The 72,089-nt window shown below is 41.6% G+C and overlaps 5 gene segments (V, D, J or C); all 5 read left to right on the top strand.

The window, feature by feature from the left end:
- The first annotated feature begins 28,878 nt into the window (after nt 1-28,878).
- On the top strand, nt 28,879-29,491 carry LOC129620455 (T cell receptor alpha variable 18-like). The segment is given in 2 exon segments: nt 28,879-28,924; nt 29,058-29,491. Coding segments are annotated over 2 exon segments (480 nt in total).
- An 11,235-nt stretch (nt 29,492-40,726) lies between these two features.
- Nucleotides 40,727-42,249, top strand: LOC129620454 (T cell receptor alpha variable 18-like). The segment is given in 2 exon segments: nt 40,727-40,772; nt 40,905-42,249. Coding segments are annotated over 2 exon segments (480 nt in total).
- Nucleotides 42,250-46,418: 4,169 nt separating this feature from the next.
- LOC129620453 (T cell receptor alpha variable 18-like) lies at nt 46,419-48,103 on the top strand. The segment is given in 2 exon segments: nt 46,419-46,599; nt 46,730-48,103. Coding segments are annotated over 2 exon segments (519 nt in total).
- Nucleotides 48,104-53,252: 5,149 nt separating this feature from the next.
- Nucleotides 53,253-53,916, top strand: LOC129621966 (T cell receptor alpha variable 18-like). The segment is given in 2 exon segments: nt 53,253-53,352; nt 53,483-53,916. Coding segments are annotated over 2 exon segments (534 nt in total).
- A 15,506-nt stretch (nt 53,917-69,422) lies between these two features.
- Nucleotides 69,423-69,973, top strand: LOC129621965 (T cell receptor alpha variable 18-like). The segment is given in 2 exon segments: nt 69,423-69,468; nt 69,594-69,973. Coding segments are annotated over 2 exon segments (426 nt in total).
- The last annotated feature ends 2,116 nt before the right edge of the window (nt 69,974-72,089 follow it).

The raw sequence follows: 72,089 nt of genomic DNA, 5'->3' as shown, positions 1-72,089 counted from the left end.
AGATATAAACACATTTAAAAAGAGAACACTCCCATAATTTCATGGCATAAAGGTTATGACTCACCAGTTTTCAGAATTTTTGGTGCATGTATTATACAGCTATATTTTTCTATGAGACGGACTATAATATACCTGGAATTTATAAACATATTTGTTTTTCTCAACACTGTAGACATTTCCATGTCGGAAAACATATATTAAAGGCATAATTTTAAATGATTGGCTAATTTCCATTACTTAGATGTATTTAAAAAACTAATCACTCTTTGGTATTTTTCCAATTATACAGTATTATAGACAATATTTTTATGAACAAACATCATTTAAGTTGTAGTTTCAATGGAAGTGAAATTGCTTGGATAAGGGAAAAAACGTGACATATTAAATGTTTGGTTTCCATGAAGAAATTTTTCACCAAGCTGTGGCTTCAACAGCAACCCATGAAGCTGCTGACTTTCCAATACTATACCAAGTCAGGATATTACTAGTTTAAATTAGTTTTCATTTTGCTGCTGCTGCTGCTGCTAAGTCACTTTAGTCGTGTCTGACTCTGTGTGACCCCAGAGAGGGCAGCCCACTAGGCTGCCCGTCCCTGGGATTCTCCAGGCAAGAACACTGGAGTAGGTTGCCATTTCCTTCTCCAATGCATGAAAGTGAAAAGTGAAAGTAAAGTCGCTCAGTCGTGTCCGACTCTTCACAACCCCATGGACTGCAGCCCACCAGCCTCCTTCATCCATGGGATTTTCCAGGCAAGAGTACTGGAGTGGGGTGCCATCGCCTTCTCCGAGTTTTCATTTTACTAAGTGAAAAATTTCAGTTTTAATTTCCTTTTATTTTAATCAGTAAGGTTTTTGTCATTACACATTTTGTAATAAAAAATAAGATTAGAAAATATCAGAGTACCTCACAGAGAATAAGAACTAATATATTTTCATAAAAGTGAAAAAGCTGGCTTAAAACCCAACATTCAAAAAATTAAGATCATGGCATCTTATCTTCATGGCAGATGGAAAATAGATGGGGAAACAGTGGAAACAGTGATAGATTTTATCTTCTTGGGCTCCAAAAGCACTGCAGATGATGACTGCAGCCATGAAATTTAAAGATGCTTCAAAGCTATCACAAACCTAGACAGCATATTTAAAAGCAGAGACATTACTTTACTGACAAAGTTCCATCTAGTCAAAACTATGTTTCTTCCAGTAGTCATGGATGGATGTGAGAGGTGAACTATAAAGAAAGCTAAGTGCCAAAGAATTGATGTTTTTGAACTGTGGTGTTGGAGAAGACTCTTGAGAGTCCCTTGGACTGCAAGGAGATCAAACCAGTCAATCCTGAAGGAAATCGGTCCTGAATATTCATTGGAAGGTTGATGTTGAAATTGTAACTCCAATACTTTGGCCACCTGATATGAAGAACTGACTCATTGGAAAAGATCCTGATGCTGAAAAAATTGAAGGCAGGAGGAGAAGGGGATGATGACAGAGGATGAGATGATTTGATGGCATCACTGACTCTATAGACATGAGTTTGAGCAAGTTTTGGAAGTTGGTGATGGACAGGGAAGCCTGGCATGCTGCAGTCCATGGGGTTGCAAAGAGTTGGACATGACTGAGTGACTGAATTGAACTGATCTTTTCATAAAATAAGATGTATTAAACAAAATTTGGAAAGCACTGTTCTGATCCAGGTTACATTCTAACTTGTCTCTTTTCTCTCAAAGTGTATTACCCAGAGTTTTGATATTCAAAATATAGACCAGCAATATTAGAACTTGTGCAGAATCCCAGGATCGATTTCAAATCTACTGAATTTGAATCTTCATTTTAACAAATCCCCAGGTAATTCTACCACTTTGAAATTTGAGAAGCACTAATCTAACTAGTAGCAAAAGTGGTTTTTTAATTATAAATCAAAGTTGTTGCCACCTGCCTAAATGCTTCAGTGGATTTCTATTGCCTCTAGAATAAAATACAAACTCTCGGCTATGCTATACAAGAGTCTGCACAATGTGAATCCCACCTGACCCTTCTTCAATCTTAGTTCATAACTCTATTCCCTGACTCTCTGTACAGTCACGATGCTGATCTTTCAGTTTTCTAAACTTGTCACATCTTGTCCCACATTGGGTCTTATTCTTTCATTTATCTGCAGTTTTCCTCCCCCAGATCTTGGTGAGACTGACTTATTTTCATCCTTCAGGTCTCAAGTCAAATATCACTTGTTTATGTTTGGTCACTAAATTGTGTCCAACTCTTTTGTGACCCCAGGGACTGTAGTTCACCAGGCTTCTCTGTCCATGGGATTTTCCAGGCAAGAATACTAGAGTGGGTTTCTATTTTCTTCTCCAAATATCACTACTGTAGAGAAACCCTTCTGACTTTTGCTGAACTTCCTGACTAGTGTAGCCATCCACAAACCTTTTCTTAACTCTGTATCAAACACCCTGGTCATTTCCCAATGATAACCATAATGAGCAGGCATGTTTTTGATTGACATGTCAATATATTCATTGCTAGTAACTCCAGTTAGATTATAAGTCCTGTGAGGTCAGTACTGTTGTGTGTTCTGCTCGTGGGCTCTACTCTTAGTGTCTAGAACAGTGACTGGTCAGGTGATAAATATCTACTAAATAAATATTACGTGGGCCTTCTCTCTCTTTGCTTTCCTTTTCCCTTCTTGTCATTTCCACCCTTGAAACTCTTAACTACATGTATCTTCTCATTGCTTCTTATGTGGTATAGTTTAGTTATCTCTGGCTCTTACTTGAAGACTCAGGTTCCAGCCTTCCTTTGCTCTGTAGGCTCTGTCAAATAATTAGATCCATGCAGGGTCTCAATCTGTCCTCAGTCAACTGACTTCACTTTAACAGGTATAATCTCAATGAATCTGGTCAACTTGAAAGCTAGAAACCCTGAAGTGAAATATGTAAAAGAGAAAAAATAAAGACATGTCCCAAAGACTTTGGAAAATATAAAAGGAATTTCAAGTCAAATAATTATGAGCACGTGTCAAAACTTGATTTCAAATTACTGCAAGAAAAAGTCTCAGGAAACATATTCAAATGATTAGCCTTGGTAGAAACATTTTATAGGGGATAAGATTTTTTTTTAAAGCTTTGATTAGAGATCATAATTATGGTCAGAGGGCTGGTTCATTTTTATTCTACTTTTGATTGTGTACTGGTATTAGGTTCCTCACATGATTAATAGTCATTTGAGGGTATAACACTAATTTTCCAGGAGTCTTTATTCCATTACAGTATGTAAGAGAATTGCTAAAGCATTTCATTATAAATAATAGTTAAATCCCATGTAAGGATATAAAGAATATCATTCAGAAAAGATCCATTTTAGTTTAGTTTGGGGAAACATTTTTCTCAAAAGTAATTCCAGTATTTATTATAGTATCTCTAAAGGTGGCAGAGAGGGTTTTGTCAGGTCTTGATCTTACTTCAAAGAAGGCAATGGTACCCCACTCCAGTACTCTTGCCTGGAAAATCCCATGGATGGAGGAGCCTGGTAGGCTGCAGTCCCTGGGGTCGCTAAGAGTTGGACACGACTGAGCGACTTCACTTTCACTTTTCACTTGCATGCATTGGAGAAGGAAATGGCAACCCACTCCAGTGTTCTTGCCTGGAGAATCCCAGGGACGCCAGAGCCTGATGGGCTGCCGTCTATGGGGTCGCACAGAGTCGGACACGACTGAAGCGACTTAGCTGCAGCAGCAGCAGCAGATCTTACTCTCTTACAGGCTAATAGCTTGTTGTTTCTTTGGTGCTATCAGTGAAGTCACAAATCCTGTGTCAGAGATGAAGGATGTTACTACTTAGGACACAGCAAGCAGCATGAACACTAGCATATTTGCTTCAGTTGCCTTTGTCCATAAGTCTCTCATGGTGATATCAGTTCATTTCAGTTCAGTTCAGTCACTCAGTCGTGTCCGACTCTTTGCGACCCCATGAATCGCAGCATGCCAGGCCTCCCTGTCCATCACCAACTCCCGGGGTTCACTCAGACTCACGTCCATCGAGTCAGTGATGCCATCCAGCCATCTCATCCTCTGTCGTCCCCTTTTCTCCTGCCCCCAATCCCTCCCAGCATCAGAGTCTTTTCCAATGAGTCAACTCTTCGCATGAGGTGGCCAAAGTGCTGGAGTTTCAGCTTCAGCATCATTCCCTCCAAAGAAATCCCAGGGTTGATCTCCTTCAGAATGGACTGGTTGGATCTCCTTGCAGTCCAAGGGACTCTCAAGAGTCTTCTCCAACACCACAGTTCAGGGGTGTAAATGGATGCTATGCATGCGGGATTGTGTCACAGCTGATGAATAGCAAGCTTGAGGAATTCATTGCTATTTGGTATTGCTATTGCCAAGCAGTAAGCAAGCTCACTCTGTCTCAGAGAAGACATTACCCCATCCATCAAGGTTACATGCTGCAAGCACAACTCTGAGAAATGGTTCAGGTTGAGTGGTAATGACCTTACGTTGTTGGTAAGCCCAGAACATCATGTAGAAGTATAAGAGACTCACAGCGAACTTCTTCCAACAACATTCACTTCATAGTTTTAAATTGAATTCTTTTCTAGAAATTTTTCTTGAGAGTTTGCCACTCCATCCACTGCTCTTATTTCTCTGAATGACAAAGACTGAGATTAAATCTATTTGATTTTTCTCTAACAATATTTAATTAAATCTACTATTAGCAGGGCTTCCCTTGTGGCTCAGTGGTAAAGAATCTGCCTGCAATCCAGAAGACACAGGAACACTGGTTTGATCCTTGGGTTGGGGAGATACCCTGCAGCAGAAAATGGCGACCCATTCCAGTATTCTCACCTGGAAAATCTCATGGACAGAGGCGCCTAGCAGGCTACAGTCCATGGGATCATAAAAGAACTGAACACAGCTTAGCGAATAAACAGCAACTGTGAGCAGAAATTTATATAGCAGGATGAGACCAATCTGCATGATTAAGCTCAGTCATGTCTCCTAGGATCCCAGATTCAGTCAACTGTGAGTAAGTTCCAGGATATAAACAGCTTGGACATCGTATAAGATTCATTATGACCCATGCAAGGGAATTGGACACACTGGTCTTTGGTTTAATTTCTAAAAAGGGACCAAAGATCAACCATCCTTCCCAATGGAGAGATATTCTTTCTTCCCAAACACAAACATATAACTCCAAGGGAGACAGATTGGTCCAGTTTTAAATTTATTGTTAACTTGATTAGAATCATCATTACATCACTTATTAAGTTATATAAGCAGTGTCTTTTGTGAGGCATAATTCAAGATGGGCAGACACCAAAAGCATATGCAATTGAACCCACCATACTGAAACAAAATTGTGCTGATTTATAGGTTTGTACACATAGAGGGTTGGGAATCCATGTTGAACAGCTTCCGTTGATGACGTCAGGCACAGAAGATCAGTCCAGGACAAGCTGTATTCATACTAATTTTTCTGTTTTCATAGACCATATGGTTGTTCTGCTGAGGCTGCAGTGCTGAGTCTAGCATACAAAGAGAGCATGAACAATCTTCCCTTCCAACAAACACAAACTTTCCAGGGTCTAAGGTGTTCCCTTCTCTAGTACCAGGGTTGTTGCTCCTTTTCCACTACCACAAAATTGGCGTGATCATTCTAGTAGCTATAACTTTGCCATTTTTCCTAGTCATTTCCTAATCACACTCAAAACTTTTGTATAGAATGATAAGGAGCAAGAGGAAAAAAGGCATTTTCACGCCATTTACAGAGATCATTTATATTCACCACCTTGGGCCTACTGGGCCATTTAAGGGAATTCTTAGAGCAGTGTATTCAAGTAAACCATAGTTATCTTCACAATCTAGGGCCGTATTTATTCAACAGGAGAATCTAGGTGGCTGAACAAGAATTAAATAATTTTAATACCATTTTGACTAGCCTACTGCCAAGGAGGTGGACTAGCCAAGCTGATCAGAGGTTCACTCTTCAGGGAAAGAAGGAAGCATCATGCTTTCTTTCCACTTCTGACAAGCTGTAGTAGGTGTATTTTTTTTTTTTCTACTCAATTCTGTTAAGGACAGTTAGAAACCCTGGACCACATGTAAAAGAAAAACATAAGAATTTGGAGAGAAGAAGCCAGACTAGCTTAGGAACTTGGGGCTTGAGGAATGATAGAGCAGTGAGTTCCCTGAGCTTTCTTCTGCCTCATGTAACCCAAGTGAGTCCTGGAGAAGCCAGGAACCTGGAAATGCCAACAGGTGTAGACAAAAAAGGCCATGAAAAGTCTTCTCTCTGCAGTCAAAGGTCCAGGAAGAGGACAGCTTAGAAAGACAGGAAACTTCAGCACATTTACCTGTACATAGAGGCAAACACCACAGAGAGCTGTGCAGCAGCTGAGCAAACACATAAGTAGAAGGGAACGGACGCCTGGCAGGAAAGCCCTGTGGTGTTTTCACTCACCCTTGTTCTGTCTTTCCATCACTGGATCCATGACAGTTTTTAGATAGCTGCTTGCATCTCCAGTGTGCGTTCTGGTGGTGGAGGGGGAAGAGCTCTTTGTCATGAAAGAGCAGAGCTTCACTGCTTTAACCTGTCTCGTGGCTCACTCAAGGACTAACACAAAGGGCTTGTCTATGTCACATAACTTAGCATTCTCTCAGGGCAGAGAAATTGTTACACAGAGAACATTTTCTAAGAAAAATTCAACAGTAGATTTGGATAGGCAGGAGAAATAACTTGAAGATAGGTTAATTGAAGTTGTCCAGTCAGGGAGCAGAAAGAAAAAAGAATGAAGAAAAATGAACTGAGACTAAAGGACCTGGGGGACATTGTCAAATTTTCTGACATAAGTATAATAGGATTCCCAGAAGAGGAGGAGAGTGAGAAATAGCTGTGTGAGTTTTGTCAAAAGCAGTGTTCTCTTAAAGAAAAGGATCCCACTGTTAGCATCTTCTCCCTCATCCTACTTCCTACATAGTCATCGGTGGGAATAGGGAGGACCTGACCAGTCCATCTTTGATGGATACTGTTTACCTAGTTCTTGAGCAGAAAGGGACCTGCTGCATTGCTGGTCTCTAGCCACTAGCTTCTACAAGGGCATGAGGCAGGAGGCGAAATGAGAAGGAACAGTACTTGTCTGTGCTTCTTTCTCCATTAGACTCAGTTAAGCTTCTTGCATAGGTAGCCCTCTGATAAACCTGGTTTGCTGGTTAGGGTACAATAGAAAGGCAAGTGAATAGAATACAATAGAAAGGTACAATAGAAAGGCAACTAGACAAGAACAGCAACAATCACTGTTGCTGTTGTTGCTGTTCTTGTCTAGTTGCTAAGTCACGTCTGACTCTTTTGCAACCCCATTGACTATAGCCTTGCCAGGCTACTCTGTCCATGGGATTTTCCAGGCAAGAATACTGGAGTGGCTTGCCATTTCCTTCTCCTGGGGAATCTTCTCGACCCAGGGATTATACCTGCATATTTTGCATTGGCAGGCGGATACTTTACCACTGAGCCACCAGGGAAGCTTGTTAGAGAGACTGATACCAGACCCATAACTTTGGAGATTAATCCTGAGATGCCAGGGCTGTGTACAAGAGGAGGGGTTAGACTCATGAACACGTCCTTCGGGTTCTATTTACACTCTGGGTCCTGAAAGCTGGTCCATCTACTACTACCATCAGCCCAAGTAAGCGATGATTCCTCACAGATACGCCACTGGCACAAAATGGAATTAAGAATTAAGTCCTTGACTTTGTTAAAAATCTGCCCAAGTTGTGAGCTAGAAACATGTTTGTTCAGTTAGATTTTGGGTCATTGTGTCTCAAGAGGATTCTTTTGAGTTAGATTAGATTTCTTTAAAAATAGAAGTGGGGAAATAAGATAGGAAATGTTGGCCTGATATGAAGAAAAGCTACACAGATCCCCTGAATCATGAGAGCCTCGCCCAGATTTCTATCACTAGAATATCTTAGGACTGGTTTTTCAGTGTGAGAGAGTGGCCATTTGATAAAACTGCTTCTAAGCAGACAAGCGTTGCCATTTGATGTAAAACACACATGTAGACATCACTCTATCCCCACACACATTGACTTGGACCATATGCTTCTCAAATTTTTAATTTAACTAAAGTGGCAATTTTTTATTTTCATCAGTACCCATAGTAAGGATCTATGCTTCAAATATTTCTTTGATCAGAGTCTTGAGTCCACAAGATGGCAGTGTCTTCTCAGGGACCCTGCTCATGTAGTCCTTCCTCTGTGTGTGTGTGTGTGTGTGAGAGAGAGAGAGAGAGAGGGAGGGAGAAAGTGGGAGGAGAGAGGAGGAGCTCGGTGGTGTGTGTTGCATGGGTAATGAAAAAAAGTCTCTTTTGTCTTTGAACAGGCTCTTTTTATGATTTCTAAAGCAGAAGAATTGAAATGTATGAGCTCGACTCTTTTTTTTTTTTTTTTTTTTTTTTTTTTAGGGCTTAAAATTTGAATCCTCAGTGAACCAGAAGAGGAAAGAATGATGAAATCCTCAAGAGTTTTATTAGTGATCCTGTGGCTTCAGTTGATCTGTAAGTTTGGGGCATTTCTATGGGACCATAAAATACACTATTTGGAGTCATTGTCCCTTCTAGGCTCATGGAGAAACATGAACACTATTTCCCTTAAATAAGGGATGGTAGAGGTGGGAGGCCTGTGAAAAGCTAACTTGAATTCTGGAGAGGAAGCATCCACCACCTAACCCACCTTCTCTGACTGAGCGTTCACTGTCTCTTTGCACAGCGGTGAGCAGCCAGCAGAACACAGTGGAGCAGGGTCCTGCGTCTCTGCCCGTCACAGAGGGAGCCGCTGCGTCTCTCGGCTGCACTTATTCTGAAAGCAATTCTCAGTACTTCACATGGTACAGACAGTACCCTGGGAAAGGCCCTGAGTTTCTGCTGCAAGTGTATGCCAACAACAACAAAGAGGAAGGAAAATTTACAGCGCAGTCCAATAAAACCAACAAGCATGTCTCCCTGCGTATCAGAGACTCCGAGCCCAGCGACTCAGCCACCTACCTCTGTGCAGTGAGCACACAGTGCTCCCCAGGCACCTGCAGCCTGTGCCCAAACCTGCTGGGGCCCCGGCAGTGCCTCTTGGAGAGCTTAGGCTGCAGGGCACAGGACATTCTGTTACCTCTCTAGCTGTAGATGAGGATTAAGAGTAACAGTGTAGAAGGTTTGATTGATCAGGGAAGTATTTTCATAATTCTGAAAACAGTTGATTCTGAAGGGAAATTAAAGACACAGTTTGGTCTGAATGACTGAAATATTTTTCAATCTTCTTATTGTACTCTAGTTTTGTACCATAACTTTACTCACTGGAATTGGTATTATGATGCTTTTATATATGACAATATTTTAATATTATAACTGAGATACTCCCTCATAGTTCCTGGTACATTTTGTTCTTTCCCCATGTAGATATTCAAGGTGTTTGATATTCATTGCTTTAAAAAATAATGGAAAAACATAAATGCAGAAGTCTTTTTTTTTTTTTTTTGATGTGGACCATTTTAAAGCCTTTATTGAATTTGTTACAATATTGTTTCTATTTTATGTTTTTTGCTTTTTGGCTGTGAAGCATGTGGGATCTTAGTCCCCAGACCAGGGATTGGAAGGCACACAAGTGGAAAGAGAATTGTAAAGTCCCCCTGCATTGGAAGGCCAAGTGTTAACCACTGGACCTCCAGGGAAGTCCCAGAAAGGAGTCTTAAGCAACTATTTTGAAAAAGTTGTAAGTCATGAATTATTTTAGTTATAGATCTGCCACCTCATCTTCACCCATCTTCATCTTCAACTGCAACCCCATTGGTGGATTAGATAAGGATACATTTGATGGGTGGATGGAAGGACTAACACCAGAAGGTGAGAACTGGTTGAAACAAGAAGCCTAGACAGTTGCAGGAATTCAGATCAGAGGTTTATGTTACCATTTTTGAGTAAAGGCTGAGTAGAACTCAAAGTTTCTGGTGTGAGCCTTGTGGGAGACTGCATTGGTTCCTATGTACTTGAGTGTGGCTGGGGATGGTAGAGAGAATTAGCTACAGCCATAGAATATCCCACACCCACAGCAGGGTGTAGGGTGCAGATTCCCTGAGAAGGATCTCTGAGTAACCAATGTTATAGTGATTAAAGACCTACATGGATCGGTTATCAAAGACCATATGGTATTGAGGATGTTTTAGAAAATGTTGGTGAGAGAGCTGGGAAGACCAAAAAGGATATGAATATCCGCCCTCTCCTGACTCACTGGCACTGTGGAATTGTCCTATAACTTATGCCAAAGTCCAGGGAAAATGTTTGTGATCTGATTGGAAATCAATTGATGCTTTTGAACTGTGGTGTTGAAGACTCTTGAGAGTCCCTTGGACTGCAAGGAGATTAAACCAGTTGATCCTAAAGGAAATTAACCCGAATATTCATTGGAAGGACTGATGCTGAAGCTTCAACACTTTGGTCACCTGATGCAAAGAGTTGACTCATTGGAAGACCCTGATGCTGGGAAAGATTGAAGGCAGGGGAGAAAGGGATGACAGAAGACGAGACGGTTGGATGGCATCACCACTCAATAGACATGAGTTTGTGCAAGATCCAGGAGATGGTGAAGGACAGGGAAGCCTGGCATGCTACAGTCCATGGGGTCACAAAGAGTCAGATGTGACTGAGTGACTGAACAACAACAAATAGACCCAGGGAAAAAAATTAAAAGTCACAGTCATTGTAAAGCTGAAGTAGTGATCTGTTAGACATGACATTGTTTATTTAGTCCAAAGAGTGGGAAAAGCTGTAAATGACTAAGATTTTTACTCAGTTTTGTTCACATAGTCACTGACTAAGAGGATGTAAAAGTATAAAAGGCTACAGCCCACGGGGTCGCACAGAATCAGAAACAACTGAAGCAACCTAGCATGCAAAGAAGGATGTAATCTAATCGGAATTTGCTTCAAGTTCTCAGTCTGGAAACTTATGACTCAGAAATATTTCCAAATCATGGAAAAAGCACTTGAAAGGCAATGAGAAAGAGCATGAAATGTATTGAGCTCAAGATACTCGAATTCTCTTTCCACTTGTGTGTCTTCTGGTGCCACTGGAAAGAACCTGGTTTGTGGTGCTGGTCTGATTATCTCTTGTTGCTAATGAGTGGCTTGATTTCAGGCTATACTCATATATATTTCAGGATAGGTTTAGGATTAAGTGAGGTAGCATATTGTCTTAGGTTGACTTCCTTAACAAAGCCAAAGTTGGGATTTCTGACACGCATCTTATTTTGAGAAAAGCAAGTTAAGTGGGAAGGGGAAGAGGGTAAAAATGAATGTGGCTGAGCTGAACTCTTGATCCAGCCTGACTTCATGGGGGTCTCTGGAGCATGAAATGCCCCACAGAATTGATCCCTCCCACCTTGAGTCAAGGGGCCATACAGCTGATCTTAGAATAAGGCATCCACTGGAGCATGGGTATACTTTACTGGAGAATGGTGATGTTTATTGGTGTAGATCAGCTTTCTGGGAAAGAGGGCAGCTATGAGCCAAGCATAGCCAACATTTGCAGCAGCTGGGAATTGGGTCCACTGGCCTGGAAAAGGGGGTCTAGGTTGAGCACCAGCAGTGTCTACTACTAGCATGGAACTCTCGTCATGTGAGTGCATTCAATAAACGGTAGACTTGAAAATTATTGTATTTAAAAAGTTAATTTCTTTCTCTATTTCTTGAAAGTGAAAGTGAGTCACTCAGTCATGTCCAACTCTTTGCGACCTTATGGACTATACAGTCCATGAAATTCTCCAGGCCAGAATCTTCTTGTTAATTGGGAAAAGCGAAAAGTCAAAGTGTTAGCTGCTCAGTTGTGTCTGACTCTTTGCGACCCCCAAACTGTAGCCTGCCAGGCTCCTCTGTCCATGGAATTCTCCAGGTCAGAGTACTGGAGTGGGTAACCATTCCCATTCTCCAGGGGATCTTCCCAAGGTCTCCTAAATTGCAGGGATTGAACCCAAGTCTCCCAAATTGCAGGTGGATTCTTTACCATCTGAGCCACCAGGAAGCCCTTTCTATTTCTTACCAATCTGGAAAACTTAAAATAATGTATGGTAAAGAACTTAAGAGAGAAAAATTAAAAAAATAAAAAGAATTAATATTCAAAGCTAAGACTCCAGATTTTTTGAGAGTAGTGACCAAGAAACCATTATATTATTCTCTTAGATCCTTTGGTCATTCTCCAAATATGCATTTCCATACGAGACCATAAAGCATGACATTCTGCCACAACTTTGGTTCCAGGTATAATGACTCTTAAATTCACAGTTGATGACTTGGTGCTTCAACGTATGGAAAGAAATACCATCTACACTTATTAATGACTAGTGTTACTTTGTTCTTGGTTTATATTTAAGAATGAAGAACTGGGTAGTGGGATGGACTTCTTATGTCACTGTGTCCCTGTTCTCCACAAAGTTTCTTCCTGAATGGGAGTCTTGGCCAGTAGTCTGGCCATGTGGACTTACCATGTTACTTGGCAGGCTTCTTTTTAGGATGAATGAGCAGGAAACTGCTTATTAACTTGTTTCTTCCTCTCCTTTTTACCTAATATCAGTTTGAAGGTGGCTTAGCTCTGTTACTTCCCTGGTAGCTCAGACGGTAAAGTGTCTGTCTACAATGCGGGAGACCTGGGTTCGATCCCTGGGTCGGGAAGATCCCCTGGAGAAGGGAATGGCAATCCACTCCAGTACTATTGCCTGGAAAATCCCATGGACAGAAGAGCCTGGTAGGCTACAGTCTATGGAGTCACAAAGAGTTGGACATGACCGAGCAACTGCACTTCACTTAGTTCTGTTAAGTACTCACAGGAAAAAACAGCACTCCAGGTGTTTTATTTCAACCTTAGTGAACATCAGGTGCCCACATACAGGCTAACCTGCTATGCTTCTCACATAGAAGTCCAGCAGCAGGGAGACTAGTATAACTATTCCACATAGTGACCTTCGGTTCGTCCCCATGTGCTGTCCCTCCTGCCCTCCATCACACTTACCCTTTCTCAGTCCAGAATCTCTACAGGTTCCTAAGGAGTAAGTTTCCTTCACTTGCATGTCCAATAAAATCTCATAGTTCATTCTGTGCTTTCTCCGTCTCTGTCTCACCCATCAGAATGCTTGCATCTACTTTTTGTCTTATGGGAACTGTTGATATAGTTCATCTTTTTATTTTTTTCACATTATGGATTTAGTATCATCCTGTTTATACTTGTAAATTTTATCCCAGTGGGAAGTTTGGTGAGAAAGGAGGAGAGTACATATGTTTGATCAGATATTTTGAATCATATAAAATTTCTTTTTTTAATATAAATTTATTTATTTTAATTGGAGGTTAATCACAATATTACATTGGTTTTGTCATACATTGACATGAATCTCCCACGGGTGTACACGTGTTCCCCATCCTGAACCCCCCTCCCCCCTCCCTCCCCATCCCATCCCTCTGGGTCATCCCAGTGCACCAGGCCCAAGCATCCTGTATCATGCATCAAACCTGGACTGGCAATTCATTTCACATATGATAATATACATGTTTCAATGCCATTCTCCCAAATCATCCCACCCTCACCCTCTCCCACAGAGTCCAAAGGACTGTTCTATACATCTGTGTCTCTTTTGCTGTCTCGAATACAGGGTTATCATTATCATCTTTCTAAGTTCCATATATATGTGTTAGTATACTGTATTGGTGTTTTTCTTTCTGGCTTACTTCACTTTGTATAATAGGCTCCAGTTTCATCCACCTCATTAGAACTGATTCAGATGTATTCTTTTTAGTGGCTGAGTAATATTCCATTGTATATATGTACCACAGCTTTCTTATCCATTCATCTGCTGATGGACATCTAGGTTGCTTCCATGTCCTGGCTATTATAAACAGTGCTGCAATGAACACTGGGGTACACGTGTCTCTTTCAATTCTGGTTTCCTCGGTGTGTATGCCCAGCAGTTGGATTATTGGGTCATATGGCAATTCTCTTTCCAGTTTTTTCAGGAATCTCCACACTGTTCTCCATAGTGGCTGTACTAGTTTGCATTCCCACCAACAGTGTAAGAGGGTTCCCCTTTCTCCACACCCTCTCCAGCATTTATTGTTTATAGACTTTTGGATAGCAGCCATTCTGACTGGTGTGAAATGGTACCTCATTGTGGTTTTGATTTGCATTTCTCTGATAATGAGTGATGTTGAGCATCTTTTCATGTGTTGTCTTCTTTGGAGAAATGTCTATTTAGTTCTTTGGCCCATTTTTCAATTGGGTCATTTATTTTTTCTGGAATTGAGCTGCAGGAGTTGCTTGTATATTTTTGAGCTTAATTCTTTGTCAGTTGCTTCATTTGCTATTATTTTCTCCCATTCTGAAGGCTGTCTTTCCACCTTGCTTAGTTTCCTTTGTTGTGCAAAAGTGTTTAATTTTAATTAGGTCCCATTTTTTAATTTTCATATAAACTTTCAAACTGACCATATGATTTGGTCTTGCATGTGAAAGAAAATCTATCAACAGGATCAAGAAGTAAATAGAAACACAAGGGAGAACTGATTTCAACCTGGTACAAGTCAACAGAGTGCTCAGCAAGAAGGAAGTTGTTTTAGCCTTGTCAAAAGGACCCCAGCTGACCAGACTTTCATTTCAGCGGAGATTTCTCTGCTTAATTTTTTCAACATTAGGTTTTAGTGTTCTCTATGCTAAAATAAGTTGGGTAGGGAAGTCTTTCCCCTTTAGAGTTGCATCTTATTATTAGACCACAGAAGGAGTGCTCCTTGAATGACAGACCCTCTCTCCTACCTGCATGGGATGCTAATTGCTTTGCTGTGTTGAGTGTCTGTGTCAATTTACCGCTGTGTCCTCTGTACCTACAGAAGTTCTTCTCATTCCTGCTCTCCTGGCTTCACTCCTTCCCGCTTTATTGAGTGTATATAAGTGTGCTCTTCTTTTTCTCACAATTCTTTCCAGAGTCATTTATACGTGTGCTATATTTTCTTTACTGTTAGAATGTAGCTCAGGTTTCTCTGCAGATACTCCTCTATTGACATTCTCCTTAGTGTGAGGTCCCCTTAATTTGGCACCATATACCTGTCTGTTCTGACCATTGATAATTGGAATGGGACTTTCCCTTTCTGCACATAAACATGTGGTGCCCAAGTCATTTTTTTTAATGGCTTTAACATATATCAAAGTTGTTCACCTGAGACCCAGTCATATTTAGACTTTAAGACTGACAAAGAAAATTGTAGTTTTTTATTAATATGCATTGATTAAAAAAATTAACGTTACATGTTCCATTCTGATGTTAAGTTAAAGTCCCTGATCTAATTTACTCTTTCCCCTTTAGCACCAAACAGGAATACTCTCTCCCCATCCCATATCTGCAATGACACTCATATCCATCCTTCCTTTTTTGAATGTGATGCTCGTTGAACCACCTGAGTCCAGCAGGGAGCCCAATCACAGACTTTTAACATTTCTGTCACTTCATTGCATTATTTTTATGTCTCCTACAGAAGATTTGAATATTATTCAGATTGTCTCTGTAACATAATAGGAAAATTTGCCTATTTATATTTGTCTTTACATGCATTTATTGTTCCAGCTAGTATTTTAACTACTTGAAGCAGTGTCTTTGTTTGGACCAAAGTACAATAGACCAGGTGGATTATAAACAACATGGATTTATTTGTTTCTCACCATTCTGGAGGCTGGATGTCTGAGGTCAGGGTGCCAGCATGGTGAGTTTCTGGTGAGATCCCTTCTCTGGTTTACAGACTGCTCACTTCTCATTGTAGCTTCACATGGAGAGTAAGAGAGAAACAGCCTGTCTTGCATCTCTTATAAAGGCACAAATCCCATAGGGAGGGTTCCACCCTAATTGCCTCTCAAAGACCCCACCTTCAAATGCAATGACATTGGGGGATTAGAGTTTCAACATATGAATTTCATAGCAAATAATGATGACATTTGAGATTATAGAATGCTCCCTTCTTGAAATTCTTTATTTAGATTTAGAGACCGAGCACTTTCTTGGTTCTCTTCCTGTTATCAGTTGCTCCTTCTGAGTCTCCTTTGAGGGTTTTTGCTTCATCCCCCTGATCTCTCAACATTGGAATGCCTCAAGAATTTATTCTTAGAACTCTTTACTTTCTACCAACAATTTATTTCCAGCTAATTGTATCCAGTCTCTTGGCTTTAAAAACTATTTAAATATCAGCATTTATATCTGAAACCCACCTGGCTCCTCTGATTTCTGAGCTTGTATATTAAATGATCTATCTGGCATCCCCATTGGGGCATCTTCTTGGTATATCTCTAGGTGATCTCCTGATTTCCACCACTCCAGCAACTTCACCCTCCATACCTCCCAGCTGCTTTTTGTGAATTCATCCTCACTTAGGCAAAAGGCAGCTCTGTCTATGAAATTCTCTAATCACCTGGTCAGAAACCTTGAAGTTGCCCTTATCTCCTCAATTTTTCTCATATTGCCATTTGATCTGTTAGGAAAGTCAATTAGCTCTTTCTTCAGAGCAGGCCCAGAATTGATCACTTTTCACTTCCAACTCTGCTCTTACCTGATCCAAGCCACTCTCATCTCTTGCCTGGGGGTGGCAATAATAACCTTACCTGATCTCTCTTCTTTCCTTCTTGCCCCTCTTCAGTCTGGTCTCCACCCAGTGGAGTGAGCTTTGGAGAACATAACTCAGAACATGTGGCTTCCGTGCTCACAACTCTCCAGTGGTTTTTCATCTCACTGAGATGAAAAGCAGATTCTTACTACAACCTGTAGGACTACTCCATCTGGTTGCTTGCCCCCTCTCTGACATGAGTCACTGTCTCCTCTTTACTCTCTCCACCTTCACCACATTTGATGTTGCTCTGACATGGCGATTGCTTTCCTGCCCTGGGGTCTCTGCAGCTCTTCTTCCTGTACCTTGAGTGCTTTCCCTGCAGGTAGCCACCTAGCTTATTCTTTCACTTCAATCTGGCCTCTGCTCAGGAGACAAGCTTGAAACATTTATTGTGGCACTTGAGGGTGGTAATGGTTGGAAAAAAGAAATACAAAGTGCTTCTCATAAAATGAATTCAAAAGCTGTATTGCAAATCTATTCTACATTAATCCCCCTACATACAAATGAGTTCCATTCTGAGAGCGTGTGCACAACTCCAATTTGTTTTTAAGTCCAACAAAGCTAGCTTTGTCCAACTAAGCAATCGATTATATAGTACTGTACTGTAATAGGTTTACAATATTTTTTACACAAATAATACATAAAAGACAAATACAAAAATAAAGAAAACAAAATAAAATTACAGTACCTTGAAGATTACACCAGATATGTGAACTGACTTAAGTGACTGGGCATGAGAATGCATGTTTGCTTCTTTGAAAGTTTGAAACTTGAAGGTTCATATAAAGGGGACTTAATTATTATGAAGCAGGGTGTTAGCATCAATAGATCATCAGGATGTATAACTGAGTTCCATAACTCAAGTTGCAAACTGCCTACTATTACATATAGAAAGGAGAGATAGGTTAATAATATATTCATATGTCCTTTAAAATTTTGAAATGCATAATAGAATAGAACACTTTACCTCATATCTCCCAAATTACTTCCACCGATCTGTCCATCTCTTACTCTTATTTTCATATAGAAAGTGTCTCTAGTCTTTAGTCTACTCCCAACCCAATATCTCTACATAACCTCTGATAACATTCTTTTCTATCATTTCCAGGAAAAAGACAAAGCGATTTTGTTCTCATTAATTTTTTGTCTGACTGTTCTCTGTTATAAGAAATGTCTCCTTATTTATGGATTCATTTTGTACTATCTCATGTGCCACTTTGTATATGAACACACACACATACACACATGTCCTTGTCTTTCCTATTATACTGCAACGTCTTGTAAGTAGACAAAGCTGAATTCAGTTTTTAAGTTTTAAAGACTTAGAAAAATATCTCACTCATAGAAAAACTTTGAAAATTTGTTGTGGACTTATTTTGAAATAGATTGGAAAAATCTCATTCAACTTTGAAAATGCCATTTGACAAAATAGTTTAAGATAGTAGTTTCCATTAACTGACATTTTGAAGAAGGAATAAGTTTACTTAAAAAATCCCCACCTAACTAATACAATTATGTAAAGTTTAAAAATAAAATAAATAAAATAAAATAAAATAAAAAAATCCCCACCTAAGCCGACAGGTCTTTTGTTCCTGATAATTTGTAGATGGTCCTCAGGAGAGAATGGAGGGCTGCTGCTGCTGCTGCTAAGTCACTTCAGTCGTGTCCAACTCCCAGCGACCCCACGGACTGCAGCCTACCAGGCTCCTCCATCCATTGGATTCTGCAGGCAAGACTACTGGAGTGGGGTGCCATTGCCTTCTCCAAGGGGCACTCTAAACTACTCCAAATGACAAAATTTTTTCTCAACGTTTGAGAAGAACCTTGGTGAACATTTAAATTAGGGTTTCTGGCAGTTAGGAAAACATCTGAACTAGTCAGATGGGGAACTGGGGCATCTCCACATACTCATCTGTGAGGAAGATCTGTTGCTTTGAGTGGTGTAAAGAGATGATTCCCCAGCAGAACTGAGCATCCAATTAGGGCCATGGTAAAACTAAAAGTTCAAGAAGAAATCACATGCATTACCTATCTAGTTTTGATACTCATGACTAAAAATTCTAAAATATGAGCCTTACTGTCATTTCACAATTATTCCAATGATTTCTACCTTCTATTACACCTCCATTTCTCTCAGAGACAAGAAAAGAAAAAAGGAGATGAGAAGATGAAATAGAAGCGAAGTAGTGCACAGAAAAGAGAGAAAAGAAAAGAGAGACTGGGGAGAAAGAAATAGGAGACAGCTACTTGAATTGTGGCCCCTACTTCATAGTTACAGAGCAGAATCAGTGTGATGTACTTGCAAGGTGAGTGGGGAAAGTGCTGGAGAGGAGCAGAAGAGAGGTGGAATTGAAGTCAGGTGGCCATCATGTACATGTCCTGCTTCTCTTCCATCAGTCAAAATCTTGTTGGAGACACTGTATTTTCTCATGATAATTATGTCTGAGGTTTACATAATTCTCCTAATTTTATTTAATTATATTTGTTCCCTCAAGAGGATTCAATAGCAATTCAATAAGCAATGCATTCAGTGAGATACTCCTTCTTTGTGAGAGCTTCCTTGTAAATGAATTCTCAATCATTGAAAACTTTGTGTACTGATGATTCTTGGCTAGGGAAATTGGGTCACTGACCCTGATCATTTTTTCAGACTTTATTTTCCCCAGATGAAGCCCTTATTTTTCTCTGAAGTATCCTTTCCCTTTTTTTACTCCTTTCTGACATGTGTGATTGCTGGGGCACTTTAAGTGGAGGCAATGCTGTGAGAGTGAAAAGCCTAGATATTTCTGCACCTGTGATCAGCAGTGTCTTAGGCAGTAGGGCACTGGTCTCAGCAGCAATGCCAGTACCTTGCTGAAAAACTAGAAAAACGTGTCTTTGCTCTCCAATCTCCTTGTACTCCTCTCCATTTAGGACAGATGGCACTCAGCCTGCTGCTTTCTTCTCAGCTATTTGGGGGCTAGAGAAAAGACTTTCTCAAAAGAACTAGCTTCCTTAGAGGTCCACTGATCTCTGCATGCAAAGCTTTCTTCACAACCTATAGTTTTCTGGTCTTTATCCTGGAGTTCCTTGCTATTGACGCTAGATTTATTATGAGCCCCAATGGAATAACTCACTCGAGCTCTGTTGGCACAGCGTTTGCTGACTTCAACAGAAAGCTCCTTGGCTAAACACAGGGGATCAGGAACATTTTAAATCTATCCTCTTTCTAGAATTGCCTTCTTTTTGGTTCAAATGATTGTTACTTTGTTAATGAACTATTTAAAAAAAGACTGTAGATCTAAAATTCTAAAGGTCCATTCCTGGTGTGAGGAAGGTCAGAATCAATGATGATGAATGGAAAATAACTCGGTATGGTAATATTTAAGCATTTCATTAACAAACCTATACAGAAGCTTAAATTTCTGTGAAGTCTGATCTGCTAATATTTTCCTATACTCTTTCTGACTTTCATGCTTAGAAAATTCATGACCATCCTAAATTTATAAAAAAAATAGCTATTACTCAAAAATATTAATTATCTATATTTAGAATTTATTTTGGAAAAGGCTATGGCAACCCACTCCAGTACTCTTGCCTGGAAAATCCCATGGACAGAGGAGCCTGGTAGGTTGCAGTCCGTGGGGTCGCTAAGAGTCGGACACTACTGAGCGACTTCACTTTGACTTTTCACTTTCATGCATTGGAGAGGGAAATGGCAACCCACTCCAGTGTTCTTGCCTGGAGAATCCCAGGGACGGGGGAGCCTGGTGGGCTGTCATCTATGGGGTCGCACAGAGTCAGACACAACTGAAGCGACTTAGCAGCAGCAGTAGCAGCAGCAAGGCTCATGTATTTTGTTTGTTTGTTTGTTTAGTGATATTCATTTTTGATATACTGTATTCAGTCTACTTCCCAGTTCTGTTGACTTTGCTTCCTAAAAGTCCTCTAGAAGATGTCACAATCCCCACAACTCAATTCACCTCCACAATCCTCATTAAAAATCCATCTCAGTCTCTTGCTCAACACTTGACACACCCCATCACTCTTCCATGTAGTCCCTTTTCCATAGTGAGAGCGATTTTGCCAGAGTGCAGATGTTAGCATGTCAGTCACCTGGATCCCCATTTGCTCTTAGGACAAAGAAGAGCTGCCTCTCCAACTTCATTTCATTACGTGTCCCTAATCTCTCCATCTCTGTCTCTCCCTCTCTCTTCAACAATACTGAGTATGTCAAAGGCACTATTTTCCTCTTATATAACCCATTCATATAGATATTTTAGTTGATTTTATTTTTTTCTTTTCCTAAAATTCTTTTCCTTGCTTCAAAAGAGTTAAAAAAAAATAGTAAATGCCTACTCATTCTTGTATACTTGTCCAAGAGTCAGTAGCTAAGGAAAGCTTAGTGGGTACTTTTAGAATTATAGGCCTCTGCATTTTCAGGTTTGTAATTTATTTTTATTTCTTTCATTATTTGTTTAAGGTCTATTTTCAATCCTACTCTGTGATCTCCTTGATGATAGTGTCCATAACTGTGTTTTTAATTCTTGAAAACTCAGCATCAGTGTATCTGAGGCATTTGCTGTTGTTGTTTATTTGCTAAGTCATGTCCAGCTCTTTGTTACCTCATGGACTGTAGCCTGAAAGCCTCCTCTCTCCATTGGATTTCCAGGTGAGAATCCTGGAGTGGGTTGCCGTTTCCTCCTCCAGGGGATCTTCCTGACCCAGGGATCGAATCCACATCTCCCACATTGGCAGGTGGATTCTTTACCACTGAGCCACCTGGGAAGTATCTTTGGCATTAGCATCATTCAATTTCCTTCTTCATTTCTATTCATTAATGTGATCTTTATGTTAAGCCTCCTCAAAAAGCTATGATAATATTTAGTGAAAAAAGTAATCTTTAGAGGTTTATGGATAAATTCTTGGAGTATAGAGGGGATTGGCAAAGGATAGCCACAGGGCAAAGTAGCTTGATACTTATGCTTATAAATAAAGTTTTATTGGAAAACAGCCATGCTCATTTATTTATGCATTGACCATGGATGCTTTGTGCTATACCAGCATAGTTGTAGCAGAGACTGTAAGACTTCAAAACCTAAACTATTTACTATTTGACCCTTTATAGACAAAAAGTCTGCCAACCTACAGGGTGTAGGAATTACATTAGAATTTTTTGATTTGGATTTTTTGTTTGATGACAACAAATTAAATAGTTTCTATCATATTTCTAATATTTCTAATCATCTGTTGGGCCAATTTAGAATATTCCCTGTCTTTCTGAAGATTTTGTGTTATGTCATTTTTTAAAAGTTATGACCAACCTAGATAGCATATTGTAAAGCAGAGACATTACTTTGCCAACAAAGGTCCCTCAAGTCAAGGCTATGGTTTTTCCAGTGGTCATGTATGGATGTGAGAATTGGACTGTGAAGAAGGTTGAGTGCCAAAGAATTGATGCTTTTGAACTGTGGTGTTGGAGAAGACTCTTGAGAGTCCCTTGGACTGCAAGGAGACCCAACCAGTCCAGTCTGAAGGACATCAGCCCTGGGATTTCTTTGGAAGGAATGATGCTAAAGCTGAAACTCCAGTACTTTGGCCACCTCATGCGAAGAGTTGACTCATTGGAAAAGACTCTGATGCTGGGTTTGGGGGGATTGGGGGCAGGAGGAGAAGGGGACGACAGAGGCTGGATGGCATCACTGACTCAATGGACGTGAGTCTGAGTGAACCCCAGGAGTTGGTGATGGACAGGAAGGCCTGGCGTGCTGCGATTCATGGGGTTGCAAAGAGTCAGACACGACTGAGAGACTGAACTGAACTGAAAGTCAAAGGGAATAATGACACTTTACAAATAAAAGCATTGTAGGTCTTTAAATGGATAAAAGTTTTAAGAATATTTTTTAAACATTTAAAAAGTTTGAATGTATCAACATGCAATTCAGTGGAAAAAAGTAGCAGTAAATTCACAATATTTTTTTCAGTGCTGATTTTTTGATGCTTTGTTCAATAATAGAGTTATATAATGCTGACTTAAATAGATATTTTTGAATAGAAGTAAAAATACTGGAAATCACTAATCACAGTAATTCAGACAATAGTGCAGAGAAGGCAATGGCACCCCACTCCAGTACTCTTGCCTGGAAAATCCCGTGGATGGAGGAGCCTGGTAGGCTGCGGCCCACAGGATCGCTAAGAGTTGGACACGACTGAGCATCTTCACTTTCACTTTTCACTTTCATGCACTGGAAAAGGAAATGGCAACCCACTCCAGTGCTCTTGCCTGGAGAATCCCAGGGACGGGGTGGGGGGATGGAGGGAAGCCTGGTGGGCTGCCGTCTATGGGGTCGCACAGAGTTGAACATGACTGAAGTGACGCAGCAGCAGCAGCAGCAGCAGACAATAGTGCATTAAGCTCCAAATCATCTTAATCAGGTGAATTATTGAATGACACAATCTATAGTTTTCTTCTAATGAGATTTCACCACCTCTTTAGTTTCAGTAAAATATCACTTCTCAAATTAATGTTTTAATATGAATTTTATTAATTTTGTATTTTATATGCATGGGCTTCCCTGATAGCTCAGTTGGTAAAGAATCCACCTGCACTGCAGGAGACCATGGTTTGATTTCTAGATTGGGAAGATCCGCTGGAGAAGGGATAGGTTACCACTCCATATTCTATAGCTTTGCTTGTGGCTCAACTGATAAAGAATCCGTCTGTACAGCGGGAGATCTGGGTTTGAACCCTGGGTTGGGAAAATCCCTGGAGAAGGGAAAGGCTACCCACTCCAGTATTCTGGCCTGGAGAGCCCCATATAGCTTATGGGGTCGCAAAGAGTTGGACACGACTAAGCGACTTTCACTTTGGTGATTTAGAACTGTGAACCGAAGAGGTTTATACTTAACGTGAGTTTTGTATGAATAAAGGTGCTATAATATTTTTAAAATAGTCAGTATGAGAGTGGTCTCTTATATGAAGAACTGTGCCTTAGTTTTGAGAAATACCTAATGCTCCTGTGTTCAGACCCTAGACATGCCTCTGGAAGCCGCTCATCATACCGCGGGCCTGAGAACTATTTCTCGTAGAGACCATCCTTCATAAACAGATCATTGTACACCTGGGCATGTCCACTCTTTCACTTATTCATTCATTTTTCAAATATTTTTAAACCGTTTGCTCTGAACTAGTGTTCTGTGTATTTTGAGAATTTGGCCACTGAGATTAATAAGATGAAGTTCCTGATCTCAGGTGTATCAAACCTAGTTTGAAAAACAACACACAAATGATTCCAATATGGTGTAGAAATGACAGTGATAGATGTGTGTACAAGGTACGGTGGGAAGAGAGGTGGGTCCTAACTCAGCCTGAAGGACTGGATCAGCACTTTCATAAGGAGTTGGCATGTAAATTGGTTCTTAAAGAAGGAATAAAAAGTTGCCTAGGCAAAGATTCTAGGCAGAAAGGAAGAACATTCTAAGCAGAGACAGCTCATCCCCTGGTTCTAAGGGACCAGTGAGGGAAATGACAAGAAGAGATATAACTTAAGTTGCCTAAATGAGCTTATTGCTCAATGTGATCAGACAATAGACGCTGGGCCTGGAAAGCCTTAAGAGAACTGTATTTCTCTGCATCTTAAAGACAGAGGAATCACCGACTGTCTCAGCTTCGGGCACCATTGCGAAGTCTGCAGAAATTATTTGGTGCTTCCTTCCTTGAGCCCTGCGCTCATCCCAGATGTCTATTTCCCTTCTATGCCTACAGCTTGAGCTCCTTTTCAGGGTAAATACCAAAAGATGTACAGCAGACTGCAGGAACAGAGGGAGAACGACAGAGGGCGCTGCTCCCTTTCCTTGGTGGTTTGATATAAATTCATCTTTCATTTCTGAGAACCTTTCTCTCTTGCTCAGCCTACAGCATGATCTTGTAGGAGAGTTTGTCTTGCATAACACATGAACCAAGATTTTCTTGAAGATTTCAACAAAAGATCAAGAAACTAGAGGAATAGTTTTTTCAACTTTCGTGTATCCCCAGATTCAGCCTTCCACTGCTTCTGAGCCAGCTATGCTGTCTGCTTTGTGCTTAGGACTTGTGATCTTGTTGATAATGCGTGAGTAACATTTATTTAAAATTTATAAGATGTTCTATTCCTTGGTTTTAGGATGTCATGTAACCTCTATCAAGCGGGAGATGGTCCCTCTTCCTTAGCCAACTTAACAAAGTCTTACTGTGTGTGTGTGTGTGTGATTTTTTTCTTTAAGGAGGGACCAGTGGAGACTCGGTGACCCAGACAGAAGGCGTTGTTATCCTCCCCGAGAAGGCATCTCTGACTCTGAAGTGTAATTACCAGTCCAGCTATTCAGGTTTTCTTCTCTGGTATGTCCAGTACCAAAACAAAGAGCTTGAGCTGCTCCTGAAAAGCCTATTAGGAAACCAGAAGGTGGCCAGCAGAGGTTTTGAAGCCACTCATATCTCGAGTGACAGCTCCTTCCACCTGCAGAAATCCTCTGGACAAACATCAGACTTAGCTGTGTACTGCTGCGCTCTGAGTGACACAATGAGAGAGGCCGCAGGGGGAGCTGAACACAAACCCAAGGGCACAGATGGGGTGAGGCTGTGGGCAGCTCTCCAGAGTTCTATGCTAGAGGCATCGTCAAAGTACTTTCAGCTCTGAAGCTCAGAGCTAAGAACCTTGGAGTTCTTGGATTGCCCTACAGAGAGGAATCTGGGGCGGGACAGTGTCAAGAGGAACCTAAGGGCTTTTCTCCACAAATGCCTGTTTTCAGCTCATTCGTATTCCCCCTAAAGACACAGAATCCCTTAAAGTGTCATTAACTCTTCAGTGACAATTCAGTTGATATATGCTGAAATATTTCACAACCTGTTAATGAAAACTCCCGGGAACATTGTTAATGGATGACTGTGTGATCTGGAAGGTAGTCTCTGGTTTTAATAATTCAGACTAGGATTGTATGTCTTTCTGAGATGCACCTGCTGACACTCCATCTTCAGTGACTAGGAGCTTTATTCTCTCTTCCTTGACTTTTCCATCCCTATGGCTGCTACAGCAATGCTGCTACCTAGGTAAGTTCCAGGAGGAGAGTTTTCTGACAAGATAATCCTTCTGTCAATGGTCCTGTGGGTCAGAGCAGTCCAGTTGGTAAATATTGCAGGCATGATGTGTATTGTTTGTATTCAAACAGGGTACAGGATATTCTCTTTGCCAATAATAACGTCACCTCAGGGGAAATTTATTCATCAGTCAGTCATATTTCTGATATATGGAAAAAGTGTTTATGTACTCTTACAATAAGCTATCTTTGGAGTGGAGTGAGTTTTTCACCTGCTCCAAGAAACTAGGAGAAAATATCACCCACTCCCAAGGCAGGAACATCTCCCCACTCCTCTGCTCATGAGCAGGGAATGTGGAGCCACTTGGGCTCTGCATCTCTGCAACAATCATGCCCATTGCACAGAGCATCCCCTCTGCATCTCTGCAGGTTGAACTCTTGTCCACGCCTTTAGGGACCAGACTTTCTGGAAGGACAGTGAGACACAGAAGGTGTGAAAAGAGATATGTTTTACTGCCAGCCAGTCAGGGAGATGTGGCCTAGACACTGATTATTTGTCATCTCATAATGTATAAACACAGCAATCAAAATACAGAGTTTAATAGTAGAATAGTTTTAATGGTCCTGGAGGATGTAGTCCCCATCCTCATTTAACAGGGTGGATGTCAGGACACCTACCTAAAGGTCAGTGCAGACCTCCTCCCTAACATCCTATAGTCCTGTACCCTGGGTCTTGGCCACCTGAGCACTGGGGATTCAACATCTTGATAAACAGGCCAGAGAAAAGGACAGGGAGATGAAAAAACAAAAATAAATCTTACAGTGGAAAAAAAAGTATTCAAGCATGATTTATTTCCCTGGTGGTAACTGTATCAGCCCTCTACTTCTGGTCTGATCTCTCATTCCACATCTCTGCGTCCAGGCTAGTGGGACTACAGACAGGGCAGAGGATTTTTTTTTTTTCTTACCTGCTCCTCAGTCAACTGAAAGCAATTTGAGATAGGAATCATGTCTGGTTTTCAGTTTACACGTTGTAGGAGAAGGAAATGGCAACCCACTCCAGTGTTCTTGCCTGGAGAATCCCAGGGATGGTGGAGCCTGGTGGGCTACCATCTATGGGGTCGCACAGAGTCAGACACGACTGAAGCAACTTAGCAGCAGCAGCAGCAGAGAACTCTTTAAATTTCCAGCATGAATGTTGGAGCCTAGGGATTCCTGAACATACACAAAAGTTTCAGAGCACCTAGGTGATCTGCTGAGCCAGAGAGTCCTACCAGCACGATAACTTGACTCAAGACTCTAATTTTAGGGGGAATTTTGGTCCAGGGGATAGGACTCTGCACTCCCAATGCAGGGGTCCCAAGTTCAGTCCCTGGTTAGAAAACTAAATCTCACAAGCTGAAGCTAAGACCCAGGGCAGCCATAAACAAAACAAATGACAACTCAGCAAACAGCTGTGCATTAAAAAATAGCTCTAATTTTAGTAGGAGTTCATTTTAACTGGTGAGAAAATCTCTGTAGGTGGAAAGGTACATCTGAAGAAGATTGTTCTTGAAATTGTTCTTAGTCAGTTCAACTGACTAAGTCATAGCCATTGTTACTGGATTGATAGCACTGCCCTGAAAACCCGTGTAAGGCAACCTCACACCTGCCTGCAGCCACAGAGTCTTCATGCCTTAAAATGGTTTATGTCAGTAAAGAACAATGTTTTGACTTCTTGCCATAATACAACCATACTTTCCATAAAGTAAATCCTAGGAAAAGAAGCAGCTATGAAATGAGTTTGTTATATCTTCTGCTGGGTTCACTCACTTGCAAAAATAATTGCACAGGAACCTAGACAAACAGGCTGATAGACGCTGAGCAGACAGCTCTTTCCACTGCGACTCCTGAATCTCTAATTAAATAAACAGGAGCCTGATAAACACCACACACATGCCTTTGAAATGAAGCAAGCCTGGTTAATATATTAAGCATCTGAACCTGACTTTCTAAAAAAAATACTTAGTTGAATTACAACAAGAATGTCACAAGTGCTATCATCCAAGTATGGTCCAGGGGCCCCAGAGGAGATCTTTCCAGGGAGGTTTACCAAACTCACTGAGGTTTCTCTCTTTTATTGCAGATTATCACTCAGCCCAGGATTCACCGTGGATCTCCTCCCTCCTCATGCTACCACCTTGCCCTTGTCTCTCCCTTTCTCTCTTTTTGTCCACATCCCTCCTCTCTTGTACAGTGGTCCACAGATTTCTAGGTTCCATCTCAATCCCACACTGGGACAGTTTTGGTAAATCCCTCATGCACTGGTGCCTGGAAGCTGCCCCCATGAAGTACGCTGGGCAACGATAGTGCTCATCTCATCTGTCTTCCTTATCTCTGTGCTACCTGATGTACAAGGTCCAAAATTTGTTTCATATATTTTGTCCAGTTTTCTAGTTGTAAGGTCAACTCTACCTTTAACTGTGAAAAAGAAGTAATGGTAATTTATTTATTTTTTGGGGGGGTATTTTTACAAATGTGTTATTTTATGATGGGAGGATATGTAATAATAACCTTATCATTCAACCACACATTATTTGAGACCTGCCGTAGATAAGGTTTCCTCCAGACATGTTGACTGAGTCTTGGGGATGAACAGAGCTAGTTCAGGTAAAGAACTTGAGGAGAGGAGGGAGCACTTTCCGTTCAGGGGATTCTTCTCTGACTCATGGGCATCTTGGAGACATATGGAAGGAAGAAATCCCTGACTATTCCATCTAGAAATTGTAATTGGGGTTTATTGCAAAGCTAGAGATACCTGTACCATGCAAAAAAATTATGGAAGTAATAATAGTTTCCCTGACACGCTTATATTTAGGACTCTTTTCTTAGGGTCCTGTCCCATTCTTCTGTACGTACCCCACAAGCTATTATCAGGAGGAATAGGCCAGACAGCACTGTGGTGCAATTTTCACGATCACCACCAGAGGGCGGGGCTTCCTTCAGATGCGGTTCCCCATTGTATTCAGGAGCTGGTTTCACTTGCCTGCTTTGTAGCCACAAGGGAGAATATTGCTGCAGTACAGAAAGGGGCTCTCAGTTTCTGAGCGAGGAGCTTCTGTAACATTCAGATGGAGGCTAGATTTATTAGATTTGTGTAATCCAGGGAACAAGGATCGTTTTCTTTTGCGAACATGCATTCTGCCACTCACTCAGTTCTTCTGATCATCTTAATATTCAGTAAGTAACATTTTATCCTAAATGTTAATGATTTTTCATTTTCCTATGATTTACAGGTAAGTTTTATTTTTCGTCTCTAGCTGAAAACTCCTCTCCTGTACATTTCTACCATAACAAAGTGATTCTCTTCCAGGAGGGACCAATGGTGACTCAGTGAACCAGACAGAGGGCCCAGTGACTGTCTCAGAGGGGGCTCTCCTGACCCTGAACTGCACTTACCAGACTACTGATTTGGCTCCTTATCTTTTCTGGTATATCCAGCATTTCAACAAAGCTCCTCAACTCCTCCTGAAGGGCTCGATGTCAGACCAGAACCCAAAGAGTAAAGGTTTCCAAGCCACTCTTGTTAAGCGTGACAGCTCCTTCCACCTGCAGAAACCGGCAGTGCAAGCATCAGACTCGGCTGTGTACTACTGTGCTCTGTGTGACACAGTGAGAGAGGGCTGCGGGGCAGCTGAGCACAAACCCCGAGTGCAGATGGGGCTCTGGCTGTGGACAGCCCTGCAAGGGGGTTGCTGTTTCTGTCTTCAGTGTTTTATGCTAGCTGTGTTGTTGTTTATGTACTAAGTCACGTCCAAGTCTTTTGCGACCCTATGACTGTAGTGGGCTCTTCTGTCCATGGGATTTCCCAGGCAAGAAGACTGGAGTGGGTTGCCATTTCTTTCTCTTGGGAATTATCCCAACCCAGGAATGGTACCCGTGTCTCCTGTTTGGCAGGCAGATTATTTACAACTGAGCCACGTGGGAAGCCCCTGTTTTATGCCAGAGGCATCGTCAAAGTACTTCCAGCTCTGACGCTCAGTGCCAAGAACACTGCAATTCTTGGATTGGTCTACAGAGAGGAATCTGGGAGGTACAGTGAAGAGAGGAATCTAAAAGGCCTTCTCCAGAAATGCCTGTTTTGAGCCCAGTCACATTTCTCCAGATGGCATAGAATTCCTGGAAGTGACATTAACTCTATTCAATAAGAGTTCAGTTGATATATGCTGAAATATGTCACAACCTGTTGATGAAAACTCCCAGGACACCTCGTTCATGGATGCACGTATGACCTTGAAGCTACTGTCTGATTTTTATAATTCAGACCAGCATTTTGTGTGTTGCTGAGTTTCACCTGCAGACACTCCGTCTTTAGTGTCTGGGACCTTTACACTCTCTTCCCTTGACTTTTCCAACTCCTATGGTTGCTCAAGAAATGCTGCTGCTGTGAGTCCCATGAAGATGGTTTCCTGAGAAGATATTCCTTCTGTCAAGGGCCCTGTGGGTCAGAGCAGTCTAGTCAGTGAACATTTTGCATATGAGGTGTCTTGCTTATATGTTGGTGATAGCTCCACCCTCATCTTGTCATCATGGCAGCTCTTTACAGAATGCTAGGTCATGATCCCGATTCTGGTCTTGAGGATCTGTGCTGTGAGAAATTCTGGACATAAACATGACCACGTAACCTGACATATTATCTTTATCACTGTATTGAGGCCTCTGATCCTTTTGAAGTGGGTCAAATTCAGTGACCAAGCAAACACTCAGTCCGTTAGTGAAAAGAGGGACTTTTGTTGACAGGGATTCTAAATTCTTGACATATTCACAGTGTTCCCACAGCAGAGGAGCAAAAAACAAAGAAATGAGTGGCTCTCACTGCAACTTGCAATGAATGAAACTCACCGAGAGAAATTCTTCCTGGCATTCTGGAGATCTCTGAACCTCACCATGCTTTATCTCTCTTGTATGATTCTGTAAGACTGGCAGGTACAGATGAAGGTTTTGCAAGCCTGAGTCTTCTGTGATTTCAGAGGCTCTTCTTTAGAAAAAGAAAATGAAATTGCAGAATCAAGTTTCTTGGGCCCAGGACACTAAGATATCCTGAAATACAGGCTGAATTGCTTCATGGTAAAACCCTCTGAAAGAGATGGGAATACCAGACCACCTGACCTGCCTCTTGAGAAATTTGTATGCAGGTCAGGAAGCAACAGTTTAGAACTGGACATGGAACAACAGACTGGTTCCAAATAGGAAAAGGAGTTCGTCAAGGCTGTATATTGTCACCATGTTTATGTAACTCCTATGCAGAGTACACCACGAGAAACGCTGGACTGGAAGAAACAAAAGCTGGAATCAAGATTGCCGTGAGAAATATCAATAACCTCAGATATGCAGATGACACCACCCTTAGGGCAGAAAGTGAAGAGGAACTAAAAAGCCTCTTGATGAAGGTGAAAGTGGAGAGTGAAAAAGTTGGCTTAAAACTCAATATTCAGAAAACAAAGATCATGGCATCTGGTCCCATCACTTCATGGGAAATACATGGGGAAACAGTGGAAACAATGTCAGACTTTATTTTTCGGGGCTCCAAAATCACTGCAGATGGTGACTGCAGTGAAATTAAAAGACGCTTACTCCTTGGAAGGAAAGTTATGACCAACCTAGATAGCATATTCAAAAGCAGAGACATTACTTTGCCACAAAGGTCCGTCTAGTCAAGGCTATGGTTTTTCCAGTGGTCATGTATGGATGTGATAGTTGGACTGTGAAGAAAGCTGAATGCCAAAGAATTGATGCTTTTGAACTGTGGTGTTGGAGAAGACTCTTGAGAATCCCTTGGACTGCAAGGAAATCCAACCAGCCCATTCTGAAGGAGATCAGCCCTGGGATTTCTTTGGAAGGAATGATGCTAAAGCTTAAACTCCAGTACTTTGGCCACCTCATGGAACAGTTGACTCATTGGAAAGGACTCTGAAGCTGGGAGGGATTGGGGGCAGGAAGAGAGGGACAACGGAGGATGAGATGGCTGGATGGCATCACTGACTCAATGGACATGAGTCTGGGGGAACTCAGGGGGTTGGTGATGGACAGGGAGGCCTGATGTGCTGCAATTCATGGGGTCGCAAAGAGTCAGACACGACTGAGCGACTGAACTGAACTGAAACCCTCTTCATAAATTTTACCCTCCTCTTTAAGATCAAAGCATTGTAATCATCTTACTTTGCCCTGATATTGGCAGATTAGAAGCCCCCAGGACTCTTTCCATCCCAGCACTTGATCTGTAATTAATATGAGTATTTTCAGCTCTATCACTTTTTAAATAACAGCTTTATAAAGATAATTCACATATCATCACCTTCACGCTTTTACCTGTACAATCGAGTGGTTTCTAGCATGTTCACAGAGCTGTGCAGTCATCAGTACTATCTGATTCCAGAACACCACCCCAGGAAGAAACTTTGTACCCATTAGCAGTCACTCCCGTTCCCGTTTCCCCCAGACACTGGCATCCACTCCTCTGTTCTCTGTCTCTATGGATTTGACAGTTCTGGGCGTTTCCTAGAGATAGAATCAGATCGCATATGACTGTTTGTACCGTCTTCTTTCATCTAGCAGAATCTCTCCATGGCGTGTCTCCATATCAGTTCTTCACTACTCCTTATGGTCACTTAATAGGCTGCTCTGTGATACCACCTATTCTCCTTATCCATTCTTCACTTGAAGAATGATTGTTTTGGAAACATTTTGGTTATTTCCACTTTTTAGCTCTTATAAATAATGCTGGTATAAGCACTCATGTGCAGGAGCTTTATTGCTCTAAATGAATGTACTTTCAGTTAGAGGTGTGACTTTTTGTGTTTTCATATTTGTTTCATTTCATTTTGCTTTATTTGGCACCAACATTTCCTTAGGATGTAAAATGAGTAAGTACAAGAGAAAATGCTCTTAAAAAAAAAAAAGAGAAAATGCTCTTTAAAATTATGATTTAATGTTTACATGAGATATAATCATTCCAAGCTATACTTGCATTCATTCGGGAAAATTTTTGAGCACATACTCATGTGTGTCAGTGATATGAATAAGTGTTGAGAATATAGTATACATGACCGAGTCTCCTGCTTTAGGATTGTATACTTTAAGACACCACACATGTCTTAAAATAATATTTCTTTCACAAATCTTTTTATTCACTCACTGAGCTCTGTTTGTCCTCAATATGTGACATTGACAGGTTTATGGGCAATGGGCTAAGCTTTTAAATCCCTCTCCACCTCTTCAGGTAGACACTAGGAGACTTCCAATTTACAAATGACAAAATTGAGGTGTAGAGATGTTTAGTGACTTAACCAAGGTAACATAACCAGTTAGGAGCAGAGCTTGGGTAGGACGTCAATCATTCTGATGCATGACTAGTATTCCTAAAAGCTAATTGATAGAAGCATCATGAAATATGTTTCTTTTTTGTTAAATACCATTGCCTTCTTAGAATTTAATAATTTTTGAAGTTTTCATTTGATGAACAATAAGTTAATGCAATAATGAAAAGTGTACTTTACTCAATGGGCAATCACAGGAGTCTGTATATGTTCCTGAATAATGAAGCCAAAAAATTGCAGTCATCATCTTTTATGACTTTGAACATAAATTTGCTCAGATTCTCTGTGATTGAATAACCTACTTATTCAGGGCTTATAGCTGAGCCTCAGTAGCCATATTAAAGAGGATATATATTACAGGTCTTTGCCATGGCAATGAGGACTATATCTTTCAAATTAAAAAACCCCTTTCTGTGGCAAATATGTGTCTTCATTGGGACTGTAAGACACAGCATTTTCTGTTCTGCTACACTGTATATCTTATTAAAGCAAATCCTTTTTTTAGACAATTAGTAAATATGGGTCTGGGCTTCCCTGGAGGTTCAGTGGTAAAGAATCTGCCTGCCAATGCAGAAGACCTTCTTCGGGATGAGTTCAATCCCTGAGTTGAGCAGATTCCCTGGAGAAGGATATAGCAACCCACCCCAGTATTCTTACCTTGGAAATCCCATGGACAGAGGAGCCTGCTGGGTTACAGTTCGTGGGGTTGCAAAGAGTCGGGCTCAACTTAGTGACTAAACAGCAACAAATACGGGTATGATGAGGAAGTTTCATTGACTTTTCTAAGCACATTAGTAATTTGTGCCAAAGCAGAAACTTTCAAAGGCAATTTTCTCTCAATACAAAAGCCTAAAATCTAGTGTTTGCTTTGTGGCTTCAAGAATTTCTAGGGTTTTCAAGTGAAAGCTACCTGATGAAGCTGAGAGGGAGGGTAAAAAGAATGCTGGTCCATCTTCCTCTCTAGCATTAAGCAAATTGATTTATCAAGAATTCTCCAGGTCAGAATACCGGAGTGGGTAGTCATTCCCTTTTCCAGGGGACCTTCTCAACCCAGGGATCAAACCCAGTTCTTTCACATTGCAGGCGGACTCTTTACCAGCTGAGCCACCAGGCAAAGCCCTTATGAAGAACAATAACATTTAAAATGTTGATGACCTTGGTCCTACATGTTCTCATGGACCTATGTCTAGAGCAGTGAGACACAACTCCCAATATTTAAGATGGCAAAGAGTTTTAAGACTGTGATGCAGGGAACAGACGTCAGTGGAGATTGAACTCTGCTGGCATTTCTAACAGGATTTCTATTGCTTTTGATGATGCTTTGGCTCCAGATTTGTGTATTTTTAGGGTTTTCCCATCCCAATTTCCAGCACAATTAATGGGTGTGGTTTGGAAGAGCTGGGGTGATTCATAAATACACATATGAGTTCTCACAGGAGTTCTTATATTTAGGCACTGACTAAAATTTTCTGAATTTACTTTTGTTTACACACATGTAAATTGTGATCACATATACATGTATTTCTCCCCCTGCTGCTATTTAACATGGCACACACTTGGCAGATTTTGTGACGCAGAGGTAAGATATGAAATCGTTCATAGACAACAAAATATTTTGCAGGTAACTTTTACCAGATTCCATAGGGAAGGGAAGGGAAGTCGCTCAGTCATGTCTGACCCTCACCGACTCCATGGACTTCAGTCTACCAGGTTCCTCTGTGCATGGGATTTTCCAGGCAAGAGTACTGGAGTGGGGTGCCACTGCCTTCTCCCAGATTCCACAGGAGGCAGGAACAAAGATGAAGTGAAAAATTCTGCCTTTCTGTTAGAGTCGAAACCCCAGTGTTACTTTTGATTATCTGATCCAAAGGAGAACAAACTGAACATGATTCAGTTTTACCACTGTTTATTTCTAGTCTGATAGTGTTCTAATTCGACAAACTGATGTGCAGAAGTCTAGCATTTCCCTCCTATAAAGGAAGCGTGTGACATGACACAGACAAACGGCCCTCCAGCTGCTGACTCAGTTTCCTGCGTGCGGCAGAAGCATCACATAGCCCAGGAGATCTGCCTGGACCTCTTGAGCACAGGGTGCAGAATTCAGATCTGGATCTGAAATGGAGCAGAGGCCACGTCACTGTAGGGAGGAGCTGCCCATATGCTGGTTGCCAGTGCGCCGAGGGCAGGCAGAGCCTCTGTCTGTCTTGGTGAGGGTGGCCACACACAGGACTCATGCGCCTCTCTCAGTGCCAAGGCTGTGGGGAGGGCAGAGCATTGTTACCTGATGCATTTTGAAAGGGAGGGGTAATGGGCAATGGAATCGGGGCATTTGGTCCTAAGCCACTTCATCCCCTATATCATCATGGTTGTAAGTAAAGGCTCTTTTCTGCAGGATCCAGCATGACCCAGAAGGTAACTCAAATCCAGTCAGCAATTTCTGTGGTGGAGAAAGAGGCTGCAACCTTGGACTGTGTATATGAAGCTAGTAGTTATGGTTATTATTTAAAAATCAGATATCACATTGAAAACTGGATTTCTAGCTTCTCTATAAAAATATCTAAGAACACAACATCCTCTGGGGTAGAGGTCCAAAGTCATGTTTGGTTGCATGATGCCTTTGATATAGACTCATTTTATGTTTAAAACCTATACAGATTTACGATTCACAACATGAATAGCCCAAAAATAAAATTTTAAATTATTAGTCATAATATAGAAGCTGATCCAGAAAGCAAACAAATCTGAATTAACATCTCATGGAAATATACCTGTTTTTTTCCCTGTGATTTTTATCATCACAGCATGGATCCCAGTGTGAGAAATTTCAGTATAGTTTATTCATTAATTCTTAGTTTTCTGGTAAGCATTGGGGAAACATTAGTTGGCAAGACAGATGTGATGTCTGCTTTGATGGAGCTCAGGTTCCAGGGGGCTGTAGTGGTATCCAGTACAGGATAGTAGGCAGAAAGGACGTCACAGCACAGACTGTGTGACCTTAAGCAAGTTGTTGGCTTTGACTTTCTGCTTCCTTGTCTGTAAAGTGTAAAGGTTAGTTACGAAGCTGCTGTTGAGTGAGTGAGTTGCTTTGTGACCCTATGGACTGTAGCCTGCCAGGCCCCTCTGTCCATGGCATTCCCCAGGCAGGATTCCTCGAGTGGGTTGCCATTTTTCCCTCCAGGGGATCTTCCTGACCCAGGGACTGAACCTAGGTCTCCTGTATTGCAGACAGATATTTTTTTCCATCTGAGCCACCAGGGAAGTCCTTTCCAAAATTTTACTCACCTCACAGGACCACTTAGTTCACTATCCTTTTTGAGTTCCTAACGCCCTCCCTTACTTAAGAAAGAACTATTGGATGTTGTAGAAGTTATCAAGGTGCTGCTCACAGTGCTCACAGTGTAATAAGAAGCCATGGGCACAGGAAGAGAGTAGAGTGACATGGGAAGCCACCTGCCTTTAATAGTCAGGAACACTGTTCTGCTTCGCTGGACGGGAGAGGGAGGAGGAAAAGGGACAGGAATGCAGGCAGGAGGGGAGGACAGGCCCAGACTTTGTTCTTTCATCCCAAACACTTTTGTATACATTTGATATCATCCTTAATAAAAAGATGAATTGAAATTAGCTGGATTCAAACTTTTCATCTGCATCACAGCATGATTTTTGAGGTACTCCTTAGCCTCTCTGTGCATCAGTTTCTTCATATGTAAAATGGCAATAATAGAACCTACTTCATGGACTTAAGAATCAAAACCATTTATATATCTCTGTTTGTTTAAAATCATTATAAAATGAAATTATATATAAACACACCTGCTTGTGTGTTTTATATAAATAAAATTTTAAGCACAGGTACATATTATGGCATCTTGATATAGCAAGTTTCACTCACTGATGACCATTATTAATATAAAAGGCAGAGTTTGTTCCAGTACCTACATTAGATTTTCATTCATGTCATTTTTTTTTTATAACACAAAGTTTCTCCTTATTTTTCAAGAAAGGAACCAAAGCTCAGTGAAAAGCCAGGGCCATGTTGGCACTGCTAGAAATGCCGCCTACAGGGTTTGGTAGCCCTGTGGTCAGTGTTCCCATTCTCAGCGGCCCCTCCAGACAAGCCCCCGGTCCTGACAGAGAAGAGCAGGTGACTTATGTTCAACATAAAAGTGCCCTTCTCAGCGCCAGGCAGGGCCACTTTAATTCCCCTGACTATATAACTGAGGTGTATTTTCCCATATTTGTTGACAGATCAATGAAAGAATGCTCTAAGACATGATCAATATTCACTGCAGCCTTCAAACTGATTTGCTTTCAGCCTTGCATACAGTTAATGAACATTCAGCAAAGTTCCACATGTCAAGATAAAGGATAATGAAGAAATGGCATTTTTCACCTAAGAAAAATATACTGCTATTGGATAACTTGTGAGACACAATATCTCTGTAAATTAAGGTGAGATTTTTTCTGTTTTTATTTTAAGACTATATAAACACTTTTTCAACATATCTGAAACATGATTGATTGATGGATTAATTTTCCCTGAGATGATGTGATTACTGGCAAAGCGGATATTCTCATCCTATACCCAGTTTGAAGGCAGACTGCCATTGGAGTGGAGTGAGTTTTTCATGTGCTCCAAGAAACTAGGAGAAAGTATCACCCCCTCCCAAAGCAGGAACGTCTCCCTACTCCTCTGCTCCTGAGCAGGAATGTGGAGCCACTTGGGTCAGTGCTCTGCATCTCTGCTACAATTGGGCCCATTGCACAGAGTTTACCCTCTGCATCTCTGCAGGCTAAACTCTTGTCTGCAACTTCGGGACCAGACTTTCTATAAGGACAGTGAGGGACACAGAAGGAGAAAAAAGATATATGTTTTATTTCTGGGCAGTCTACGAGATGTGGCATAAACACCGAATCATTGTTATTTAAAAATTTATAGGCACAACTATAAAAATGCAGAATTTAATAGTTATAATGGTTTTAATATTCCTGAAGGGTGTAGTCCCCATCCTTATTTAACAGGAGGGATGTCTGAACACCCACCTGAAGGTAAACACAGATTTCCTCCAAACAACCTAGAGTCCTGCACAATGGGTGTTGAACACCTGAGCACTGGGGCTTCAACATCTTGATAAACAGGGCATAGGAAGGGAGAGGGAGATGAAAAAACAAAACGAAATCTGAACAGTGAAAGGAAAGTATCCAAGCAGGTTTTATTCCCCTGGATATAACTGTGTCAGCTCTCTACTTCCAGTCTGATCCCTCATTCCACATCTTTGGGTCCAGGTTAGTGGGACTACAGACAGGGCAGAAGATTTTTTTTTTTTTTTTTAACCTGCTCCTCAGTCAACTGAAAGAAGTTTGAGATAGGAATCATGTCTGGTTTTGGTTTCCACGTTGTAGACAACTCTGTAAGTTTCCAGAATGAATGCTGGAGCCTAGGGATTCCTGAACATGCACAACAGTTTAAGAGAACCTTGGTGATCCACTGAGCCAGAGAGTCCTGCCAGCATGAGAACTTGACTCAAGACCCTAATTTTAGGGGGAACTTTGGTCCAGGGGATAGGACTCTGCGCTCCCAATGCCGGGGGCCTGAGTTTGATCCTTGATCAGGGAACTAGATCTCACAAGCCGAAATTAAGACCCGGCATAGCCAAAAGCAAAAACAAACAGAACAGCCCAGCAAACAGCTGTGCATTAAAAAAAATACCCTAATTTTAGCAAAACAGGTCATTTTGACTGTTGAGAAATTCTATGTCCATTAACAGGTATCATTTGAAGAAGATTGCTCTTGTGTTCAACTGACTTGGTCATTGCCATTTACAAATGTTTATTTCTAATTGGAAGACAATTGGAAAGCTACAGGTAAAAGGATGATACTAGAACCCTTCCCAACGCCGAACACAAAATAAACTCAAAATGGATTAACGACTTAAATTAAGGCCAGAATCCATAAAATTCTTAGAGGAAAACATAGGCAATACACTCTTTGACATACATCGCAGCACGATCCTCTTTGACCCACCTCCTAGAGTATTGGAAATAAAAACAAAAATAAACAAAGCAGACTTAATTCAACTAAGAGTCACAGCATTGTTCCTGGGTTGACAGCACTGCCTGAGAGCCCGTGTCAGGCCACCTCCCAGCTGCCTGCAGCCGCAGCATCGCCATGCCTTAGATGGTGTATGTCAGCAAAGAGCAATGTTTTGACTTCTCACCATAATACAGTCTTACTTTGCATAAGGCAAACCCAACCCTAGAGAAAACAAGCTATGAAATGACCGGTTAAATCTTCTTCTGGGTTCACTTTACTGGCACATATAATTGCACAGGAAACCAGACCAATGGGCTGACAGACACGGAGCAAACAGTTCTTTCCACAGAGATTCCTGAATCCTTAATAAAACAAACAAACAGAAGACAGAGGAACCCCACGCACACGAGCCTCTGGAATGAAGAGTGCCTGGCTAACGTATTAGGCATCTAAACGTGACATCCTAAAAAAAATGCTTAGTTGAGTTAAACCACTATGTGACAAGAAGCGAAAGGATAGTGATTGTGTTTCAAGAACCAAGGTCCCTAATTAAGCTCACCTGTCCCTCATGAGGCTAAAGGGGTAAGGTTGCGGTCATCCAAGGATAGTCCAACTCCCCCCAACTCTCACCCACAACCCCTGCCTTGCGCTTATCTCTCTCTCTCTCTTTTTTCAACATTCCTCCTCTCTGGTACAGAGGTCCACAATTTTTAGGTAGTTCAGGATCTCCGTTCTCCTATTCTGTCTCAATCCCACAATGAGACAGCTGCACTATTACTGGTAAACCCCTCGTGCACTGGTGCCTGGAAGCTGCCTCCATGAAGTAAGCTGGGCAATGTCAGTGCTCATCTCATCTGTTTTCCTTATCTCTGTGCTACCTGATGTTCAAGGTCCAAAAATAGTTTTCCAATTGGAAGATCAACTCTACCATTATCAGTGAAAAAGAAGTCATGTATTTTACTTTTATTGTGTTTTACAAAGCTGTCATTCCATGATAAATCAGGATAATAATCTTATCACTTAACTACACATTATTTGACATCTGCCTTAGATAACATTTTCTCCACGGCATGTTGACAGAGTCAACATGAATATAACTACTTCACAGAAATGACTTTGGTTTAGGAGGAAGCACTTTCCATTCAGGGGGATCCTTCTCTGACCCATGGGAATCTTGGAGACACATGCAAGGAAGAAAGCTCTGACTATTCCATCTAGAAATGTTAACTGGGTTTTCTTGCTAAACTAGAGATACCTGTACCATGCAAAAAATTATGGAAGTAAGAATAGAATATTTCCTTCAGCACGCTTATGTTTAGGACTCTCTTCTTAGGGTCCTGTCCCATTCTCCTGTATGTACCCCACAAGCTATTACCAGGAGGAATAGGTCAGACAACACTGTGGTGCAATTTTCACGATCACCACCAGAGGGCGGGGCTTCCTTCAAATGCGGTTCCTCATTGTATTCAGGAGCTGGTTTCACTTGCCTGCTTTGTAGCCACAAGACAGAATATTGCTGCAGTACAGAAAGGGGCTCTCAGTTTCTGAGCGAGGAGCTTCTGTAACATCCAGATGAATACTAGATTTGTTAGACTGGTGTATTGCAGGGAACAAGGATCGTTTTCTTTTGCGAACATGCATTCTGCCACTCACTCAGTTCTTCTGATCATCTTAATATTCAGTAAGTAACATTGTATTCTAAATGTTAATTATTTTTCACTTTCTTATAATTGTGGGCAAGTTTTATTTTTCTTCTCTGACTGAAAACTCTCCTCCTGTACATTTCTACAATAACAAAGTGATTCTCTTCCAGGAGGGACCAATGGTGACTCAGTGAACCAGACAGAAGGCCCAGTGACTGTCTCAGAGGGGGCTCTCATGACCCTGAACTGCATTTACCAGACTGCTAGTTCGGCTCCCTATCTTTACTGGTATGTCCAGCATCTCAACAAAGCTCCTCAACTCCTCCTGAAGGGCTTAACAGCAGACCAGAAGGTAGAGCATGAAGGTTTTCAGGCCACTCTTGTTAAGCGTGACAGCTCCTTCCACCTGCAGAAACCGGCAGTGCAAGCATCAGACTCGGCTGTGTACTACTGTGCTCTGAGTGACACAGTGAGAGAGGGCTGCGGGGGAGCTGAGCACAAACCCCGAGTGCAGATGGGGCTCTGGCTGTGGACAGCCCTGCAGGGGGGTTGTTGTTTCTGTCTTAGGTGTTTTATGCTAGCTGTGTTGTTGTTTATGTACTAAGTCACGTCCGACTCTTTTACTACCCTATGACTGTAGTGGGCTCTTCTGTCCATGGGATTTCCCAGGCAAGAAGACTGGAGTGGGTTGCCATTTCTTTCTCTTGGGAATTATCCTGACCCAGGAATGGTACCCGTGTCTCCTGTTTGGCAGGCAGATTCTTTACCACTGAGCCACCGGGGAAGCCCCTGTTTTATGCCAGAGACATTTTCAAAGTACTTCCAGCTCTGAAGCTGAGTGCCAAGAATCCTGCAATTCTTGGATTGGTCTACAGAGAGGAATCTGGGAGGGACAGTGAAGACAGGAATCTAAAAGGCCTTCTCCAGAAATGCCTGTTTTGAGCCCAGTCACATTTCTCCAGATGGCATAGAATTCCTGGAAGTGACATTAACTCTGTTCAATGACAGTTCAGTTGATATATGCTGAAATATGTCACAACCTGTTGATGAAAACTTCCAGGGCACCTCATTCATGGATGAACGTATGACCTTAAAGCTACTGTCTGATTTTTATAATTCAGACCACAATTTTGTGTCTTGCTGAGTTTCACCTGCAGACAGTCTGTCTTTAGTGTCTGGGACCTTTACACTCTCTTCCCTTGACTTTTCCAACTCTTATGGTTGCTCAAGAAATGCTGCTGCTGTGAGTCCCATGAAGATGGTTTCCTGAGAAGATATTCCTTCTGTCAAGGACCCTGGGGGTCAGAGCAGTCTAGTCAGTGAACATTTTGTGCATGAGGTGTCTTGCTTCTATGTTGGTGACACAGCTCCACCCTCATCTTGTCATCATGGCAGCTCTTTACAGAATGCTAGGTCATGATCGCGATTCTGGTCTTGAGGATCTGTGCTGTGAGAAATTCTGCCACAGGTATACATGTATACCTGTGGCGGATTCATTTTGATATTTGGCAAAACTAATACAATTATGTAAAATTTAAAAATAAAATAAAATAAAAAAAAAAAAGTAAAATGAAAAAAAAAAAAAAAGAAATTCTGGACATAAACATGACCATGTAACCTGACGTATTATCTTCATCACTGTACTGAGGCCTCTGATCCTTTTGAAATGTGTCAAATTCAGTGACCAAGGAAACACTCAGTCTGTTAGTGAAAAGAGGGATTCTAAATTCTTGACATATTCACAATGTTCCCACATCAGAGGAGCAGAAAACAGAGAAATGTGTGCCTCTCACTGTAACTTGCAATGAATGAAACTCACCGAGAGAAACTTATCCTGGCATTCTGGAGGTCTCTGAACCTCACCGTCCTTTATCCCTCTTGGGTGATTCTGTGGGACTGACAGGTACAGATGATGGTTTTGCAGAGCCTGAGCCTTCTGTGATTTCAGAGGCTCTTCTTAAGAAAAAGAAAATGCAATTGCAGAATCAAGTTTCTTGGGCTCAGGACACTATGGGATCCTGAAATATAAGCTGAATTTGCTTCATGGTAGATGACACCATCCTTATGGCAGAAAGTGAAGAGGAACCAAAAAGCCTCTTGATGAAGGTGAAAGAGGAGAATGAAAAAGTTGGCTTAAAACTCAACATTCAGAAAACGAAGATCATAGCATCTGGTCCCATCACTTCATGGGAAATAGATGGGGAAACAGTGGAAACAGTGTCAGACTTTATTTTTGGGGGGCTCCAAAATCACTGCTGATGGTGACTGCAGCCATGAAATTAAAAGACATCACAAAGAGCCAACAAAGGTTCATCTAGTCAAGGCTATGGTTTTTCCTGTGGTCATATATGGATGTGAGAGTTGGACTGTGAAGAAGGCTGAGTGCCAAAGAATTGATGCTTTTGAACTGTGGTGTTGGAGAAGACTCTTGAGAGTCCCTTGGACTGCAAAGAGATCCAACCAGTCCATTCTGAGGGAGGTCAGCCCTGGGATTTCTTTGGGAGGAATGATGGTAAAGCTGAAACTCCATTCTTTTGCCAACTCATGCTAAGAGTTGACTCATTGGAAAAGTCTCTGATGCTGGGAGGGATTGGGGGCAGGAGAAGAAGGGGACGACAGAGGATGAGATGACTGGATGGCATCACTGACTCGATGGACGTGAGTTTCAGTGAACTCCGGAGGATGGTGATGGACACGGAGGCCTGGTGTGCTGCGATTCATGGGGTCGCAAAGAGTCGGACATGACTGCAGACTGCCATTGGAGTGGACTGAGTTTTTCACCTGTTCCGAAACTAGGAGAAAGTATCACCCCCTCCCAAAGCAGGAACATCTCCCCACTCCTCTGCTCCTGAGCAGGAATGTGGAGCCACTTGGGTCAGTGCTCTGCATCTCTGCTACAATTGGGCCCATTGCACAGAGTTTACCCTCTGCATCTCTGCAGGCTGAACTCTTGTCTACAAATTCGGGACCAGACGTTCTGTAAGGGCAGTGGGGGGACACAGAATGAGAAAAGAGATATATGTTTTATTGCTGGGCAGTCTAGCAGATGTGGCATAAACACTGAATCATTGTTATTTAAAAATTTATAGGCACAACTATAAAAATGCAGAATTTAATAGTTATAATGGTTTTAATATTCCTGGAGGATGTAGTCCCAATCCTTATTTAACAGGAGGGATGTCTGAACACCCACCTGAAGGTAAACACAGATTTCCTCCAAACAACCTAGAGTCCTGCACAATGGGTGTTGAACACCTGAGCACTGGGGCTTCAACATCTTGATAAACAGGGCATAGGAAGGGAGAGGGAGATGAAAAAACAAAACGAAATCTGAACAGTGAAAGGAAAGTATCCAAGCAGGTTTTATTCCCCTGGATATAACTGTGTCAGCTCTCTCCTTCCGGTGTGATCCCTCATTCCACATCTCTGGGTCCAGGCTAGTGGGACTACAGACAGGGCAGAGGATTTTTTTTTTTTCCTTAACCTGCTCCTCAGTCAACTGAAAGCAGTTTAAGATAGGAATCATATCTGGTTTAGGTTTCCATGTTGTAGACAACTCTGTAAGTTTCCAGAATGAATGCTGGAGCCTAGGGATTCCTGAACATGCACAACAGCTTAAGGGAACCTCGGTGATCCGCTGAGCAAGAGTCCTGCCAGCATGAGAACTTGACTCAAGACCCTAATTTCAGGGGGAACTTTGGTCCAGGGGATAGGACTCTGCGCTCCCAATGCTGGGGGCCTGAGTTTGATCTTGATCAGGGAACTAGATCTCACAAGCCGAAATTAAGACCCAGCACAGCCAAAAACAACAACAACAAAAAAAAAAAACAGAACAGCTCAGCAAACAGTCATGCATTAAAAAAATACCCTAATTTTAGAAAAACAGGTCATTTTGACTGTTGAGAAATTCTATGTCCATTAGAAGGTATCTTTTGAAGAAGATTGCTCTTATGTTCAACTGACTTGGTCATTGCCATTTAGAAACATTTATTTTTAATTGGAAGATCATTGGAAGCTACAGGTAAAAGGATGACACTAGAACCCTTCCCAACTCCATACAGAAAAGAAACTCAAAATGGATTAACAACTTAAATGAAGGCCAGAATCCATGAAACTCTTAGAGGAAAACATAGGCAGTACACTCTTTGACGTACATCACAGCACGATCCTCTTTGATCCACCTCCTAGAGTATTGGAAATAAAAACAAAATAAACAAATCCGACTTAATTCAACTAAGAGTCACAGCATTGTTCCTGGGTTGACAGCACTGCCTGAGAGCCCGTGTCAGGCCACCTCCCAGCTGCCTGCAGCCGCAGCGTTGCCATGCCTTAGAAGGGTGTATGTCAGCAAAGAACAATGTTTTGACTTCTCACCATAATACAGTCTTACTTTGCATAAGGCAAGCCCAACCCTTGAGAAAACAAGCTATGAAATGACCGCTTAAATCTTCCTCTGGGTTCACTTCACTAGCCCAGATAATTGCACAGGAAACCAGACCAATGGGCTGACAGGGACTGAGCAAACAGTTCTTTCCACAGAGATTCCTGAATCCCTAATAAAACCAACAGAAGACAGATGAACACCACGTACAGGTGCCTCTGGAATGAAGAGTACCCAGCTAACATATAAGCATCTAAACTTGACATCCTAAAAAATACTTAGTTGAATTAAAACAACTATGTGACAAGAAGTGAAATGATAGCGATTGTGTTTCAAGAACCAGGTTACCGAAGTAAGGCCACCTGTCCCTCATGAGGCTAAAGGTGTAAGGTTGCCGTCATCCAAGCATGGTCCAACTCCTCCCCCCAACTCCTCCTCCCACTCCTGCCCTGAGCTTATCTCTCTCTTTCTCTTTTTTTGTCAACATTCCTCCTCTCTGGTACAGAGGTCCACAATTTTTAGGTAGTTCAGGATCTCCGTTCTCCTCTTCTGTCTCAATCCCACAGTGAGACAGCTGCACTATTTGGGGTAAATCCTTAATGCACTGGTGCCTGGAAGCTGCCTCCATGAAGTAAGCTGGATAATGTTAGTGCTCATCTCATCTGTTTTCCTTCTCTGTGCTACCTGATGTTCAAGGTCCAAAAATAGTTTTCCAGTTGGAAGATCAACTCTACGGATATCAGTGCAAAAGAAGTCACGTATGTTATTTTTATTCTGTTTTACAAATCTGCCATTCCATGAAAAATCAGGATAATAACCTTATCACTTAACTAGACATTATTTGACACCTGCCTTACAAAAAATTTTCTCCACAGCATGTTGACAGAGTCAACATGAATATAACTACTTCAGAGAAATGACTTGGGTTGAGGAGGAAGCACTTTCCACACAGAGGGCTCCTTCTCTGACCCATGGGAATTGGAGACAGACACAAGGAAGGAACCTCTGACTATTCCATCTAGAAATTGTAACTGGGGCTTCTGGTGAAGCTAGAGATACCTGTACCATGCAAAAAATTATGGAAGTAATAATAGAATATTTCCCTCAGCACGCTTATGTTTAGGACTCTCTTCTTAGGGTCCTGTCCCATTCTCCTGTATGTACCCCACAAGCTATTACCAGGAGGAATAGGTCAGACAACACTGTGGTGCAATTTTCACGATCACCACCAGAGGGCGGGGCTTCCTTCAGATGCGGTTCCTCATTGTATTCAGGAGCTGGTTTCACTTGCCTGCTTGTAGCCACAAGACAGAATATTGCTGCAGTACAGAAAGGGGCTCTCAGTTTCTGAGCGAGGAGCTTCTGTAACATCCAGATGAATACTAGATTTGTTAGACTGGTGTATTGCAGGGAACAAGGATCGTTTTCTTTTGCGAACATGCATTCTGTCACTCGGTCAGTTCTTCTGATCATCTTAATATTCAGTAAGTAACATTTTATTCCAAATGTTAATGATTTTTCAGTCTCATAATTATGGGTAAGTTGTATTTTTCTTCTCTGAGTTAAAACTCCTCTCCTGTACATTTCTACCATAACAAAGTGATTCTCTTCCAGGAGGGACCAATGGTGACTCAGTGAACCAGACAGAAGGCCCAGTGACTGTCTCAGAGGGGGCTCTCATGACCCTGAACTGCACTTACCAGACTGCTGATTTTTCTGCCTATGTTTTCTGGTACGTCCAGCATCTCAACAAAGCTCCTCAACTCCTCCTGAAGGGCTTAACAGCAGACAAGAAGGTAGAGCATGAAGGTTTTCAGGCCACTCTTGTTAAGCGTGACAGCTCCTTCCACCTGCAGAAACCGGCAGTGCAAGCATCAGACTCGGCTGTGTACTACTGTGCTCTGAGTGACACAGTGAGAGAGGGCTGCGGGGGAGCTGAGCACAAACCCCGAGTGCAGATGGGGCTCTGGATGTGGGCAGCCCTGGAATGGGTTGTTGTTTCTCTCTCCAGTGTGCTATGCTAGAGGTATTGTCAAAGCACTTCCAGGTCTGCTCCTCAGAGCCAAGGACCTAGGAATTCTTCAGTTGCCCTACAGAGAGGAATCTGGAGAGGGACAATGCAAAAAGGAACCTAAGAACTTTTCTCCAGAAATGCCTGTTTTCAGCCCATCGACATCCCCCTAGATAGAATCCCTTAAAGTGACATTAACTCTTCAATGACAATTCAGATTATATATGCTGAAATATTTCACAATGTGTTAAGGAATATTCCAGGGCACATTGTTGATGGATGACTGTGTGACCTGGAAGCTAGTCGCTTGTTTTTAAAATTCAGGCCAAGATTGTGTATCCTGCTGAGTTTCACCTGCAGACACTCCATCTTCAGTGACTGGAGCTTTATTCTCTCTTTTCTTGACTTTTCCATCCCTTCTGGTTGCTCCAGAAATCCTGCTGCCTAAGTAAGTTCCAGGAGGAGAGTTTCTGAGAAGATATTCCTTCTGTCAAGGGCCCTGTGGATCAGAGCAGCCCACTCTGTAAATATCGCAGGTGTTGTGTGTATTGTTTGTATTCAAACTGGGTACAGGGTATTCTCTTTGCTAATAACCTCTTCTCATGGAAATGAATGCCAAAGAATGTTCAAATTACCATACAATTGCACTCATTTCACATGTTAGCAAGATTATGCTCAAAATCCTTCAAGCTATGCTTCAGCAGTACGTGAACCGAGAACTTCAGATGTACAAGCCGAGTTTAGAAAAGGCAGAGGAACCAGAGATCAAATTACCAACACGGGCTGGATCACAGAAAAAAGCAAGGGAATTAAAAAAAAAATCTACTTCTGCTTCATTGACTATGCTAAAGGCTTTGATTGTGTGGATCACAACCAACTGTGGAAAATTCTTAAAGAGATGGGAATACCCAAGAAACCTGTATGCAGGAGAAAAAGCAAGAGTTAGTACTGTACATGGAACAATCAGATCAGATTAGATCAGTCGCTCAGTCGTGTCTGACTCTTTGCGACCCCATGTATTGCAGCAGGCCAGGCCTCCCTGTCCATCACCAACTCCCGGAGTTCACTCAGACTCACGTCCATTGAATCAGTCATGCCATCCAGCCATCTCATCCTCTGTCATCCCCTTCTCCTCCTGCCCCCAATCCCTCCCAGCATCAGAGTCTTTTCCAATGAGTCAACTCTTTGCATGAGGTGGCCAAAGTACTGGAGTTTCAGCTTTAGCATCATTCCTTCCAAAGAAATCCCAGGGATGATCTCCTTCAGAATGGACTGGTTGGATCTCCTTGCAGTCCAAGGGACTCTCAAGAGTCTTCTCCAACACCACAGTTCAAAAGCATCAGTTCTTCGGCGCTCAGCCTTCTTCACAGTTCAACTCTCACATCCATACATGACCACAGGAAAAACCATAACCTTGACTAGATGAACCTTTGTTGGCAAAGTACTGTCTCTGCTTTTGAATATGCTATCTAGGTTGGTCATAACTTTCCTTCCAAGGAGTAAGCGTCTTTTAATTTCATGGCTGCAATCACCATCTGCAGTGATTTTGGAGCCCAAAAAAATAAAGTCTGACACAGTTTCCACTGTTTCCCCATCTATTTCCCATGAAGTGATGGGACCAGATGCCATGATTTTTGTTTTCTGAATGTTGAGCTTTAAGCCAACTTTTTCACTCTCCACTTTCACTTTCATCAAGAGGCTTTTTAGTTCCTCTTCACTTTCTGCCATAAGGGTGGTGTCATCTGCATATCTGAGGGTATTAATATTTCTCCTGGAAATCTTAATTCCAGCTTGTGTTTCTTCCAGTCCAGCGTTTCTCATGATGTACTCTGCATAGAAGTTAAATAAACTGGGTGACAATAGACAGCCTTGACGTACTCCTTTTCCTATTTGGAACCAGTCTGTTGTTCCATGTCCAGTTCTAACTGTTGCTTCCTGACCTGCATACAGATATCTCAAGAGGAAGATGGAACAATGGTCTGGTTCAAATTTGGAAAAAGAGTACTTCAAGGCTGTATATTGTCACCCTGCTTATTTAACTTATATGCAGAGTACACCATGAGAAATGCTGGGCTGGATGATTCAGAAGCTGGAATCAAGTTTGCCAGGAGAAATATTAACAGTCTCAAATATGCAGATGGTATCACTCTAATGGCAGAAAGCGAAGAGAACTAGGTGAAGGGTGAAAGAGGAGAATGAAAAAGCTGAATTAAAACTCAACATTTAAAAACAGATTATGGCATCTGGTCCCATCACTTTATGGCAAATAGATGGGGGAAAAAGTGGAAACAATGACAGATTTTTTCTTAGGTTCCAAATTCACTGCAGATGGTGACTGCAGCCATGAAATTAAAAGACGCTTGATCCTTGGAAGAAAAGACGTGACAAACCTAGACAGTGTGTTAAAAAGCAGAGACATTACTTTACCGGCAAAGGTCCCTGTAGTCAGAGCTATGGTTTACCCAGTAATCATGTATGGATGTGAGAGTTGGATCATAAAGAAGGCGAAGCGGCAATCTTGAATCTGGAATTTTGATGCAGTTACCACCAGCGTCATAAAACCTGCTAGAATACTGAAACTGAAGCTCCAATTCTTTGGCCACCTGATTGTGAAGAACTGATTCACTGGAGAAGACATTGATGATGGGAAAGATTGAGGGCAAGAGGAGAAGAAGGTGACAGAGGATCAGATGGCTGGATGGCATCACTGACTCAATGGACATGAGTTTGAGCAAGCTCCAGAAGTTGGTGATGGACAGGGAAGCCTGACATGCTGCAGTTCCTGGGGTCATAAAGAGTCAGACATGATCTAGGGACTGAACAACAGCAAAAGCAGGGAAAATTAATTCATCAGTCAGTCATGTTTCAGACACGTCAGAGAAGTATTTATGTACTCTTACAATAAGCTATCTTGGCAGTGGAGTGGGCTTTTCACCTGCTCAAGAGACTAGGAGAAATTACCACCCACTCACCAAGCAGGAACATCTCCACACTCCTCTGCTCATGAGCGGGAATGCGGAGCCACTTTGGTCACTCTCTGTGTCTCTGCTACAATCGTGCCCATTGCACAGAGTGTCCCCTCATCTTTTGAGGCTGAACTCCTGCCTGCACCTTCCGGGAGCAGACTTTCTGGAAGGACAGTAGTGGGCACAGCAGGTGGGAAGATATGAATGTTTACTGCTGGGCAGTCTGTGAGATGTGGCCAGGATACGGAATCATTGTCATTTCATAATTTATAGGCATGTGTGTATTGTGTCTGGTACTCAGTTGCTAAGTGGCATCCGACTCTTTGCAATCCTGTGGACTGTAGCCTGCCAGGCTCTTCTGTCTGTGGAATTTTACAGGCAAGAATACTGGAGTGGGTTGCTGTTTTCTCCTCCAGGGGATCTTCCTGACCCAGGGATCGAACCCTCATCTCCTCAATTGGCAGGCAGATTCTTTACTGCTGAGCTACTGGGGAAACCCAATTTATAGACACAACTACTTAAATGCAGAGTTTAATAGTTATAGCAGTTTTATGGTCTTGGCAGATATAGTCAGCATCATCACTTAGGGTGAATCTGGACACCCACCTGAAGGTAAGCACTGCCTTCCTCCCTGACATCCTAGAGTCCTGCACACTGGGTGCTGGCCACCTGAGCACTGGGGGCTCAACAGCTTAATAAAGAGGCCACAGAAATGGAGAGGGAGATGAAGGAACAAAAATAAATCTTAACGGTAGGGAAATAAAGCATTCTAGCAGGTTTTATTCCCCCGGTGGTAACTGCATCAGCTCTCTACTTCCAGTCTGATCCCTCATTTCACATATTGGGGTCCAGGCTAGTGGGAGTAAAGATAGGGCATAAAGTTATAAGTCACTCAGTCATGTCCAACTCTTTGTGACCCCATGGACTGTAACCTACCAGGCTCCTCCTTCCATGGGATTTTTCAGGCAAGGATACTGGAGTGGGTTGCCATTTCCTTCTCCAGGAGATCTTCCCAACCCAGGGATTGAACCCAGGTCTCCCACCTTGTAGGCAGACGCTTTACCATCTGAGCAACCAGGGAAGTAGTGTGTGTGTGTGTGTGTGTGTATATATATATATATATATATATATATATATATATATATATACCCACATGCTCCTCAATCAACTGAAAGCAATTTGAGATAGGAATTGTATCTGATTTTGGTTTCCACATTGCAGACAACCCTGTAAATTTCCAGGATGAATGCTGGAAGCTAGGGATTCCTGAAAATGCACAAGAGTTTAAGAGAATCTAGGTGATCTGATGAGCCAGAGAGTTCTGCCAGCATGATAACTTCAACTCAAGATTCTAATTTTAGGGGGAGGGTTGGTTCAGTGAGTAGGACTCTGCACTCACATTGCAGCAGGCCCAGGTTCGATCCCTAGTCAGGGAACTAGATCCCACAAGCCTAAACTAAGACCTGGAGCAGACAAAAAACAAACAAAAAGAACAGCTCAGCAAGCATGTGCATTAAAAACGATCCCAGTTTTGGTAAGAACTAACAAAATTCATTTTAACTAGTGAGAAAATCTCTGTAGGTGAAAAAGGCACATTTGAAGAAGACTGTTCTTGAGTTCAACTGACTTAGTCACAGCCATTTTTACTGGATTGACAACGCTGCTCTGAGCGCCCGTGTAAGGCAACCTCACAGCTGTCTGCAGCCACACGTTCCCATGCCTTAAAATGGTTTATGTGAGCAAAGAACAATGCCAGCAATTCTTACCATAATATAGTCGGACTTTGCGTAAAATAAACCCTATCCTAGAGAAAAGAACAAGCTATGAAATGACCCCATTAAATCTTCTGCTGGGTTCGCTTCACTGGCACAAATAATTGTACAAGAAACTAGACAAACAGGCTGACAGACACTGAGCCGACAGTTCTTTCCACTGAGATCCCTGAATCCCTAAGAAAACAAACAAACAAACAGAAGACAAATCGATGCCACACACGAGCCTCAGGAATGAAGAGTGCCCAGCTAATATACTAACCATCTAAACTTGATATTCTAAAAAAAAAAATACTTAGTTGAATTAAAGCAAGAATGTGACAAGAGGTAAAAAGACATTTGAAGAACCAGGTTACCTAAGTAAGGTCACCTGTCTCTCATGAGACTAAAGGGGTAAGGTTGCTGTCATCCAAGGATGCTCCAATCCGACCCCCCCCCCCAACTCTCCCCTCCAAGTCCTGCCTTGCACTTAACTCTCTTTCTTTCTTGGTCAACATTCCTCCTCTCTGGTACAGAGGTCCACAGTTTTTAGGTATTTCAGGATCTCTCTTTTCCTATCCTGTCTCAATCCCACAATGAGACAGCTGCATTATTTTTGGCAAATCCCTCATGCACTGGTGCCTGGAAGCTGCCTCCATGAAGTAAGCTGGATAATGTTAGTGCTCATCTCATCTGTTTTCCTTTTCTCTGTGCTACCTGATGTTCAAGGTCCAAAAATAGTTTTCCAATTGGAAGATCAACTCTACCATTATCAGTGAAAAAGAAGTCATGTATTTTATTTTTGTTATGTTTTACAAATATGTCATTCCACGATAAATCAGGATAATAACCTTATCACTTAACTGCACATTATTCGACACCTGTCTTACAAAAAATTTTCTCCACGGCATGTTGACAGAGTCAACATGAATATAACTACTTCAGAGAAATGACTTGGGTTGAGGAGGAAGCACTTTCCACACAGAGGGATCCTTCTCTTACCCATGGGAATCAGAGACACAAGCAAAGAAGAAACCTCTGACTATTCCATCTAGAAATTGTAACTGGGGCTTCTGGCGAAGCTAGAGATACCTGTACCATGCAAAAAATTATGGAATGAATAATAGAATATTTCCCTCAGCACGCTTATGTTTAGGACTCTCTTCTTAGGGTCCTGTCCCATTCTCCTGTATGTACCCCTACAAGCTATTATCAGGAGGAATAGGTCAGACAACCCTGTGGTGCAATTTTCACGATCACCACCAGAGGGCGGGGCTTCCTTCAGATACGTTTCCTCATTGTATTCAGGAGCTGGTTTCACTTGCCTGCTTGTAGCCACAAGACAGAATATTGCTGCAGTACAGAAAGGGGCTCTCAGTTTCTGAGCGAGGAGCTTCTGTAATATTCAGATGGAGACTAGATTTGTGTATTCCAGGGAACAAGGATCGTTTTCTTTTGCGAACATACATTCTGCCACTCACTCAGTTCTTCTGATCATCTTAATATTCAGTAAGTAACATTTTATTCTAAATGTTAATGATTTTTCTCTTTCTTATAATTGTGGGAAAGTTTTATTTTTCTTCTCTGACTGAAAACTCCTCCTGTACATTTCTACAATAACAAAGTGATTCTCTTCCAGGAGGGACCAATGGTGACTCAGTGAACCAGACAGAGGGCCCAGTGACTGTCTCAGAGGGGGCTCTCATGACCCTGAACTGCGTTTACCAGACTGCTGATTCTGCTCCCTTTCTTTTCTGGTACATCCAGCATCTCAACAAAGCTCCTCAATTCCTCCTAAAGGGCTCAATGTCAGACCAGAACCCAAAGAGTAAAGGTTTCCAGGCCACTCTTGTTAAGCGTGACAGCTCCTTCCACCTGCAGAAACAGGCAGTGCAAGCATCAGACTCGGCTGTGTACTACTGTGCTCTGTGTGACACAGTGAGAGAGGGCTGCGGGGCAGCTGAGCACAAACCCCGAGTGCAGATGGGGCTCTGGCTGTGGGCAGCCCTGCAGGGGGGTGGTTGTTTCTGTCTTAGGTGCTTTATGCTAGCTGTGTTGTTGTTTATGTACTAAGTCACATCCGACTCTTTTACTACCCTATGGCTGTAGTGGGCTCTTCTGTCCATGGGATTTCCCAGGCAAGAAGACTGGAGTGGGTTGCCATTTCTTTCTCCTGGGAATTATCCTGACCCAGGAATGGTACCCACATCTCCTGTTTGGCAGGCAGATTCTTTACCACTGAGCCACCTGGGAAGCCCCTTTTTTATGCCAGAGACATTTTCAAAGTACTTCCAGCTCTGAAGCTCAGTGCTAAGAACCCTGCACTTCTTGGATTGGTCTACAGAGAGGACTCTGGGAGGAATAGTGAAAAGAGGAGTCTAAAAGGCCTTCTCCAGAAATGCCTGTTTTGAGCCCAGTCACATTTCTCCAGATGGCATAGAATTCCTGGAAGTGACATTAACTCTGTTCAATGACAGTTCAGTTGATACATGCTGAAATATGTCACAACCTGTTGATGAAAACTCCCAGGGCACCTCATTAATGGATGAATGTATGACCTTGAAGCTACTGTCTGAGTTTTATAATTCAGACCAAAATTTTGTGTCTTGCTGAGTTTCACCTGCAGACACTCCATCTTTAGTGACTGGGACCTTTACACTCTCTTCCACTGACTTTTCCAGCTCTTATGGTTTGTTGCTCAAAAAATACTGCTGCTGTGAGTTCCATGAAGATGGTTTCCTCAGAAGATATTCCTTCTGTCAAGGGCCCTGTGGGTCAGAGCAGTCTAGTCAGTGAACCTTTTGCGCATGAGGTGTCTTGCTTCTATGTTGGTGACACAGCTCCACCCTCATCTTGTCATCATGGCAGCTCTTTACAGAATGCTAGGTCAAGATCGTGACTCTGGTCTTGAGGATCTGTGCTGTGAGAAATTCTGGACATAAACATGACCACATAACCTGACATCTTATCTTTATCACTGTATTGAGGCCTCTGATTCTTTTGAAATGTGTCAAATTCAGTGACCAAGGAAACACTCTGTCCATTAGTGAAAAGAGGGCACATGGACTTTTGTTGACCCGTATTTTAAATTCTTGACATATTCACAATGTTCCCACAGTAGAGGAGCAGAAAACAAAGAAATGAGTGGCTCTCACTGAAACTTGAAATGAATGAAACTCTCTGAGAGAAATTTGTCCTGGCATTCTGGAAGTCTCTGAAGCTCACCTGTCCTTTATCCCTCTTGTATGATTCTGTGGGACTGACAGGTACAGATGAAGGTTTTGCAGAGCATGATCCTTCTTTGATTTCACAGGCTCTTCTAAAGAAAAAAAAATGAAATTGCAGAATCAAGTTTCTTGGGCCTAGGACACTAAGGGATCCTGAAATACAAGCTGAACTTGCGTCATGGTAAAGTGACTTCACTTTCACTTTTCACTTTCATGCATTGGAGAAGGAAATGGCAACCACTCCAGTGTTCTTGCCTGGAGAATCCCAGGGACAGGGGAGCCTCATGGGCTGCTGTCTGTGGGGTTGCACAGAGTTGGACACGACTGAAGTGGCTTAGCAGCAGCAGCAGCAGCAGCAGCAAACCCTCTTCATAAACTTTACCCTCCTCTTTAAGATCAAAGCATTATAACCATCTTATTTTGTCCTGATATTGGCAGGTTAGAACCCCCCAGGACTCTTTCTGTTCCAGCACTTGATCTGTAATCAATATGAGTATTTTCAGCTCTTTCACTTTTTAAATAACAGCTTTAAAAAGATAATTCACATATCATCACCTTCACGTTTTTACCTGTACAGTTGAGTGGTTTCTAGCATGTTCACAGAGCTGTGCAGTCATCACTACTGTGTGATTCCAGAACACCACCCCAGGAAGAAACTTTGTACCCATTCGAAGTCACTCCCGTTCCCGTTTCCCCCAGACACTGGCATCCATTCCTCTGTTCTCTGTCTCTATGGATTTGATGGTTCTGGGCGATTCCTAGAGATAGAATCAGATTGCATATGACTTTTAGTACCGTCTTCTTTCACCTAGTGGAATCACTCCATGGCGTGTCTCCATATCAGTTCTTCACTACTCCTTATGGTCACTTAATAGGCTGCTCTGTGATACCACCTATTCTCCTTATCCATTCTTCACTTGAAGAATGATTGTTTTGGAAACATTTTGGTTATTTCCACTTTTTAGCTCTTATAAATAATGCTGGTATGAGCACTCATATGCAGGAGCTCTATTGCTCTAAATGAATGTACTTCCAGCTAGAGGTTTGACTTTTTGTGTTTTCATATTTGTTTCATTTCATTTTGCTTTATTTGGCACCAACATTTCCTTATGGTTGTAAAATGAGTAAGTACAAGAGAAAATGCTCTTTAAAATTATGATTTAATGCTTACATGAGATATAATCATTCCAAGCTATACCTGCATTCATTCAGGAACACTTTTTGAGCACATATTCATATATGTCAGTCACATGAATAAGTGTTGAGAATATAGTATACATGACCGAGTCTCCTGCTTTTTAGGACTGTATTGCTTTAAGACACCACACGTGTCTTAAAATAATGTTTCTTTCACAAATCATTTTATTCACTCACTGAGCTCTGCTTGTCCCCAATATGTGACATTGACAGGTTTATGGGCAATGGGCTAAGCATTTTAAATCCCTCTCCACCTCTTCAGGTAGATACTAGGAAACTTCCAATTTACAAATGACAAAATTGAGGTAGAGACGTTTGGTAACTTAATCAAGGTTACATAACCAGTTAGGACCAGAACTTGGGTAGGATGTCAATCATTCTGAGGCATGACTAATATTCATAAAAGCTAATTGATAGAACCATCATGAAATCTGTTTCTTTTTTGTTAAATACCATTGCCTTCTTAGAATTTTATAATTTTTGAAATTTTTATTTGATGAAAATTAAGTTAATGCAGTAATGAAAATTGTACTTTACTCAATGGGCAATCACAGGAGTCTGTATATGTTCCTGAACACTGAAGCCAAAAAATTGCAGTCATCATCTTTTATGTCTTTGAACATCAAGTTGCTCAGATTCTCTGTGATTGACTAACCTGCTTATTCCAGGGCTTATAGCTGAGCCTCAGTAGCAATATTAAAGAGGATATACATTACAGGTCTTTGCCATGACAATGAGGAATATTTTTCAAATAAAAAAAACCCCTTCGTGTGGCAAATATATCTCCTCATTGGGACTGTTCTGCTACAGTGTATATCTTATTAAAGCAAATCCTTTTTTTTTTTAGACATTAGTAAGTATGGATCTGGGCTTCCCTGGGGGCTCAGTGGTAAAGAATCCGCCTGCCAATGCAGAAGATCTTCCTCAGGATGAGTAAGATCCCTGGGTTGAGCAGATCCCCTGGAGAAGGATATAGCAACCCACCCCAGTATTCTTACCTTGGAAATCCCATGGACAGAGGAGCCTGGTTGGTTACAGTTCATGGGGTTGCAAAGAGTCGGGCTCAACTTAGTGAGTAAACAGCAACAAATAGGGGTATGATGAGGAAGTTTCATTGACTTTTCTAAGCACATTAGTAATTTGTGCCAAAGCAGAAACTTTCAAAGGCAATTTTCTCTCAATAAAGAAGCCTAAAATCTAGTGTTTGCTTTAGTGGCTTCAAGAATTTCTAGGGTTTTCAATTGAAAGCTACCTGATGAAGCTGAGAGGGAGGGTTAAAAGAATGCTGGTCCATCTTCCTCTCTCGCATTAACCAGATTGATTTATCAAGAATTCTCCAGGTCAGAATACCAGAGTGGGTAGTCACTCCCTTCTCCAGGGGACTTTCTCAACCCAGGGATCAAACCCAGGTCTTCCACATTGCAGGTGGTTCTTTACCAGCTGAGCCACCAGGCAAAGCCCTTATGAAGAACAAAAACATTTAAAATTTTGATGACCTTGGTCCTACATGTTCTCATGGACCTATGTCTAGAGCAGTGAGACACAACTCCCAATATTTAAGATGGCAAAGACTTTTAAGACTATGATGCAGGGAACAGATGTCAATGGAGATTGAACTCTGCTGGCATTTCTAACAGGATTTCTATTGCTTTTGATAATGCTTTGGCTCCAGATTTGTGTATTTTTAGGGTTTTCCCTATCCCAATTTCCACCACAATTAATATGTGTGGTTGGAAGTGTTGAGGGTGATTCAGAAATATATGTATTGAGTTTTAACAGGAGTTCTTATATTTAGGCACTGACTAAAATTTTCTGAATTTACTTTTGTTTACACACACACATACATGTAAATTGTGATCACATATACATGTATTTCTCCCCCTGCTGCTATTTAACATGGCACACACTTTACAGATTTTGTGACGCAGAGGCATGATATGAAATCGCTCATAGACAACAAAATATTTCGCCGGTAACTTTTATCAGATTCATAGGAGGCGGGAACAGAGATTGAAGCGGAAAATTCTGCCTTTCTGTTAGAGTCAAAACCCCAGTGTTACTTTTGATTCTCTAATCCAAAAGAGGATGAACTGAACATGATTCCGTTTTACCACTGTTTATTTCTAGTCTGATAGTGTTCTGATTCGACAAACTGATGTGCAGAAGTCTAGCATTTCCCTCCTATAAAGGAAGCGTGTGACATGACAAGGACAAATGGCCCTCCAGCTGCTGACTCAGTTTCCTGCGTGGGGCAGAAGCATCACACGCCCAGGAGCTCTGCCTGGACCTCTTGAGCACAGGGTGCAGAATTCAGATCTGGATCTGAAATGGAGCAGAGGCCACGTCACTGTAGGGAGGAGCTGCCCATATGCTGGTTGCCAGTGCGCCGAGGGCAGGCAGAACCTCTGTCTGTCTTGGTGAGGATGGCCACACACAGGACTCATGCCCCTCTCTCAGTGCCAAGGTTGTGGGGAGGGCAGAGCATTGTTACCTGATGCATCTTGAAAGGGAGTTGAATGGGCAATGGAAGCGGGGCATTATGTCCTAAGCCACTTCATCCCCTATACCATCATGGTTGTAAGTAAAGGCTCTTTCCTGCAGGATCCAGCATGACCCAGAAAGTAACTCAAACCCAGTCTGCAATTTTTGTGGTGGAGGAGGAGGCCGCAACCTTGGACTGTGTATATGAAGCTGGTAGTTATGGTTATTATTTAAAAATCAGACATCACATTGAAAACTGAATTTCTAGCTTCTCTATAAAAATATCTAAGAGCACAACATCCTCTGGGGTAGAGGTCAAAAGTCATGTTTGATTGTGTAACACCTTTGATATAGACTCATTTTATCTTTAAAAATCTATGCAGATTTACCATTCACAACATGAATAGCCCAAAAATAAAATTTTAAATTGTTAGTCCTAATATAGAAGCTGATCCACAAAGCAAACAAATTGGAATTAAAATCTCATGGAAATATACCTGTTTTTTTCCTTGTGATTTTTATCATCACAGCATGGATCCCAGTGTGAAAATTTTCAGTAGTTTATTCATTAATTCTTAGTTTTCTGGTAAGCATTGGGGAAACATTAGTTGGCAAGACAGATGTGATGTCTGCTTTGATGGAGCTCATGTTCCAGGGAACTGTAGTGGTATCCAGTACAGGAACGTAGGCATAAAGGACATTTGATATCATCCTTAATAAAACAATGAATTGAAATTAGCTGGATTCAAACCCTGTCATCTGCATCACAGCATGACTTTTGAGGTACTCCTTAGCCTTTCTTGGCATCAGTTTCTTCATATGTAAAATGGCAATAATAGAACCTACTTTATGGGCTTAAGAATCAAAATCATCTATACATCTCAATCTGTTTAAAATCATTATAAAATTAACTTATATAGAAACACACTTGCCTGTGTGTTTTATAGAAATAAAATTTTAAGCACAGGTACATATTATGGCATCTTGATACAGCAGGGATTACTCACTGATGACCATTATTAATATAAAAGGCAGAGTTTGTTCCAGTACCTACATCAGATTTTCATTCATGTCATTTTTTTTTATATAACACAAAGTCTCTCCTTATTTTTATTTTTTATTTTATTTTTTAACTTTACAATATTGTATTGGTTTTGCCATATATCAACATGAATCCACCACAGGTATACACATGTTCCCCATCCTGAACCCTCCTCCCTCCCCATACCATTCCTCTAGGTCATCCCAGTGCAAGAGCCCCAAGCATCCAGTATCGTGCATTGAACCTGGACTGGCAACTCATTTCATATATGATATTATATATGTTTCAATGTTATTCTCCCAAATCATCCCACCCTCTCCCTCTCGCACAAAGTCCAAAAGACTGTTCTATACATCAGTGTCTCTTTTGCTGTCTCATATACAGGGTTATTGTTACCATCTTTCTAAATTCCATATATATGCATTAGTATACTGTATTGGTGTTTTTCTTTCTGGCTTAGTTCACTCTGTATAATAGGCTCCAGTTTCATCCACCTCATTAGAACTGATTCAAATGTATTCTTTTTAATGGCTGAGTAATACTCCATTGTGTATATGTACCACAGCTTTCTTATCCATTCATCTGCTGAAGGACATCTAGGTTGCTTCCATGTCTTGGCTATTATAAACAGTGCTGCGATGAACACTGGCATACAAGTGTCTCCTTCAATTTTGGTTTCCTCAGTGTGTATGCCCAGCAGTGGGATTGCTGGGTCATAAGGCAGTTCTATTTCCAGTTTTTTAAGGAATCTCCACACTGTTCTCTATAGTGGGTGTACTAGTTTGCATTCCCACCAACAGTGTAAGAGGGTTCCCTTTTCTCCACACCCTCTCCAGCATTTACTGCTTGTAGACTTTTGGATCGCAACTTCCATCCAGGAAGGGAGTCTTAAAAAGAGAGAAGTTTCCAGACACCAGGAAACACTCTCACTGCCGAGTCTGTGCCGAGCCTTGGAAGCACAGAGGGCAACCTAACAGGGAGGAAAAATAAATAAACAATTAAACCCCACAGCTTACGAGCCCAGTGGTAACTCCCCCAGTGGAGAAGCAGTGCAGATGCCTGCACCCCCACTAGCAAGTGGGGGCTGGGCAGGGAGGCGCGAGCTGCATCGCTTAGAGTAAGGATCTGGCCTGAATGCCCTGAGTGCTATCTGAGCGAACTAACTTGGGCTAGTAAACCAGACTGTGGGATATCTACCACGCGAAAAGCCAGCCCTAACCTAAGACGCCACCAGGCCCTCCCGCAGAACAAAGAACTGAACAGAGATAGCCAGCTGCAGACCACCCACCTCTGGTGACAGGCAGACAGAGCCAGAAGGGGGCAATCGCAGCCCCAGAGAGACATTATCTACAAAACTGTAAGCAGGCTTCTTTGCTAAATAAGACTTCTTGGGGTTCTGCATGGTCAACATCCACCTGAGAAGGTGCACCGGTTGTACACCCAGAAAACCGAGCGGTGGGGAGGCGATAAGAACCTCATCACCTGAGCTTCTCAGACCTGGGAAGGGCACAAAATGCAGGCCCAACAGAGTCTGCACCTGTGAGGACTACCCGAGTGCCTGAACCTGAGCGGCTTGGACCTGGGAGGTCCATGCAGCCCAGGGCCAGCCTCGGATGGTTCCCAATGGAGCAACCTAGAGCCTGAGTAGTGTGGGCAGGGAGGGTACACGCGCCGTGAGCAGGGGCAGGCCCAGTGTGGCTGAGACACTGCGAGCACACACCAGTGCTATTTGTTTGCAGCGTCCCTCCCTCCCCACAGCGCGACTGAACAAGTGAGCTTAAAACAAAAAAAAGTGTCCACCACCGCCCCCTTTGTGTCAGGGTGGAAATCAGACACTGAAGAGATCAGCAAACAGATGAAGCTAAAACAGAGGGAACCGCCTTGGAAGCGACAGGTGCAATAGATTAAAACCCTGTAGTTAGTACCGACTACATAGGAAGGGGCCTGTAGATCTTGAGAAATATAAGCCAGACCAAGGAACTAGCCAAAAATGAACTGACCCCACAATACCCGCAACAATACCAGAGAAAGTACTAGATATATTTTTACTATTTTTACGATCATTATTTCTTTCTTTTTCTTTTTAAATTTTTTAAAAAAATTTAAGTCCTCTATTACTCCTTTAATTTTCACTTTTATAACCTATTACTTTGCAAAAAAAAAAAGACCCTATTTTTTTTAAAAGCAAACTTCATATATATATTTTTTATAATTTTTGTGACTTTTTTTTCTCTTTCTTTTATTTTTTTTTCTTCTTTTCTTTAACATTGTATTTTTGAAATTCCAAACTCTGCTCTAGATTTTTAATTTTTGCTTTTTGGTATTTGTTATCAATTTTGCACCTATATTTTTTAAAATAATTTTTGTGACTTTTTTTAATCTTTATTTTTCTTCTTCTTTTCTTTAACATTGTATTTCTGAAATTCCAAACTCTACTCTAGATTTTTAATTTTTCCTTTTTGGTATTTGTTATCAATTTTGTACCTTTAAGAACCCAATCTTCAGTACCCATTTTTATTTGGGAGCGAGGTAACTGGCTTGACTGCCCTCTCCCTCTTTAGACTCTCCTTTTTCTCCACCAGGTCGCCTGTGTCTCCTCCCTAACCCCTCTCTGCTCTACCCAACTCTGTGAATTTCTATGTGTTCCAGACGGTGGAGAACACTTAGGGAACTGATTACTGGCTGGATCTGTCTCTCTCCTTTTCATTCCCCCCTTTTATCCTCCTGGCCACCTCTATCTCCTTCCTCCCTCCTCTCTTCTCTGTACAACTCCGTGAACATCTCTGAGTGGTCCAGCTGTGGAGTGAACATAAGGAAGTGATTGCTGGCTAGCCTGCTCTCTCCTCTATTGATTTCACCTCACCTCATTCAGGTCACCTCTAACTCCTTCCTCCCTCTTCTCTTCTCCACCACACCTCTCTGGGTGTCCCTCACTGTGGAGAAACTTTTCATCTTTAACCTAGATGTTTTATCAATGGTGCTGTATACAAGGAGAAATTTTGAGACTACTGTAAAAATAAGATTGAAAACCGGAAGCAGGAGGCTTAAGTCCAAACCCTGACTCCAGGGAACTCCTGACTCCAGGGAACATTAGTTGACAGGAGCTCATCAAACGCCTCCATACCTACACTGAAACCAAGCACCACACAAGGGCCAACAAGCTCCAGAGCAAGACATACCATGCAAATTCTCCAGCAACACAGGAACACAGCCCTGAGCTCCAATATACAGGCTGCCCAAAGTTACTACAAAACCATAGACATCTCATAACTCATTACTGGACACTTCATTGCACTCCAGAGAGAAAGAATCCAGCTCCACCCACCAGAACACCGACATAAGCTTCCCTAACCAAGAAACCTTGACAAGGCACCTGTACAAACCCACACACAGTGAGGAAACACCACAATAAAGAGAACACCACAAACTGCCAGAATACAGAAAGGACACCCCAAACTCAGCAATATAAACAAGATGAAGAGACAGAGGAATGCCCAGCAGGTAAAGGAACAGGATAAATGCCCACCAAACCAAACAAAAGAGGAAGAGATAGGGAATCTACCTGATAAAGAATTCCAAATAATGATAGTGAAATGATCCAAAATCTTGAAATCAAAATGGAATCACAGATAAAAAGCCTGGAGACAAGGATTGAGAAGATGCAAGAAAAGTTTAACAAGGACCTAGAAGAAATAAAAAAGAGTCAATATATAATGAATAATGCAATAAATGAGATCAAAAACACTCTGGAGGCAACAAATAGTAGAATAACAGAGGCAGAAGAGGGGATTAGTGAATTAGAAGATAGAATGATAGAAATAAATGAATCAGAGAGGAAAAAAGAAAAACGAATTAAAAGAAATGAGGACAATCTCAGAGACCTCCAGGACAATATTAAACGCTACAACATTCGAATCATAGGGGTCCCAGAAGAAGAAGACAAAAAGAAAGACCATGAGAAAATACTTTAGGAGATAATAGTTGAAAACTTCCCTAAAATGGGGAAGGAAATAATCACTCAAGTCCAAGAAACCCAGAGAGTCCCAAACAGGATAAACCCAAGGCGAAACACCCCAGGACACATATTAATCAAATTAATAAAGATCAAACACAAAGAACAAATATTAAAAGCAGCAAGGGAAAAACAACAAATAACACAGAAGGGAATTCCCATAAGGATAACAGCTGATCTTTCAATAGAAACTCTTCAAGCCAGGAGGGAATGGCAAGACATACTTAAAGTGATGAAAGAAAATAACCTACAGCCCAGATTACTGTACCCAGCAAGGATCTCATTCAAATACGAAGGAGAAATCAAATGCTTTTCAGACAAACAAAAGCTGAGAGAATTCAGCACCACCAAACCAGCTCTCCAACAAATACTAAAGGATATTCTCTAGACAGGAAACACCAAAAGGGTGTATAAACTCGAACCCAAAACAATAAAGTAAATGGCAATGGGATCATACTTATCAATAATTACCTTAAATGAAAATGGGTTGAATGCCCCAACCAAAAGACAAAAACTGGCTGAATGGATACAAAAACAAGACCCCTATATATGTTGTCTACAAGAGACCCACCTCAAAACAGGGGACACATACAGACTGAAAGTGAAGGGCTGGAAAAAGATTTTCCATGCAAATAGAGACCAAAAGAAAGCAGGAGTAGTAATACTCATATCAGATAAAATAGACTTTAAAACAAAGGCTGTGAAAAGAGACAAAGAAGGTGACTACATAATGATCAAAGGATCAATCCAAGAAGAAGATATAACAATTATAAATATATACGTACCCAACATAGGAGCACCACAATATGTAAGACAAATTCTAACAAGTATGAAAGGGGAAATTAACAATAACACAATAATAGTGGGAGACATTAATACACCACTCACACCTATGGATAGATCAACTAAACAAAATTAACAAGGAAACACAAACTTTAAACGATACAATAAAAAAAAAGAAACAAAAAAGAGAAAAAAACAAAAAACAAATAAACAAAAAAATAAAACATAAATGATACAATAGACCAGTTAGACCTAATTGATATCTATAGGACATTTCACCCCAAAACAGTGAGTTTCACCTTTTTCTCAAGTGCACATGGAGCCTTCTCCAGGATAGATCACATCCTGGGCCATAAATCTAGCCTTGGTAAATTCAAAAAAATTGAAATCATTCCAAACATCTTTTCCGACCACAATGCAGTAAGAGTAGATCTCAATTACAGGAGAAAAACTATTAAAAATTCCAACATATGGAGGCTGAACAACACGCTGCTGAATAACCAACAAATCACAGAAGAAATCAAAAAAGAAATCATAAAAACGAATGAAAATGAAAATACAACAACCCAAAACCTGTGGGACACTGTAAAAGCAGTGCTAAGGGGAAAGTTCATAGCAATACAGGCATACCTCAAGAAACAAGAAAAAAGTCAAATAAATAACCTAACTCTACACTTAAAGCAAGTACAAAAGGAAGAAATGAAGAACCCAGGGCTAGTAGAAGGAAAGAAATCTTAAAAATTAGGGCAGAAATGAATGCAAAGGAAACAAAAGAGACCATAGCAAAAATCAACAAAGCCAAAAGCTGGTTCTTTGAAAGGATAAATAAAATTGACAAACCATTAGCCAGACTCATCAAGAAACAAAGGGAGAAAAATCAAATCAATAAAGTTAGAAATGAAAATGGAGAGATCACAACAGACAACACAGAAATACAAAGGATCATAAGAGACTACTATCAGCAATTATATGCCAATAAAATGGACAACGTGGAAGAAATGGACAAATTCTTAGAAAAGTACAACTTTCCAAAACTCGACCAGGAAGAAATAGAAAATCTTAACAGACCCATCACAAGCATGGAAATTGAAACTGTAATCAGAAATCTTCCAGCAAACAAAAGCCCAGGTCCAGACGGCTTCACAGCTGAATTCTACCAAAAATTTAGAGAAGAGCTAACACCTATCCTACTCAAACTCTTCCAGAAAATTGCATAGGAAGGTAAACTTCCAAACTCATTCTATGAGGCCACCATCACCCTAATACCAAAACCTGACAAAGATCCCACAAAAAAAGAAAACTACAGGCCAATATCACTGATGAACATAGATGCAAAAATCCTTAATAAAATTCTAACAATCAGCATCCAACAACACATTAAAAAGGTCATACACCATGACCAAGTGGGCTTTATCCCAGGGATGCAAGGATTCTTCAATATCCACAAATCAATCAATGTAATACACCACATTAACAACTTGAAAAATAAGAACCATATGATTATATAGATAGATGCAGAGAAAGCCTTTGACAAAATTAAACATCCATTTATGATAAAAAAAAAACCTCTCCAGAAATCAGGAATAGAAGGAACATACCTCAACATAATAAAAGCTATATATGACAAACCCACAGCAAACATTATCCTCAATGGTGAAAAATTGAAAGCATTTCCCCTAAAGTCAGGAAGAAGACAAGGGTGCCCACTTTCACCATTACTATTCAACATAGTTTTGGAAGTTTTGGCCACAGCAATCAGACCAGAAAAAGAAATAAAAGGAATCCAAATTGGAAAAGAAGAAGTAAAACTCTCACTGTTTGCAGATGACATGATCCTCTACATAGAAAACCCTAAAGATTCCACGAGAAAATTACTAGAGCTAATCAATGAATATAGTAAAGTTGCAGGATATAAAATCAACACACAGATCCCACAAGCCTAAACTAAGACCTGGCGCAGACAAAAAAAACAAAAAGAACAGCTCAGCAAACAGATGTGCATTTAAAATGATCCCAGCTTTGGTAAGAACTAACAAAATTCATTTTAACTGGTAAAAAAAATCTCTGTAGGTGAAAAAGTTACATTTGAAGAAGACTCTTTTTGAGTTCAACTGACTTAGTCACAGCCATTGTTAGTGGATTGACAACGCTGCCCTGAGAGCCCATGTAAGGCAACCTCACAGCTGTCTGCAGCCACACGTTCCCATGCCTTAAAATGGTTTATGTCAGCAGAGAACAATGGCAACAATTCTTACCGTAATATAGTCAGACTTTGCATAAAATAAACCCTATCCTAGAGAAAAGAACAAGCTATGAGATGACCCCATTAAATCTTCTGCTGGGTTCACTTCACTGGCACAAATAATTGCACAAGAAACTGCAAACAGGCTGACAGATACTGAGCCAACAGTTCTTTCCATTGAGATTCCTGAATCCCTAAGAAAACAAACAAACAAACAGAAGACAGATCGATGCTACACACGAGCCTCAGGAATGAAGAGTGCCTGGCTGATATACTAACCATCTAAACTTGACATTCTAAAAAATACTTAGTTGAATTAAAGCAAGAATGTGATAAGAGGTAAAAAGACGTTCAAGAACCAGGTTACCTAAGTAAGGTCTCATGAGGCTAGAGGTGTAAGGTGGCTTGTCATCCAAGTAGGGTCCAGGGCCCCAAAGGAGGCCCCTTCAGGGAGGTTTACCAAACTCATGGAGTCTTCTCTCTTTAGTTACAGATCAGTACTCAGTCCAAGATTCACAGTGACGCCTCCCCCCACCTCTTTGCCCTCATCTCTCTCCCTCTCTCTCTTTTGCCCACATCCCTCCTCTCTGGTACACTGGTCCACAAATTTCTAGGTTCCTCAGGATCCCCAAAATATTATTCCATCTCACAGTGAGACAGCTGGGCCATTTTTGTTAAATCCCTCATGCACTGGTGCCTAGAAGCTCCCTCTGTGAAGAGAGCTGGGAGATGTCCTGGCTCATCTCACCTGTTTTCCTTATCTCTGTGCCACCTGATGTCCAAGATCCACAACTTGTTTCATATATTTTGTCCAGTTTTCTAGTTGGAAGGTCAACTCTACCTTTATCAGTAAAAAGAAGTAACAGCAATTTATTTTTTAATTTTACAAATATGTCATTTTATGATGGATAGGGGTAATAACCTGCTCATTCAACCACACATTAGATGAGATCTGCCTTAAATGATCTAGTGGCTCAGATGTGTAAAGAGTCCACCTGCAATGCGGGAGATGCAGGAGACTCTGGCTCAATCCCCGTGTTGGGAAGATCCCCTGGAGGAGGGCATGGCAAGCTGCTCTAGTATCCTTGCCTGGAAATCCCATGAACAGAGGAGCCTGACAGGCTATAGTCTCTAGGGCCACAAGAGTCAGACACAACTGAGCAGCTGAGCAGAGCACATGGCAAAAGGGTAGTTATGCTCACTCAGCCGCACATTATTTGAGACCTGACTGAGATAATGTTTCCAACATTATGCAACATTCCAACATTCCAGCAGCATGTGGGCTGTGTCTTGGGGATGAATAGAGTGAATTCAGGTGAAAGTCTAGGGAGAGGAGGGAGCACTTTCCATGCAGAGGGGGCCTTTCCTGACCCATGGGAATCATGGAGACATATGGAAAGAAGAAACCCTCTGACTATTTCTCCTAAAAATTGTTAACTGGCATTATTTGCAAAGTTAGAGACACCATACCACACAGAAAATGATGGATGTAATAATGGGACGTTTGTGTTTAAAAAAGCATGTTTGTGTTTAGGGCTCTCCTCTTAGAGTCCTGCCCCAGTCTCCTGTGTGTACCCTACAGACTATCATCAGGAGGACTAGGTCAGGAGCAGGTCAGGATGAGGACAGTGAAAAAGCTGGCTTTAAACTAAGCATTCAAAAACTAAGATCATGGCATCCTGTCCCATCACTCCATGGCAAATAGATGGGGAAACAATGGAAACAGTGACAGACTTTATTTTCTAGGGCTCCAAAATGACTGCGAATGGTGACTGCAGACAAGAAATTAAAAGACACTTGCTCCTTGGAAGAAAAGTTATGACCAACCTAGACAGCATATTAAAAAACATATTAAAAAGCAGAGACATTACTTTGCTGACAAAGGTCCATATAGTCAAACCTATGGTTTTTCCTGTGGTCATGTATGAATGTGAGAGTTGGACCAATTCTAGGTGCCGAAGAATTGATGCTTTTGAACTGTGGTCTTCAAAAGAGAGCCCCTTGGCTCTTGAGAGCCCCTTGGACCGCAAGGAGATCAAACCAGTCAGTCCTAAAAGAAATCAGTTCTGAATATTCACTGGAAGGACTGATGCTGAGGTTGAAGCTCCAATACTTTGGACACCTGATGCAAAGAGCCGACTCATTGGAAAAGACCCTGATGCTGGGAAAGATTGAAGGCAGGAGGAGAAGGGGACGACAGAAGATGAGATGGTTGGATGGCATCACCGACTCAATGGACATGGCTTTGAGCAAGCTCCGGGAGCTGGTGTTGGACAAGGAAGCCTGGCCTGCTGCTGTCCATGGGGTCGCGAAGAGTCGGACATGACTGAGCAACTGAACTGAACTGTACTGAGGTCAGATATGACTGTGCTGTAATCTTTAAGATCACCACCAGAGGGCGGGGCTTCCTTCAGATGCGATTCCTTTTTGTATTCAGGAGCTGGTTTGACTTGCCTACTCTGTAGCCACAAGACAGATGACTGCTGCTGTGCAGAAAGGGGTTCCCGGTTTCTGAGTGAGGAGCTTCTGTAACATCCAGCCGGAGACTAACTTTGTTAGTTTTGATGTTTCTAGGGAACAAGAACTGTTGCCAGAATGTTTTCTGCCACTCACTCAGTTCTTGTCATCTTCTTAATACTTGGTAAGTAGCATTTTGTCCTAAAATGATTTTTCATTTTCCTATGATAACAGGTAAGTTTTATTTTTCTTCTCTGGCTGAAAACTCCTCCTATACATTTCTACTATAACAAAGTGATTCTCTTGTAGGAGGGACCAATGGTGACTCAGTGAACCAGACAGAAGGCCCAGTGACTGTCTCAGAGGGGGCTCTCCTGACCCTGAACTGCACTTACCAGACCACGTATTCAGGTTCCTATCATTTCTGGTACGTCCAGCATTTCAACAAAGCTCCTCAACTCCTCCTGAAGGGCTCAATGACAAACCAGAGGCCAGAGCATGAAGGTTTTCAGGCCACTCTTAAGAGTGACAGCTCCTTCCACCTGCAGAAACGGGCAGTGCAAGCATCAGACTCGGCCGTGTACTACTGTGCTCTGAGTGACACAGTGAGAGAGGGCTGCGGGGGAGCTGAGCACAAACCCAAGGGGAGCAGGAGGCTGAAGGCAGGAATAGGTATATTCTCTCCTTGATCAGAGTTTAGTTTACATTTAGAGTTTTTCAGGAAAACCAATCAAGCTCAGGTCTTATCCTAGAAACTCAGGAGGTTGGAAATTGCTCTACAGGGATAATAGGGTGGATGTCAGTCTTAAAGAAGACCCAAGCTCCAATCCCCAGAAGCACCCTTGTTCAGCTAGAAAGATTCCTCTCTTCCCTAGACTGACTTACAAAAAAATCTATTTTTCTCATAATGTAAGATGGATATTAGATGCCACAGAATTAATAATTCATTTAGAGAAAAGAAATAGATGATTAAAAGCTGCATCACCTGAATCATAATCATAAACCAACACAGAAGCACCAAGAAAATCACATACCAGTCTGCATGTGGCTGAGACGTAACACTATTGAGGGGCTGTTTTCAGTGAAAGCCTTTGAACTGGAGCTGCTGCAGCCGTGCGATGAAAAAGCGTTTGTGACTTTTGAGTGGCTATGTTTCTTTTATTATTTATTTGTTTATTTTTTTTTGCTTCAGCTGGGTCTTTGTTCCTGAACTTGGGCTCTCTCCAGTTGCAGTGAGTGGGGGTTACTCTTCACTGCAGTGAATGGGCTTCTCAGTGTGATGGCTTCTCGTTTGCAGAGCACAGGCTCCAGGCGCACGGGCTTCAGTAGTGGCAGCGCATGGGCTCAGGAGTCGTGGCACGCAGCCTCTAGGGCTACACTTCTGATATAAGGAAATAAGAATGCATGGTCTGGTGAGCTTGTCCTCATTTTGACTATAGGGTGGATATTTAAAAGCAAGATTATTTTAGCACACATTATTGATTACTGTTAGACACATAAAGCTGGACAAATTTTGTCCACCAGGAAACTTGCTATGATTGCATTAAACAGACAAGGAACTTTATCCAGCGTAAATTCCCCCAGAAACCCATGCCTTGGATTGTAGGAAGAAAAGCTATGGTGATTGAGAATAAACAGTTTTATCTTCCTGTATGAAAGAAAAGCTTACGAGCTTATTTCACTGTAAATTTGGGCTGCAGATCCCTCCCTCCAAAAAGGAGCTATACAAAAATGGATGACTCTTTGTTCTCAGAGCTCACTGTAATCATAATAAATTGTTTTTGTCACAAAACATATGTCTATCCTAGATGCATTGACTGAATATGCATGCAGCCCTGATGTAACTGTTGTTAATTTAATTACTGCATGGCAATCCACTCCAATATTCTTGCCTGGAGAATCCCATGGACAGAAGAGCCTGGTGGGCTACAGTCCATGGAGTCACAAAGAGTCAGATATGACCAAGTGACTTTCAAGTCTAAATAGGCAGGTTACAATCACCAACCACATCCACAAGCCATGGCATGACACAGGCAAACTGATATCAGCCAGGTACATTTCCTGTTCTGATGCAGAAGCATCTCACAGCTCAGTCACTGTGCATGTGCCCTGGCAGGCACAGGTCAGGCATCTCGACCCGAATTTGAGAGAGAACACAGAGCCTTTCACTCAGAGGAAGAACGTCCAGCATGGGGCTCCCTGGCCTGCTCAGAGCTGTGATAGCCTCTGTCTGCCTTGGTAAGGCTGGTAAGGATGACCGCAAACAGACTCAGCTCTGCTCAGCTCCCATGTGTAGAGGTAAGGCAGGTTATTATTGTCTGTTGAGGTTTAGGAGAGTTGGTTAACTGGCAGAGGAATTAGAACTGTTAATCCTCTGTTTGTTCCTTGAAGCCCTCTGAGTTCTACCAGAAGAATCAGGCTCTTCCTTTCTGTCTCTCTTTCTCTCTCATATATATATATATATATATATAGAGAGAGAGAGAGAGAGAGAGAACAAAAAAATTATATATATATATTATATAAATTATATAAATATATATAAAATATAAATATATTTATATATTATTATATATTTATAAATATAAATTATATATATATAATTTATATATATATATATATATATACTTTTTTTTTCTTCTCTCTAGGATCCATCATGGCCCAGAAAGTAACTCAAAATCGGTCAGAAATTTCTGTGCTGGAGAAGGAGGATGTAACCTTGAACTGTGCATATGAAGCCAATAGCTATACGTATTGTTTATTCTGGTACAAGCAACCACCAAGCGGGGAAATGATTTTCCTTATTCA

This window comes from Bubalus kerabau, chromosome 10 (assembly GCF_029407905.1).
Source record: "Bubalus kerabau isolate K-KA32 ecotype Philippines breed swamp buffalo chromosome 10, PCC_UOA_SB_1v2, whole genome shotgun sequence".
NCBI classification, from domain to species: domain Eukaryota; kingdom Metazoa; phylum Chordata; class Mammalia; order Artiodactyla; family Bovidae; genus Bubalus; species Bubalus kerabau.
Note: the sequence above shows the minus strand (reverse complement) of the source record. Positions and strands in the feature narration are given on the sequence as shown.